At 40.1% G+C, this 72089-nt stretch overlaps 2 protein-coding genes across 2 annotated transcripts; one reads left to right on the top strand and one right to left on the bottom strand.

The window, feature by feature from the left end:
* Window positions 1-36016: 36016 nt before the first annotated feature.
* LOC105707711 (diphosphoinositol polyphosphate phosphohydrolase 3-beta-like) lies at window positions 36017-37841 on the top strand. The gene has a single exon (XM_064362890.1). The coding sequence runs from the start codon at window positions 36203-36205 to the stop codon at window positions 36542-36544; it is 342 nt and encodes a 113-aa protein (XP_064218960.1). The 5' UTR covers window positions 36017-36202; the 3' UTR covers window positions 36545-37841.
* Window positions 37842-52572: 14731 nt separating this feature from the next.
* On the bottom strand, window positions 52573-69753 carry LOC105707716 (zinc finger protein 708-like). The gene is made up of 3 exons (XM_021668885.2): window positions 69620-69753; window positions 68113-68208; window positions 52573-57537 (listed from the first exon to the last, which is right to left on the bottom strand). Exons 1-3 carry the CDS (start codon window positions 69729-69731, stop codon window positions 55136-55138), a joined length of 2610 nt encoding a protein of 869 aa, XP_021524560.2. The 5' UTR covers window positions 69732-69753; the 3' UTR covers window positions 52573-55135.
* Between the last annotated feature and the right edge of the window lie 2336 nt (window positions 69754-72089).

The following is a 72089-nucleotide window of genomic DNA, read 5'->3' as shown; positions in this document are numbered from 1 at the left end:
ATCCAGGATCTTACCTGCTGCTCTAAGCCCAGGCCTGAGAGTCAACATCTCTTCTATTGGCTGGGGCAGGTATGAGAGTCATCACCATACCTGTGAGCTGGGTCCAGAAATGAGTCACAATCCTACTTGTGTTCAGATCTATATGTGAGAGTCACAATTTCAGCTGTGGTCTGTGTCCACATGTCAAATTCAGGACCTCACCAGTGGGATCTGTCCATGTGTGAGAGTGGCAATTCTGTCAGCTGATTGTGCATATGAGAAAAACAACCTCATTTTTGTACTGGGCTGTGTTGACACTTTCTTTACCACCTTAGAGCATTACATTGTATGTATCAGTTTTGTGATGTTTTGTGACCTTCGTAGAAGCAGAAAACTCAGAACAATATCCATTTCCCTAAACTTAACAGTAACAGTCAACATCTCTGTTTTGTTTTTTTGTTTGTTTTTGAGACCGAATGTCACTCTGTCACCCAGCTGGAGTGCAGTGGTGTAATCTCAGCTTACTACAACCTCCTCCTTTTAGGTTCAAGTGATTCTCCTGCTCAGTCTCCCAAGTAGCTGGGATTACAGGTGTGTGCCACCACACCAAACTTTTTTTAGCAGAGACAGGGTTTCTACTAAAATTTTTAGTAGAGAAGGGGTTTCATCATGTTGGCAAGGCTGGTCTCAAACTCCTGACTTGAGGTGATCCACCCACCTCAGCCTCCCAAAGTGCTAGGATTACAGGTGTGACCACAGAGCTTGGCTGAAATCAACATCTCTTTTATTGGCTGGGTCCCAGGTATGAGATTCATCATCATGCCTGTGAGCTGGGTCCAGAAATGAGTCACGATTTTACTTGTGGTCAGATCCACATAGGACAGTCACAATTTAAACTGTGGTCAGCATCCACATGTGAGATTTATGATCTCACCAGCGGGCTGTGTCTATGTTTGAGGGTGGCAATCCCAATTGTTGGCTGGGTGTGTCTATTAAAGTCACAATTTCACCTGTGTGTTGGACCCTGTTATGACAATCTCCATACCACCTAAGGGCTTCATAAAACATTTGAGTTATAATTTTCTGTGAGCTTTTTATAAGAAGACCCAGAACCTTACCCATATTCCTAAGTCTAGCTATGAGAGTAAAAATCTGTTGCATTGGCTAGGTGCATGTATGTGAGTCATCATCATGTCTGCTAGTTGAAACTAGGTATATGTAACAATTCCACCTCTGGGCATGGACCAGGCAAAAGATCACATCATCTGAACTCTAGGACAGGGATATGTCAACATTCTCCTTGTGAGAAGTGCCATGGCAGGAACATCACATCAGCCAGGTGCTGGGCTAAGTAATAGGTTACAACACCTGTGAGCAGAAGAGAATAGTCACATTACTTAAATGTTGGAGCCAGAAATACATCACCAGGCTCACTGCAGGCAGGGCTCAGGCAGAAGAATCAGTCATTTGAGTGCAGGGTCACAATTCCTACTGGAAGCAGGGCCCAGGCAGAAGAGAAGAGTCACAAGACCTAGGTGGTGAGCTTAAAGATACATTACAATTTTCTCTGTGGGCAGGGCCTAGGCAGAAAAAAAATGGTAACATCACCCAGGTGATAGGCCCAGAGATACATCAAAATTTATCCTAAGGAAAGGGCCAAGACAGGAGAATCACATCACCAAGGTATATGGACCAAACATCTGTCACCGTCCCATTTATGGGCTTTATCCAGGCAAAATGATCTCAGAAGGTGGGCGAAGGTACCTGTCACAATCACACCTGCAGAAATGTCCAAAGAATAGATTCACAATCCCACACTGGTCTCAACACCAGGTATGAGAGTGAACACCTGTGAGTCGGGTACAGGTATGCAATTCAGAATCTCAATGGTGAATTGGACTCATGTGTGAGTGCCCCAAGACCACCTGCAGACTTTGTCCTGGTAGGAGAGTAACAGTCTCTCATGTGTGCTGAATATTTATCTGAGTCATCATCATTTTTTGTGGAAGAGATTTACATATGAGAGTAACAATTCCAACTTTTGCCTGTTCCTAAGTGTGAAGTTCAGAACCTCAACAGTCAGTAGACTGAGTTCGTATGGCAGCATGATAATTCTTTATTTTTTCTTGAGACAGAGTCTTACACTGTCACCTAGGCTGAAGTGCAGTGGCACAATCTCAGCTCACTGCAACCTCCACCTTATAGGTTCAAGCGATTCTCCTGTCTCAGCCTCCTGAGTAGCTGGGACTACAGGTGCTTGCCACCACACCCAGGTATTTTTTTGTATTTTTAGAAGAGACAGGGTTTGACTATTGGCCAGGCTGCTCTCAAACTCCTAACCTCGTGATTTGCCTGCCTCAGCCTCCCAAAGTGCTGGGATTACAGATGTGGCCAACCGTGCCTGGCCTACAATTCTTATTGTTGGCTTCATGGGCCTATGAGAGTCAAAATCCCACTTGCGTTTTGGGCCCTATTATGACACATTCTGTGCCACTCAGGAATTTTATGAAATATGAGAGAGTGTTCTAATCTGTGACTTTTCTGCAAGTAAAAGACCCAGTAAATTGCCCATTTTCTTAAGCCTAGTTAGAAGAGTCAAAATGTTTTCTATTGTCTTCATTCAGGTGTGAGAGTCATCATCATGCCTGTGAGTTGGGTCTAGGTGTATGTCACAATCTCAGATGTAGGCAGGAACCAGGCAGAAGTTCAAATCAACTGAATATCAGGCAAGAAATATGACAATACTTCACCCATGGGCAGAGCTCAGGAGAAGAGTTACAACACTTGGGTGTTTGGCCCATTGATATGTAACAATTCCTTCTGTAGTCAGGATAAGAGCAGGAAAGGAGAGTCATCCCACCTAGGTGCTGGGCTCAGCAGTATGTCACAGTGCCTTCTTTAGTCATGGTTTGCACCAGAGAGGACAGTCATATTACCTAGTTGGTAAGTTCAATAACGTGTCACAAGAATTGGGTTCTTCTGCATATTAGACCTGGACACCTGAGACTCCCTGAATGTGAGTGGGGTGTAGCTAAGCCCCTCTCCACAGATGTTTACAAAACTGATTGCGGAGATGCCTGTGCTAGTGGCTGTAATCTAGTTTCTTTGACATAAAGTAAAATGTGATTGAATGAAGGAGAGAATCCAAAAACATCTCTGTGAAAGAGGACCAGTCCTTCATTACTTCTCCTAGGATGCCTCTCCTCTTAGCTTTGATCACTTAGGGTATTTAATTCACATGGCTGGTCTGCACCACAGAATTTATGGGACTTTATTGAAGATATTGGTTTTCCTGGCATCATGCGAAGATGCCACAAGTCAAATAATTCTGATGGTAATGGCTAATATTTATTGAGAAATTACTAGGTTAGAATGAACTTACTCTTCCCAAACTTTTGGAGCAGATACTGATGCTGTTTACAATGTTAACGTTGGGAAACTGAAGCACAGAGATGTTAAGCCCGCTCAGAGGAGAACAGCTCAGTATTACATTGCTTTCTCCAGTCTCCTCCCTTTTCTATTTCTTCTGCTGTCCCTGCACCCATGCTTGAACAAATGTAAAGTTACCCATTCTCTGTCTATTTCACTGATAAATTTCTTCACCTCAGAGAGTTATTTTAAGATGCTGGTCTTTATATTTAAAGGCATATATGTAGCGTAGTTTTAGAGTTACTTATCTATTTTTTTCTACCTGGTCACAAAGCAAATCTAAGGTATTATCAGAGTATTTTACATATCATATTCTCTTTCCAGAAGCAATTGAGTTATAAATACCAATAAAAAGAAAACTAAAATAAAAATTTGTCAATTTCTTTTTTTTTTTTTTTTTTTTTGAGACGGAGTTTCGCTCGTTACCCAGGCTGGAGTGCAATGGCGCGATCTCGGCTCACCGCAACCTCCGCCTCCTGGGTTCAGGCAATTCTCCTGCCTCAGCCTCCTGAGTAGCTGGGATTACAGGCACACGCCACCATGCCCAGCTAATTTTTTGTATTAGTAGAGACGGGGTTTCACCATGTTGACCAGGATGGTCTCGATCTCTTGACCTCGTGATCCACCCGCCTCGGCCTCCCAAAGTGCTGGGATTACAGGCTTGAGCCACCATGCCCGGCCAAATTTGTCAATTTCTTATTTTATTTTATTTTTTTTTGAGACGGAGTTTTGCTTTTGTTGCCCAGGCTGGAGTGTAATGGCGCGATCTCGGCTCACCGCAACCTCCGCCTCCTGGGTTCAACCGATTCTCCTGCCTCAGCCTCCCAAGTAGCTGGGACTACCGGCATGCACCACCATGCCCAGCTAATTTTTTTTTGTATTTTTAGTAGAGACGGGGTTTCACCATGTTGACCAGTATGGTCTCGATCTCTCTTTTTTTTTTTTTTCTTTTGAGACGGAGTTTCGCTCTTGTTACCCAGGCTGGAGTGCAATGGCGCGATCTCGGCTCATCGCAACTTCCGCCTCCTGGGTTCAGGCAATTCTCCTGCCTCAGCCTCCTGAGTAGCTGGGATTACAGGCACGCGCCACCATGCCCAGCTAATTTTTTGTATTTTTAGTAGAGACGGGGTTTCACCATGTTGACCAGGATGGTCTCGATCTCTTGACCTCGTGATCCACCCGCCTCGGCCTCTCAAAGTGCTGGGATTACAGGCGTGAGCCACCGCGCCCGGCTTGTCAATTTCTTTTAAAGATGCACTTATTCTAGTAAGAAATAACAGCTATAATTAAAATACAATTAGCATGGAACAATAATAAAATTACCATCTTTAAAGCTTTTGGGATGAAGTTAGAGCAATTCTTAGAGGTTAATTTCTAGTCTTAAATGCTTACATTAGAAATTGTGTTTAAAAAGCTGAAAGAGTGAGACAAATATCCAACTTTTATAAAATAAAGCATATGTAGAATATAAAAGAAGATGAAGATAAAAGAACATATCAATAAAATAGAATTTTACCATACAATAGAGAGAATTAAGTTAGCCAAAAGCTGTATCTTGGAAAAAATAAAAGGCAAATAAGAAAGGCCTGAGGATAGAAGGGCTGAGCTGGATGTCAGTGCATTGGGGCCTCCTCTCTGCTCTGTCCTCTGCAGCGTTTGCCTATGGGGCCACTTGGGCTGAGAAGACACGCACCATGCTGAGAAGGGAGGAGGCCCACAGCATCATGGACCTGACCACTGTGGAAGTCTGCATACATCTTGAGGCCCGCCAGAAGGAGAAGCACATTTTGGTGCTCATCACCTACCAGGAGTCAGGCTACCCCATGCTCTGGATTTCATTCTACAACCACCTGAAAAGAGGAGTGAGCACATGAGGTGGAATGAGCCAGTGGGAAGCAGGGTGGTAGGAAATGAGAAGTTGGGGCCCAGTGAGAGCTCATGACGTGGATAGAGCTCAGTGAGATGCTGCACGAGAATGAACCTCACCACATGGCCCTGCTCTTGTCATTTAACAGGGTGCTGTAAAGTGTCACTTATGCACAGGGTCTCAGTTATGCCTGGCCTCATGTTTCCACCTCCAGCCTCTAGGAAGAGAGTTTTCCTGATTGACCCCTCTCCCTCAGGTCTTTTCCATTCCCTTCAGGTGTACAATGAGCAGATTAGGACCCCCTGGAGCCCAAGGGGCCCCTTGCCTTCTGTGAGGACCTGGACAAAGGGGTAGTTGTACAAGGACTTATTTTTCCACCAGGTGTGGGATTGGTCTCAGGTGGGATGAGCAGCTGGTCTGGGTCCTGTGATGATGGTGGCAGTGGTGGCAGAAAGCGGGCTGACATTGGTTCTGAAGAGGAGCCTTTTCTATCAGGGGAAAAGTTCTGGTGGGAGAGCCCACAGTCCTGCTCCTGGCCCTTTTTTCTGTAGCTAACCTAAGCAGAGCAGCTGCTGAAGACACTGACCAGGGGGACCTGTAACTGTCCACAGCACCCACTGATGCCAATGCAACTCTGTCCCACTTCCATGCCATCTTCCAGGTGAGAAGGATCATGAGTCAGAGCCTGAAGCAGGGGCTCCTGATGCCCAGCTGCCCCCAAGCACTGCATCTGTCCCAAACCTGTAAGAAGCAGCAGAACTGGGTTTCAGGACAGAGCCAGGCTGTCCATGTGGCCAAGAAAAGCCTGATTGACCTGGCTGGCTCTGAGCTGGCATCCAGTACCCAGGAAAAAAGGTAGCAGCTGTCAACATGAATCACTCTCTGCTGGCGCTTATCAACATCCTCAATGCCCTGGCTGATGCAAATTTTAAGCAGCACAGACCAGCATCCATCCCAAGATAGCAACCAAATGCCTGAACCCTGGCAAAAGGCTTCCAGGACCCACCTGGGACACTCTAGTCAGCCACTTCACTTCACACCTGCTCACTGCCCCCCAGGGCCACAGACCCATGTGCCCTACAAGGACAGAAAACTGACCTATCTGTTCAAAGCCTCTCTCAGGGGTAACTGCCACATAGTGATGATTGCTGCCATCAGCCCCTCCAGCCTGGCCTAAAGGACCTTATGTAAGCTGACTGGGTGAAGACCATCAGGTTCCCGAGTGTGTACCATCAGGGGCCAGCTTGGAGGATGTAGTGGGAGCCCTCAGCCTAGAAAGCAAGAAGAAGCAGAACCCAGACAGCTCCCCCAGATTCCTGCAACAAGTGTTCCCCCAGGCAGAATAAGGAAGTTCCTCTGTCTCCATGGAGATTCTTGGATGGGAAGTTGTCAGCTGTGAAAGCTAGGATGGTCTCTGAAAGGAAGAAAAACAGCAGGAGGGCTGGTCTTGTATTGGCTGGTGGTTTAGCCCAGGCTTGTTTTTAGAAACAGAAGCAGCCTGGCATGGTGGCTCACACCAATAATCCCAGCACTTTGGGAGGCCAAGGTGGGAGGATCACCTGAGGTTGGGAGTTCAAGACCAGCCTGACCAACATGCAGAAAGCCCATCTCTACTAAAATACAAAATAGTCAGGTGTACTGGTGCATGCCTGTAATTCCAGCTACTTGGGAGGCTGAGGCAGAAGAACTGATTGAATCTGGGAGGTGGAGGTTGCGGTGAGCCAAGATCGTGCCATTGCACTCCAGCCTGGGTAACAAGAGCAAAACTCTTCTTGAAAAAATAAAAAAAATAAAAATTTTAATTAAAGTAAAAAATAGAAACAGAAGCATATTTTCAGCAAAATATGAGGACCAGCATATGGTTTCTGCTGCATCTGCTGGTCCTCTCACTCCTTTACTTCCCTAGGGAGCCCTGGCTCTGGAGAACCACTGCGAAAAAGCCCTTAGACTGGAAAGAATGTCTTAGTCCTGCAGTAAGTGGTCTTAGACCCAAAGGCAACCTTCTGCTTTTTGCTCTGGCTCCAGGCACAGCACTGACCTTCTCTGGTTTGCTTCCCCTATACTGAGGGTAGGTCACTACAACATGAGTGAGGTGCTTACAGTAGTGCCCAGCCATTGGAGGGGGCTGACAAAAGCTGATTTGAATAAACAAGCAAAATATCTGCTGTTCCCCTTGTCTCAGCTGAAGAATAATTTTATCAGTCTGAGCTGTCACATCAGCTGGTATACCGCCACCTGCCAACAAATTCAGGCTGGGTGAGGCACCTGCCTGGGGAGCAGACTTGGGGACATAGAGCAAAAACTAGGAGCTTGGGGGTGTCACTGTGCTTCTGTGCCCATCCCTCACTTTTGGGGATCAACTAGGGGTCTGAGGAGCTGGGCTTTTCTGCTGTAGGTGGCTGCTGTGAGGAACGAGCTTCAAGTGTGTGAGGAGGAAGCCTGGCCCCCACAGCAAGACCTCTTTTCTCACAGTCAGAGCTGCCACAAAACAGTGAGTTCCACTGCCCATTCTTCCCTTCCTCTGCAGCTTGGCCAGGGTGGGAAACCACTTCCTTTGCTCCAGATTCTGGAGGACGAAGACTCTTTTCTTCTGTTCCAGTACCTAGGGGTAAGGGTTCCCACCCAGTCCCAGAAACTGTCACCTAGTATGTCCTGTGTCAAATCAGTAAATGTCACCTAAGCCCATATTGGCAGGACTTACTATTCAAAAGCTGATGACATGAGAATCACTTGACCCTGGAAAAGGCAACAATATTTAGCTTAACACATACACTGAGATTTGTGTCATGGATCATGTTCAAACTATGGTGCAGTAAAATAAAAGCAGAGATCAAGCAGTAACGGAGGCCTATGGCAAAGGCCATCTGAGAGCGCCCTAAAACCGCGGAACATTGTGGTGTGGCTGCAGAGCAGAAAAAACAGCTCTGGTCCCACAACTCTTCCCAAGGTAGAGTTTGTGTAAGAATCTCATAAAGGGAGCTTATGCAAAAGACTCTGGGAAGTAAAGCAATCTCTGCTCACAAGATTCGGAAGGGTCTTAGCAGATGGATGCTGGTAAGGCCAGAAAGCCTTGCAGGGCAGAGACACCAGAACGCCACAGCTCTGCCTATGTTCTCAGAATATGGAGCAATTCAGATTGCTCAGTGTCCACAATGCTCGGGAGATAAAAGCCCCTTGATGCATTGTGTGTGGTCAGACCTTACGACGCCTTATCCGCTGCACCTCTTTCACCAAAACACCTGGTTAGACAATGGGAGGTAAAAAGCTCAGTGTCCTTAGTTAGCATTTCTTAGGAGAACCGTGTTTGCTATTGAATGCTGAAGACACATGCTCTTCCTCCGGCTATCTTCCTCCTCAACCTCCCTCCCCACAGCCTGCAAAATTTTTAACAAGGTCATACACCTAATAAAAGCGCTTGGAGCCCAGAGCTCAATGCCAACATGAATCACCCTGTGAATTCTATTTTTGTGTCTTTGTCTTTCTTTCCTCACTCCCTCGTCACCGCTGGGACATGGGGCACCCATGCACAGGGTTGGGCTGGTCCCCAACATCTGGCACTCAACGTGGATTCCCTGTGTTCCTGGTGAAGAGACACCTGAGCATGGTCATTTGCGGGGAGCAATACATCAAGGGACTCCTGGGAACGTGTATTTGTCGACCTAGCAGTAAGCTAGTGTGCCTGCAGTATTCTAGGGTCACAAAAGGTAAAATCACACAGCAAGTATAATAATTACTTTTTTCTTATTCGGGAACTTTTAAAGAAAGGGGGTGTAGCTGAGCGTGGTGGCTGACATCTGTAATCCCAGCACTTTGGGAGGCCAAGGCGGGTGGATCACGAGGTCAAGAGATCGAGACCATCCTGGTCAACATGGTGAAACCCCGTCTCTACTAAAGATATAAAAAATTAGCTGAGCGTGGTGGCACATGCCTGTAATCTCAGCTACTCAGGAGGCTGAGGCAGGAGAATTGCCTGAACCCAGGAGGCGGAGGTTGTGGTGAGCTGAGATCGCACCATTGCACTCCAGCCTGGGTAACAAGAGCGAAACTCCGTTTCAAAAAAAAAAAAAAAGAAAAGAAAAGAAAAGAAAAAAGAAAGGGGGTGTAAAGATTGGGATGGAAAATCTCATTACTCTCTTTGAGGCAGTGGATCTGGACTGTCCATGGTTCCCAGATATTGAAACTCTAGATGTTGGTGTAGGAGAAAGAGTTGGGTAAGAACTCAAATATGCATGGGATGAAGGAAATTTTATACCACCGACTGTGTGGAATGATTGGGCCATGGTGAGAGCCACATTACAACCTTTAAAAAATACTACTCTCATCAGCACTCTCAGTAAAGAGAGTCAGGAGGCTGTAGGAACTCCTGAGAATATTGTGAAAAGCACTCTTAGCAAAGAGAGTCAGGGGGCTATAGGAATTCCTAAGAACAGTGTAAATATCAGTATAGAAGATGATAGTGAAGAAAAGTTTGATAGAAAATCTGTCAGGTCAGAAAAAAGAGAAATGGAAAGGGTAATTTCAGGAGGGCATCACAAAAAGGAGGTAATCTATGCAAACATGTCTAAAATGCCTCACAGTTTGGAGAAACCTCCTTCAGTATTCACTCAGAAATGCGCTGAGCCAACAGCACCAAAATAGGATTGTCATGAATGGCCACCTCCTCCACAGTCTTGGCAAGGTACAAATCTGTTAGATTTCTCTCCGAGTTTAATGAGGAAACAGAGACCGGAGTGAGGAAATTAAAAGCCAATTTATTCGGCTCCCGGGCGAGGTTCTATGGTCCGAGAAGGGGCCAGAGAAGTCGCACTTCTCTTCTTGCGGCGTGGGGTTTTATAGGGAATAGAGGTAGCTGATTGACTGTGGGGGAAACAAAGACAAGGTAGTTCTATTGGGTATTAAAAGACTGGGGACGGGCGAGGTGAACAAAGCGGGGGCATTTCCATTGGGTATGAAGGGAGTGAGCACGGACGAGGGGCTGGCCGAGGATGTACGGGGAAGCTACCATAGGGCGGGCTCTTGGCAGGCCTTTTCAAAATTTATGGCAGGTGCAGGCTGAGATTGGAATGCGGAAATGGGAAAGGGGAGCCTGCATGTAGAGGGCAAATGCTGAGCAATGTGCTCAGTATGATGATGTAGTTTTTAGGCACGGAGAGAGAAGGGCATGTCCATTCGGCTCCCAAGGAGGCACCGGCCTTACAAAATCCATTTATTAAGTGGCAAACTCAGGAGTCACAACCTCCACCGCCGGGACAATTAACAGGACAATGGGTAGAAGTCACAACACCTATAGTTTATATTGATGAGCAGCCAGAGGGCACAATCATTCCCTTCTATGGCCCTCTGGCACCTACCTACACAGCTGAAAGAGGTCTATGAGCAGCAATGAGACAGGCTCGGTTGCCAGGAAACTCAGAGGTCTGGCAGTTTCCAGTTATTTTACATCCTCCTGCACAGCCCGGAGGACAGTACAGAGCAGAATGGAAAGCATTCTCAAGCTCATGAAGGACTTAGAAGTGGTAGGACAGTATGGGCCTAATTCACCTTTAGTTACACTCAATTGCAAATGATGAAAGAATGACACCTTACAATTGGGAGATTCTGGCCAAATCTGCATTTACACCTTTCCAATTTTTACAGTTCAAGACTTGGTGAGAAGATGCTGCCATAGACCAAGTGGGGGCTAATCAGCAAGCCCAACCCACAGTACCCATTACTGAAGATCATTTATTGGGAAAAGGTGCTTGGGGTCACATAGACCACCAAGTTACCTTGGCAGATGATGCAATTGCTCAAATACATACATGCTGTCTACGAGCATCAAAGAAAATTCAGAATACAGGTACCAGTGATTCATCTTTTAATTCTATTAGACAGGGAGCACAAGAGTCGTATTTGGACTTTATTGCCAGACTCCAAGATTCAGCTCAAAAATCCATATCTGACGATAATGCTAGCCAGGTTATAGTCGAATTGCTGGCTTATGAAAATGCTAACCCTGAGTGTTAGGCAGCTATACATCCAATAAAAGGAAAGGTTCCAGGAGGAGGAGATGTGATTACTGGGTATGTTAAAGCTTGTGATGGAATAGGGGGAATGATGCATACAGCTATGATTATGGCTCAGGCTATGGCAGGAATAAAAATGGGAGGTTCGGTAAGAAATTCTCCAGGCAATTGTTACAGCTGTGGTGAATTTGGGCCTACAAAAAAGGAATGTAACAGTAAAAAAGCAAATCAAGGCAAAAATCCTAATCAAAACAATTGAAGAACGCCACTTAATCTTTGCCCATGGTTTCAAAAAAGGAAAGCACTGGGCTAGTCACTATCATTCCAAATTCAGCGAAGCAGGGCAGCCACTGGCACAGCCAGCAGGAAACAGGGAGGAGACATCCTCGGGCCCTGATCAAACTGGGGTATTTTCAATTCAGCAGTTTGTTCCCCAGAAGGTGGAAGAGATTTAAAAAATTGTCTCCTGCTACCTCAGGAAGTGCAACAGTAGATCTGTGTTGCATTCAGCCTGTAACAATTCTCCCAGGGGATGCACAAAGAAATTATCTACAGGAGTGTGTGGGCCTCCACCAGTAAATATGGTAGGACTTGTAGGTAGGGCTATTGTCGAATTGCAGGGAGTTCCGATTGAAATGGAAATTTCTCTCTTCTAAAGGGAGAAATTCAATTGATAGTGACTTTCAGTGAACTCTGGAAAGCAGAACCAGGAAACAGAATTGCTCAATTACTGCTTCTACCTTGTGTAAAAGTAGGAACCAGTGATGCAGTAAGAAAGAAGTAAATTTGTAATTCTCAAGAAAAAGCAGTGTGCTGGACAAGCAAAGTTTTGGATCATTGACCAATTTGTAATACTACAATTCAAGAAAAAAATTTTAAGGGTCTGGTAGATATTGGAGCAGATGTTTCTATAATAAGCTCTAGTCAATGGCCCAAGCACTGACCCAAACAAAAGGCTAACATGGGATTAGTTGGGGTTGGAATAGCCTCTGAAGTTCATCAGAGCTCTTTGATTTTGCATTGCGTGGGATCTGAAGGTCAGCAAGGCACTATTCAACCCATGGTTACTGATGTTTCCATTACTTTGTGGGGGAGAGACACTTTACATCAGTGAGGGGCTAAAATTTCTTTTCCACCAAACGCTTACAGCAAGCAATGTCAAAAGATTATGTCTCAAATGGGATAATGGCCTGGAAAAGGACTAGGAAAAAATAAAAATGGAATCACTCAACCTATAGAAGCCGCTATAAAATTAGACAGAGCAGGGATTGGCTACTGTTTTTAGTAGAGGTCACTGATGAGCCTCCAGAACCCATTGCTTTAACATGGAAAATAGAAAAACCAATATGGATTGAGCAGTGGCAGCTTTCAAAGCATAAATTGGAGGCTCTATATGAATTAGCACAGAGCAGCTGGGAAGAGGGCATATAGAACCTTAATTTTCTCCCTGGAATTCCCTGGTATTTGTAATCAAAAATAAAATCTCGGGGATGGAGAATGCTGACTGACCTGAGAGCAGTAAATGCAGTAATTCAACCCATGGCTATGCCTTCACCAGCCATGATCCCAAAAGAATGGCCTTTGATAATCACAGATTTAAAAGACTGTTTCTTTACAATTCCTCTGGCAAAGCAGGATTGTGAAAAATTTGCTTTCACAATACCTGCAGTAAACAACCAAAAGCCAGCTATGAGATATCAATGGAAGATTTTGCCTCAAGGAATGTTAAGTAGCCCTACAATGTGTCAGAATTTTCTGGGAAATGGTATTCAGCCTGTTACAGAGCAGTTTCTTCAATGCTGTATCATTCACTGTATTGATGATATATTATGTGCTGCAGGAATGAAAGAAGAGTTGGTTTTATGTTATAATTGCCTAAAAGAATGTGTTTAAAAAGCAGGGCTGATTATAGCTCCTGATAAAATTCAAACCTCAGCACCACTTAAATACTTAGGAATGCAAGTTGAAGAGAGGCAGATATGCCCTCAAAAGGTAGAAATTAGAAAGGACAAACATAAAACATTAAATAATTTCCAAAAGTTGTTAGGAGATATTAATTGGATAAGGCCAGCTTTTGGTATTCCTACTTATGCAAGGTGTAATCTATTTGCAATTTTAAGAGGAGATCCAAATTCAAATAGTAAAAGGGTGTTAACAAAAGAAGTAGCTGAGGAGTTAAAAATAATTGAAGAAAAAATACAGCAAGTCCAGGTAGAAAGAATTCACAGTGACTCACAGTTAACAGTTCATTGTATTCTCAACACCTCATTCTCCAACAGGAGTCATTGTTCAAGATGAAAGTTTAATAGAATGGATCTTCTTATCTCACAATACAAGTAAAACGTTAACTGTGTATTTGGATCAAATAGCTAGTGTCATTAGTCAAGGCAGAACAAGGATTGTTCAATTGTCTGGATATGAACCTGACAAAACAATTGTTCCTTTAACTAAAAAACGAGTTTGACAAACTTGCATCAATTTGCAATTAAGCTTGGCAGATTTTGTAAGCAACATTGATATCATCATCCTAAAGCTTACATCATGAGTTTTACCTAAAATTACCCAAAATCAGCCAATAGAGGGTGCGGTTACCGTTTTTACTGATGCATCTAAGAATGGAAAGGCAGCTTACACAGATCCTCTTCATAGAGTTATCCAAACAAATTTTCAGTCAGCACAAAGCACAGTTACAAGCAGTTACCTCGGTCCTTACAGATATGCAGCAACCAGTTACTATAATTTCAGACTCAGCTTATGTAGTACATTCTACAAAAAATGTAGAAACTGCATTGCTAAAATACATTCAGAATAATCAATTGAGAGAGCTATCTCAATCACTTCAAAAAGCAGTTAGACCAGCACTTTGGGAGGCCGAGGCGGGTGGATCACGAAGTCAAGAGATCGAGACCATCCTGGTCGACATGGTGAAACCCCGTCTCTACTGATACAAAAAATTAGCTGGGCACGGTGGCTCGTGCCTGTAATCCCAGCTACTCAGGAGGCTGAGGCAGGAGAATTGCCTGACCCCAGGAGGCGGAGGTTGCGGTGAGCCGAGATCGCGCCATTGCACTCCAGCCTGGGTGGGTATCAAGAGCGAAACTCCGTCTCAAAAAAAAAAAAAAAAAAAAAAAAAAAAGCAGTTAGAAGCAGAGAAGCTGTAAGGCCGGTGCCTCCTTGGGAGCCGAATGGACATGCCCTTCTCTCTCCGTGCCTAAAAACTACATCATCATACTGAGCACATTGCTCAGCATTTGCCCTCTCCACGCAGGCTCCCCTTGCCCATGTCCGCATTCCAATCTCAGTCCTGCACCTGCCATAAATTTTGAAAAGGCCTGCCAAGAGCCTGCCCTATGGTAGCTCCCCCGTACATCCTCGGCCAGCCCCTCGTCCGTGCTCAATCCCTTCATACCCAATGGAAATGCCCCCGCTTTGTTCACCGCGCCCGTCCCCAGTCTTTTAACACCCAATAGAACTACCTTGTCTTTGTTTCCCCCGCAGTCAATCAGCCACTTCTACTCCCTATAAAACCCCACGCCCCAAGAAGAGAAGCGCGACTTCTCTGGCCCCTTCCCGGACCATAGAACCTCGCCCGGGAGCCGAATAAATTGGCTTTTAATTTCCTCACTCCGGTCTCTGTTTCCTCATTGAGCTCGGCGGAAAGTCTAACAGAAGCTCCATTTTATATCACACACATTCGAGCACATACTTGATTACCTGGACCGTTAGCTCAAGCAAACAAACAGGCAGACTTACTGGTTTCTCCAGTTTTTACAGAAGCTAAAAAAATTTCATTCATTAACATATACAAATGCAGTAGGTTTAAAAAATAAATTTTCTTTAATTTGGAGACAGGTAAAACAAATTGTCCAATTGCCCTCAATGTCAACTTCTCCAACTGCCTACTCAGGAGGCAGAAGTAAATCCTAGAGGATTATACCAAATTCAATTTAGCAAATGGATGTCACTCGTGTTCCTTCATTTGGAAAATTTTCTTATGTTCATGATACTGGGGATACTTTCTATCATTTCATTTGGGCTACTTGCCAGACAGGAGAAACACTGCACATGTTAAAAAACGGCTATTTTCTTGCTTTGAAGTTATGGGAATCCCACAAAAAATTAAAACTGATAATGGGCCAGGATACTGCAGTAAGTCACTAAAGCAGTTGCTAGAACACTGGAACATGATTCATACAACAGGAATCCCCTATAACTCCCAGGAACAGGCAATAGTAGAGAGGGCAAACAGAACCTTAAAAGCTCAATTGGCAAAACAAAAAAAAATGGAGGAGTGGAGGAGACGATAAGGAGTGTTTTACTCCCCATGTACGATTACAATTGGCACTAATCACTTTAAGTTTTTTGAACATTTCCAAAGATCAAGTGTCCACAGCTGCAGAACAACATTGTGTTGGACACAAAATTAATCTGAATGAAGGAAAGACAGTATGGTGGAAAGATTCCACCATCAATTTTTTTTTTTTTTTTTTTTGAGACGGAGTTTCCATCTTGTTACCCAGGCTGGAGTGCAATGGCTCAATCTCGGCTCACTGCAACCTCCGCCTCCTGGGTTCAGGCAATTCTCCTGCCTCAGCCTCCTGAGTAGCTGGGATTACAGGCATGCGTGATCATGCCCAGCTAATTTTTTGTATTAGTAGAGACGGGGTTTCACCATGTTGACCAGGATGGTCTCGATCTCTTGACCTCGTGATCCACCCACCTCGGCCTCCCAAAGTGCTGGGATTACAGGCTTGAGCCACCGCGCCCGGCCGATTCCACCATCAATTAGTGGAACTTGGTAAATATTATAACCTGGGAAAGTGGCTATGCTTGTATTTTACCTGGAGAAAACCAACCTCACATTTGGGTACCTACCAGACATCTGAAGCTTTACAATGAAACCCTCCAACCTACAGAGCAAGAAGAGACACAGCCCAGGCCCAAGAGTGGTGTGGCACAAGATAGCCAAACTGAGTGTCTCAGGGATAAAGGCAACACAGAAAGCCAACCCGACAACATGGGGTAAATGAAGAGACTGGTGCAGATGGCAACAGCAAGCCTGAGGGAGACTCACATGGAGGTGATGCTGGGTAATCTTATTCTGGCTGCAGTCATGATTATGACTGCCACGGTAAGTCATAATCCTGTTTCAGCAGAAAAGAACTATACATATTGGGCTTATGTGCCGTTCCTACCTTTGATTAGACCTATCACTGGGATGGATTCACCTACAGAGGCGTACATAAATAATAGCATTTGGATGCCTGTTCCTACTGATGACCGGCACCCTGCTCAACCAGAGGAGAAAGAAATGTTAATGAATGTCTCTCTTGGATGTCACTTTCCTCCTATTTGTCTTGGGAAAGCTATAGGGTCTTTAACCCTAAAGCCTCAAAGCTGGTTGTTACACATCCCAAGGGATAATAGAACGGGTCCTTTTTATCATATAGTCAGTGGAATGTCCTTTAGACTAGATACCCTGTATAAGATACAACCCAACGGGCATTACACAACTTTTGATTACACTAATCAATATAAGCCAAAAATAAAAATAAAAAAAAGCTGAGCAAAAACCAATCCAGAATGGTCTCCTCAATTAGAAAAACCTTACTTGGAAAGATTGTTTAGCTAACAGGGCGCTAGTACTTCAAGATAATGCATGTGAAACAATCATTGATTGGACTCCTAAAAGTGAATCTGAAAAAAATGTATGAGACAGGTATCTTGCGTAGATGCACCAATATTGTTAGAAATAACTGAATACTTAATAACTAGAAATAACTTACTAAAAGAATAGAATCTCATTTTCCCATTAAATAGGAAGATGAAGGAACAGCCCTGCCCAGACTGAAGCTTATTAAACCCTTTTTAAGTCCAGAGCATCCAGAGCTGTGGAAGTTGGCTATGGCAACAGCTCATATGAGAGTGTGAAAAGTGAAAGGATCCAATGGCACAAAAGCAATCGAGCTTCTTTTAATATTGACTTAACCTCAAACAGAACTATTCCATTTCAAAGTTGTGTTAAGTCACCACATATGTTGGTAGTGGGAAATGTAAGGATTGGATCTGATATTCAAACCCTTGCCCATGAAAAGTGTAAATTGTTTACTTGCATTGATTCAACATTTAATCTTGAAAATAGTATTTTACTAGTCAGAGCCAGAGAAGGAGTGTGGATTCCGGTAACTCTTAACTGACCATGGGAAGCCGCTCCTTCACTACACATTATCACAGAGGTACTAAAAGGAATATTAAATCAATCAAAAAGATTCCTATTTACTCTGATTGCTGCTATCATGGGAATTATAGCTGTGACAGCTTCTGCTGCAGATATAGGAGTAGCTCTGCACACCTCAGTTCAAACTGCCCACCATGTGGATGTTTGGCGGAAAAATTTTTCTAGCCTTTGGAATTCTCAAAGAAGAATTGATCAAAAATTGGCAAATCAAATTAATGATCTTTGACAGACTGTAATTTGGATGGGAGATTCAATAATGAGCTTAGAACACAGATTACAATTGAATTATGACTGGAACACATCTGATTATTGTATTACCCCTCATACTTATAATTCTAATGAACATCATTGGGAACAAGTAAGGAGACACTTCTTAGGGAACAAGGACAATTTAACATTGGGCCTTGCCAAATTAAAGGAACAGATTTTTCAGGGCTCACAGGCTCATTTAAATGTTTTACCTGCAATTGATATATTGGAATGAGCTACAGATGCGCTTTCAAGCCTGAATCCTATCAAGTGGGTTAAAACTCTTGGAGAATAAATAATTGATAATTTTCTTTTGCAGGTTTCTGTTTATTCTGTCAGTTTTTAGTCTACAGATGCAGCAGAAAATGTCAGAGATAACCAAAGACATGAACAAGCCATGATTGCTTTCACTCTCTTAGCTAAAATGTAGGGAGGAGATGTGGGAAGAGACGGCCAGGGGCAGAACTGTGTTACTTATAGTTAAATGATTACAAGCATGCTTTGCTTTTTATACACTGAGATTTGTGCCACGGATTATATCCAAATTATGGTGCAGTAAAATAAATGCAGAGATCCGGTGGTAACAGGAGGCCTATGGGAAAGACCATCTGAGAGCTCCCTAGAACCGCGGAACGCTGCGGTGTGGCTGCAGAGCAGAAAAAAACTGCTTTGGTCCCACAACTCTTCCCAACATAGAGTTTGTGTGAGGATCTCATAAAAGAAGCTTATGCAGGCTGGGTGCTGTGGCTCACGCCTGTAATCCCAGCTCTTAGGGAGGCAGAGGAAGGAGGATAGCTTGAGCCCAGGAGTTAGAGACCTGCCTGGGCAATATAGTGAGACCTCATTCTCCACAAAAAGGAAAAAAACAAAAAGACAAAAAAAAAAAAAAGAAGCTTATGCAAAAGACTCTGGGAAGTAAAGCAACCTCTGCTCACAAGACTCGGGAGGGTCTTGCAGATGGGAGCTGGTAAGGCCAGAAGGCCTTGCAGGGCAGAGATCACTGGAATGCCACAGGCTCTGCCTATGTTCTCAGACTATGAAGCAATTCTGATTGCTCTGTGTCCACAATGCTGGGGAGATAAAAGCCCCTTGATGCATTGTGTGTGGTCAGACCTTATAATGCCTTATCCACTGCACCTCTCTGGCCAAAACATTTGAATAGTCAATGGGTGGTAAAATCTCAGTGTCCTTAGTTAGAGTTTCTTAGAAGAACCATGTTTGCTATTGAATGCTGCAGACACATGCTCTTCCTCCAGCTATCTTCCTCCTCAACCCCCCTCCCCACAGTCTGCAAGATTAACAAGATAACGCACCCAATAAAAGTGCATGAAGCCCAGAGCTCAACGCCAACACGAATCACCCTGTGAGAGTGTGTTGGAACCCTGGACCTATGCTGTAAAATTCCACTCTTAAACCTAGGCAAAACCATTCAGGACATCGGTGTAGGCAAGGACTTCATGACCGAAACACCAAAAGCATTGGCAGCAAAAGCCAAAATAGACAAATGGGACCTAATCAAACTCCACAGCTTCTGCACAGCAAAAGGAACAGTCATTAGAGTGAATCGGCAACCAACAGAATGGGAAAAAAATTTGCAATCTACATATCTGACGAAGGGCTAATATCCAGAATCTATAAAGAACTAAAACAGATTTACAAGAAAAAAACAAACAAGCCCATTCAAAAGTGGGTGAAGGATATGAACAGATACTTTACAAAAGAAGACATACATGAGGCCAACAGACATATGAAAAAATGCTCATCATCACTGGTCATTAGAGAAATGCAAATCAAAACCACATTGAGACACCATCTCACACCAGTTAGAATGGCGATCATTAAAAAATCTGTAGACAACAGATGCTGGAGAGGATGTGGAGAAATAGGAACACTTTTACACTGTTGGTGGGAGTGTAAATTAGTTCAACCATTGTGGAAGACAGTGTGGCAATTCCTAAAAGACCTAGAAATACAAATTCCATTTGACCCAGTAATCCCATTTATCACTGAGTATATATCCAAAGGATTATAAATCATTCTACTGTAAGGACACATGCACACGAATGTTCGTTGCAGCACTGTTTACAATGGCAAAGACCTGGAACCAACCCAAATGCCCATCGATGATAGACTGAACAGGAAAAATGTGGCACATATACACCATGGAATATTATGCAGCCATAAAAAATGATGAGTTCGTGTCCTTTGTAGGGACATGGATGAACCTGGAAACCATCATTCTCAACAAACTGACACAAGAACACAAAATCAAACACCATATGTTCTCACTCATAGGTGGGTGTTGAACAATGAGAACACATGGACACAGGGAGGGGAGCATCACACACTGGGGTCTGTTGGGAGGAAATAGGGGAGGGACAGTTGGGAGTGGGGAGTTGGGGAGAGATAGATGGGGAGAAATGCCAGATATAGGTGATGGGGAGGAAGGCAGCAAATCACACTGCCATGTGTGTACCTATGCCACAATCTTGCATGTTCTTCACATGTACCCTAAAACCTAAAATGCAATAACAAAATAAAAAAATAAATAAAATAATTTCATTCTTGTGTATATGTCTTTATTTCTTTTCTCACTCCCTCACCACTGCTGGGACACGGCACAACCATGTACAGTATTGTGCTGGTTCCCAACATATAATAATAAAGACAAGCTCACAGGTGAAATTGTGACTTGTATAGGAACACACAGCTGACAACATTGTCACCCTCACATGTAGACAGAGCCCACTGTTGAGGTCCTGAATCTCAAATGCATATGCGGTCCACAGATGGAATTGTGACTGTCGTACTTGAATCCAGGCACATATGAGATGGTTACTCATTTCCAGACCAAGCTTATGGGCACCCTGATGACCCTGTACCTAGCCAATAGGAGCGACATTGACTCTCATACCTAGGCCAAGAGCGACTGATAAGATGTTGGGTCTATATCAGCATGAAAGTCTCAGAGCAGACTGCGACTCTCACACGTACCGTATAAAGCTTCCAAGTGGTACAGAGAGTGTCATAAAAGGGCCCAAGATTATCAGACTCTTTTACCAGTGTCCTGCCTATAGTGGACATTGTGACATATTACTAGGCCTAGCACTCAGGTGATGTGACTCTCCTGCCATGGTGAAACTGTGAATTTGTGTCTCTTGTATGCGCAGCCAGGTAACAGTAACAATTGTCACAGTGAACACATGGCCAGCAACCACTATTTAGGTTCTGAATCTCACATTAGGTGGCAATAGAAAGTTGAAATTTTAACTCGCATACATAGATCCAGTCCACAGGTAGTTTGGTGAGTCTCAGACCAGGTTTCAGCACACCTGTAGGATGTGAGTCCTGTACATGGACACAGTCACAGGTGGGATTGTGGCTCTCATGTGTGAATTTGGACCACTGTTGAAATTGTTGATGCTGTATTTGGGTCCAACTCACAGGAGGTGTTGACTGTCATACCTTGAGCTGGGACATGTGCAGGATTATAAATCTCATCCTTGGACTTTATGCAGGTGTGATGTTACTTACACATTTGTCTAGCACCTGATTTGACTATCCTGCTTGGGTACAGCTCATGAGTAGGAGTGTGAAATATAACTCAACCAAGAACCTAGGTAATGTGTTTCTCTTGCCTAGGCCCAGCCCTCAGGGAGAATTTTGACATATCCCTGGGCCCATTACCTAGATGATATGATTATTCCCTTGTGCCCATGCCCTGCCCATAACGGGAGTTGTGACTTATCACAGGCTCGTAACCTAGGTAAAGAGACTCTCCTCTAATTCCTGAGCTCTGCAACAAGTGGGGATTTTGACATAGTGATGAGTCCCGCACCCAAGTGATATGCCCCCCCCTGCCTGAGCAATGCCAAGAAGAGGCACTGTGACATATCTATGGGTCCATCACCTAGGTGATGAGACTCTCTTCTCCTGCCTCAGTCCTGTACAAAGTGTGAGTTGTGATATGTTGCTAGATCTAGCACCCAGGTGATGTTTCAGACCTGCTTCCAGAACACCTGTAAGCTGTAACACCTGTACAAGGACACAGCCACAAATGTGATTGTGCTTCTCATGAATGGATTTGGACACCTGTTGAGATTGTTACTGGTGTACTTGGATCCAACCCACACTTCCATGCCCTGACTAAAATAACAGTGACACTCAGAGGACTACTCTGCCTAGCCCTCAGTAGGGCTAGTGACATATTACTGAGCCCAGCACACAGGTGATGTGGTTTACCTGTCAGGACCCTGCACACAGGAGGCATATTGACATATTACTGGCCCAGCATTTAATTATGTGACTCTCCTGCCTAGTTCATATCTACAGGTTGAATTTTGACATTTGCTTATGTTCAGCTCACAGGCATGGTAACGGTTCTTTATACATGGACCCAGCCAATAAGGATGATTTTTACTCCTGTACCTGGGCTTAGAACAACCAGTGTGCCCCACATCTCCTACTTGTAGAAAGATCACAGAGAAGTAGGACACTCACACATATCCTATAAAACCTTTCAGTGCTACAGAATGTCATAACAGGGCCCAGCACACAAGTGAGATTGTTAATTTCTTAGGCAAAACTAACCAACAGTAAGAAATGTCACACACTCACGTGGACGCAGTCAACTTTGAAGGTTCTGAATCTGTCATCTGGAGATTGCAAAAAGATAAAATTATGACTCTCACATGTGGATTCTCTCTATAGGTGGAATGATGACTCTCTGATCAAGATTTAGCACAGTTATCAGGCTGTGCCTCCCCTACCAAGACACTGCTCACAGGTGGAGTTGAAGCTCTCATGCATGGATCCAGTCCAGCCTTGAGTCACAGACTTGGACTCAACTTACAGAAAGAGTGGACTCATATATGCATCTGGAATGTGTATGGGAGTGTGAATCTCATTCCAGAAACACCCCCAGGGTGTGTTTGTTACATACAATTACCCAGCACCTGACTTACTCTTCTGCCTGGGCCCAGCCCACAGTTAGGACTGTGACATATACCTGGACCAAGCACTTAGGTGATGTGACTGTCTTTCTTGAGACCTGCCCATAAGGTAGATTATGACATACCTCTGGGATAATCAATTAGAAATGAGATTTACCTTTTCTTCCTGGGACCTATCCACAGGCAGCATTGTAACATATTTTTGGGCTTTTCACATGGGTAATGTGACTCTCCTTTTCTCTTTTTGCTGTGCTCCAAGTGGGGATTGTGACATATCACTGGGCCCATTATCTAGATGATAGGACTCTTTCCTCCTGACTGGGCTCTGCTTACAAGGGGGATTGTGACAAACTGCTGGGCCCAGCACCTAGGTCATGTAACTCTCTCTTCCTGCATGGGCCTTGCCCACAGAAAAGATTCAGACATATCAATGGGTCAAGCACCCACATGATGCTACTCACCTTTCTGTGTTCTGTCTGCAGTGGGCATGGAGACAGCCCTGGTCCAGAACCAAGATGATGTGACTCCCCTTCCTGCCTCCTGCCCACTGGTGGGATGCTTACATATACTTAGGCTCAGCCTCCAGGCATAATAATAACTCTCATACAGGAACCCAGCCAATAAGAGAGATTTTTACTTTTACAGTTAGGCTTATAACAACAGATATGCTTCTGTTTAGCCTACTTGTGGAAAAGTCACAAAAATTAGGGAACTCACGCATATCCTATAAAGCCCTTGGGTGGTACAGAGATGTTGTAACAGGCCAGGACACACATGAGATTGTGACTCTCATAGCACACTCAGCCAACAGCTAGGACTGTTACCCTCACACGTAAACACAGCCCAGTCCTGAGGTTCTGAATCTTATTCCTGGTGGCAGTCAAAAGTTGGAATGGTGATTCTGATACATGGATTTGATTGATAGGTAAAATAATAACTCTTGGAAAAAACTTCAGCACTCTTGATAGGCTGTGACTGTCCTACCAAAACACTGTGTTCAGGTGTAGTTGAGGCTGTCATGTATGGATCTGTCCACTGTTTAGATTGTGAATTGCATGCACAGATGCTGCTTACAGGAGGTGTTGAATCCCATACCTGCAGCTAGGACATGTGCAGGATTAGAGATTTTATTCCAGGATCTTCCTGCAGGTGCAATTTTGACATATACTTTTGTCTAGCATGTGATTGATTTTATTTTCCTGCCTGGGTCCAGTCTGCAGTTGGGATTGTGACATATACTTGGGGTGAGTAGGTCATGCAATGCTTCTGCCTGGGTCCTGCTTACAGGAAAGATTGTGACATTTGGCTGGACCCATCATCTAGGTAATGTGACTCTCCTTTTCTTCCTGTGCCCTGTCCTCAGTGAAGATTTTGATAAATCTCTGAGCCAATCAGCTGTGTGATATGACTCTTCTCTCTTGTCTAGGCCCTGCTAACAGGGAACATTGTGATGTATCGTTAAGGCTCAGCATCTAGGTAATGTGACACTTCTTGCTGCCTGGGCCCTACTTACAGAAGGAATTGTGACATACTACTGAACCAAGAACTCAGATGATGTGACTCTCCTGCCTGTGCCCTGCCTGCGGTGGGCATTGTGACATATCACTGGGCCTAGCACCAAGATGATGTGACTCTCCTGTCTTGTCCCTGCCCACAGGTGAAATTAGGACAGATACCTGGGCCCAGGTCACAGGCACAATGATGACTCTTATACCTGGACACAGGTAGTAGGAGATATTTTGACCTCACAGCCAGGCTTAGGGCCATGGGTAACATCCTGGACCTTTTCATTTATAAAGTTTACAGAAGATTACAAGACTCAGGCCTATTGTATAAAGCTCTAGAATGATACAGAAAGTTTTATAACAAAGCCCAATGAACAGACGAGATTGTGACTCTCATATGCAGACTCAGCTAACACAATCTCTATTATCACACATGACACAGCCTACTAATGAGTTACTGTAACTCACATATAAAAAGAGTTGCAAGTTGGAATTGTTACTCTCATATGTGGATCCGGTCCACAGGTGGCTTGGTGACTCTTGAACAATGAGTCAGCAGACCTGTCTGTGACTTCCTTACTGGAACACAATCTGCAGGTGGGATTGGGGCTCTTATGCACGGACCTTGCCCATTGTTGAGACTGTGACTCCTGTACTTGAACCCAACTCACAAGAGGAGTTGCCTGTCACACCTACATCCAGAGCTTGTGTGGGACTGTGAATCTTATTCCTGTACATTCCAAATTGTTTGATTGGGACAGACACCTTTATCCAGAACCTGAGTGATCTGACTCTCTTTCCTAGGCCCAACCCACAGATAAAATGTGACATAGACCTGAACATCACCTAAGTAATGTGAAGCTCCTTCCTGAGCTCTGTCTACCAAGGGAATTTTTACATATTACTGGAATCAACATCCACTGAAGTGACATAAGTCTTCTGCCTGAGCCCTGCCTATAAAGGACACTGTGACTTTCTCTGGTTCTATCAAATAGGTGATGTGACTTTATTCTACTGCCTTGACCCTGCACTTTGAGTGCATTACAATGTATAGCTGGCTAAGTACTCTACCCAGGAATGTGACTCTCCTTCCTGATTCTTCCTACAGGAAGTATTGTAACATATCACTTAGCCCAGAACCTAGGTGATGTGATTCTCCTTGCTTGGTTGATCCCTTCCCACTGAGGAGATTGTGACCTATTGCTGGGTCCAGCACCAAGGTGATATCACACTCTTGCCATGGCTCTGCCCATGGAGGCCATTGTGAGATAGATCTAGGTCAATCACCTAGGTGAAGTGAGTCTCCTCTCCTGCCTGAGCTCTGCCTATAAGGGGATTTTGAGGTATCACTGGACCCAGGATCCAGGTGATGTGTCTCTTCTGCCAGGATTCTGTCCAGAAGAAGGATTGTGACATGTTCCTGGACCAGCACCCAGGTGATGTGCCTTTACTCCCCTCTCTCTGCCCACAGGTGGTACTGTGCCATTTACCCAGGACCAAATCATAGACACAATGATGACTCCTGTAACTGGAGCCAAGGCATGTGTGGGATGGTGACTCTTATCACTTGTCCTTTCCACAAGTGTCATTGTGAAATATACCTTTCTCCACACATGAGCAATTTGACTCTCCAGACTTGGCCCAGTTCACAAATAAAATTGTGAATATACCTGGCCCAAGAACCCAGGAGACATAACTTGATGTCTAGGCCCTGCTCTCAGAAGGATGGTGACATCACACTGAACCCAGCACCTAGGGGATGCTATTTTCCTTTCCTACATGGGTCCTGCTTGCAGTGGGACTTGTGACATATCGATAGGCTTAGCACCAAGGTTATATGACTTTTTTTTTTTGGCCTGGGTAATTGTGACATATTGCTGGCCCCAACACTCAGGTAATGTGACTCTCCTGTCTGGGATCTGCCAACAGAGGGCATCATGACACATTTCTAAGCCCAGCACCCATGTTGTGAGTCTCCTGACTGGGCTCTGCCCACAGGGAGAACTATGATCTATCCCTGGGCTCAATACCTAGGTTATGTACACTCCATTTTACCTAGGCCAGCCTACAAGGGTAATTGTGACATATCACTGAACCCAGCATCAAGGTGATGTTACTCTTCTGCATAGGCCCTGCCAACAGAAAAAATATTTGACATATCCCTGGTTTGGCATCCAGGTGATATAACATGTCTTTTGGCCCACACACACAGGTGTGATTTTCACCTACATGTTTTCCTAGTGATTTGCCTCTTTAGCCTGGGCTAATCCCATAGATATAATTGTAACATATACCTGGCCTAAGCACATGGGTGATGTAACTCTTCTGCCTCGGTGCTGTCATTAAAGTGTATTGTAATATATCACTGGGCCCAGCACCTAGTGATGTGACCCATCTCTTTTTCGTGGGCCCTGCCCCCAGTGGGTGTTGCACATATCCCTGGGTCCTGGACCCATGAGATGTGACCCTCTGCCTGGGCCCTGCCCATAGGAGTCATTGTGACATGTCTCCGGGAATCCTCGGGTAGTGTAACTCTTCTCTTGTGCCCAGGTGCCGCCTGCAGGAGGGATTTTAACATAGGCCTGAACTAGGCACCTGAATGATGTGACACTCCTGACTGAGCCCTGTCACTTTAGGGGGAAAATTTCACATATTGCTGACCTCGGCACCAGGATGAAGTGACTCTCCTATCTAAACTTTTTCCACAGCGGGTATTGTTACGTATTCCTGACCCAGCACCCCGGTGATGTGACTCTCCCACCCAGTCACTGCTCACAGGCGTGTTTGCACTCAGTTTACAGGCTCAGTGATAACTCTCATACCTGGACCCAGCCAGTTAAAAAGTGTTGACTCTTGTGCCTCTAAATAGGGAATCAAGTAAGATCATGTATCCATATTAGAATTAAAGTCTCAGCTAACTGCAATTGTCATTCAAATCATATAAAGCCCTCCAGTGTTACAGAGAGTGTCATAACAGGGCCCAGCACACAGGTGTGATTGTGACCCTCATATTTATACCCAGTTGACAATAAGAATCATCACCCTCCCACATGATCACAGTCCACGGTTGAGGTTCTGAATCTCAAAACCGGAGACAGTCAAAACTCAGAATTGTGACTCTCATATGTGAATACAGTCCACAGGTTGGATGGTGGCCCTCAGACCAGGATTAAGCACACCTGTTAGGCTGTGATTTTTTCTACCAAGGCACACTGTGTAGGTTGACTGGGCTCTCATATACAAATCAAGTCCACTGTTAAGACTGTGACTCATGTATTTGAGCTAAACTCACAGGAGATGTTGACTTTCATACCTGGAGCTGAGACGTGCTGGATTGTGAATCTCTCTTTTAGATTGTCCCAAAGGTTTGATTGTGACACATACCTTGCCTAACATCTGAGTGACTTGACTCCTGCGTGTGAGCCTAGCATGCATGCAGATGGGATTGCTACATATCCCTGGGCCAGTCACTTAGGTGATGTGACATTTCTGCCAGGGTAAGGCCCCACTCTGAGAAAAAATTTTAACACATTGCTGGACTCAGCACTTAGGTGATGTGGCCCTTCTTTCTGGGTCCTGCCAAGAGTTCAAATTGAAACACATATCTGGGCCCAAAACACAGGTAAGGCAATGACTCTCATACTTGGACAAAAACAATAAGAGAGATTTTTACTCTCGTAGCTCAGCCTAGAAGAGTGGGTAAGTCCAGGGTCTCCTACATGTACAAAGTTCACAGAAGATTATGATACTCACAGATATCACGTGAAATGCTTAGGTTGTACAGGGAGTGTCATAACAGAACCCAACAGAGAGAGGAGATTATTACTCTCCTGTGCACACCCAGCTGAGAAGATTGTCACCCTCACACATGGACAGACCCCACTGATGAGATCTTGAATCCCATTTGTAGGCACAGTCTACAGTTGGAATTTTGCCTATTATATGTAGACTCAACCACAGATAAGATGGTGACTCATTTCTGAACCCAGCTTACAGGCAAGGTGATGACTTTCATACCTAAACCCAGCAAATAGGAGAAATATTGACTCTTGTGCCTCGACTTAAGACAATGGGTAATATCATGGGATTATACCACCACGAAATCTCAGAGCAGATTGCAACTCTCACAAATACCCTATTAAACTTTCTGTGGTACAGAGTGTAATAACAGGGCAAGCACACAGGTAAGATTGCTACACTTGTATGTACATCCAGCCAACGATAAGAATTGTTGCCCTCTCACATAAACACTGTCCACTGCTGGGGTTCTGAATTTTTCATTTGAAAAAAGTTGAAAGGGAGAATTGTGACTCTCATATGTGAATCTGGTCTACAGGTAAGATGTTGTAGGGTCCAGCCTTACAGGGTCCTGTGAGCCCTGTCTACTGGTGAGGAGATGAGAAATGGTGGAAATAAAGACACAAGACACCAAGATAGAGAGTTTGGGCCCAGGGGTCCACTGCCAACCAAAGTGCAGAGTCAGGCAGTGGCCCTAAGTGTCTGCACACTCTGACTTTTACTTAGTACAAAGCTGGGGGAAGGTTACATAGGGCAAGGCATTGGTGATCAGTGATAGGGTCAGGTACATCACATGTCATATAGATAGGGGCCTAGTAAGGGAATGTATTCTCTTTCCAGGCCCATAAGGGGCATAGTTTCAAAGGCAAGAACTTCCCAGCTCCGTACCTCCCCTCCACCTCTCCATCCAGGAATTAGAGGTCTTTGTTTAAACTTTCACTCATGTGGAAAAAGTCAAAGATCAATCACTCCGGTGGAAGATTAAAGAAACTTCTTGGCCGGGCGCGGTGGCTCAAGCCTGTAATCCCAGCACTTTGGGAGGCCGAGGCGGGTGGATCACGAGGTCAAGAGATCGAGACCATCCTGGTCAACATGGTGAAACCCCGTCTCTACTAATACAAAAAATTAGCTGGGCACGGTGGCGCGTGCCTGTAATCCCAGCTACTCAGGAGGCTGAGGCAGGAGAATTGCCTGAACCCAGGAGGCGGAGGTTGCGGTGAGCCGAGATCGCGCCATTGCACTCCAGCCTGGGTATCAAGAGCGAAACTCCGCCTCAAAAAAAAAAAAAAAAAAAAAAAAAAAAAAAAAAAAAAAAAAAGAAACTTCTTTCATAGGCTCAGAAAACTTGAAGGGGGTGAGAATTCCTCTCACGTTAAAAGTCCCTGTCTTGGGGCCGGGCGCAGTGGCTCACGCCTGTAATCCCAGCACTTTGGGAGGCCGAGGCGGGTGGATCACAAAGTCAAGAGATTGAGACCATCCTGGTCAACATGGTGAAACCCCGTCTCTACTAAAAAATACAAAAAATTAGCTGGGCATGGTGGCACACACCTGTAATCCCAGCTACTCAGGAGGCTGAGGCAGGAGAATTGCCTGAACCCAGGAGGTGGAGGTTGCGGTGAGCCGAGATCGCGCCATTGCACTCCAGCCTGGGTAACAAGAGTGAAACTCCGTCTCAAAAAAAAAAAAAAAAAGTCCCTGTCTCTCTCATCTGGGTGGACTGCATATCTGGATCCCCTTCCACATCATTGTGGAAGCTTCTCTCTCTCATCTTTTTCTCTCTTCTTTTTCTCTTTCTCTGCCTAAATAAATCACTTTCTGCAAAACTCTTTGGGGTCCTATATTTACTTAATCGCTCACCACACCCAGCGTGGTCTCCACTCCCATTCCTGGGTGAGTGAGAAACCAGGAGTCTGGAATAACATCCTCTCAGGGGAGCTGAGTCTCCCCCACTCCCTGGAATTTGGTCACAGGACTTTCAAGTTGCCAAAATGAGAGAATGAGTATGCTTTTCTATGCTTGTCAAGAGACAACAAAGACATTAAGATTTATGTTACTTTACACCTGTAATCCCAGCACTTTGGGAGGCTGAGGTGGGTGGATCACGAGGTCAAGAGATCGAGACCATCCTGGTCAACATGGTGAAACTCCGTCTCTACTAAAAATACAAAAAATTAGCTGGGCATGATCACGCATGCCTGTAATCCCAGCTACTCAGGAGGCTGAGGCAGGAGAATTGCCTGAACCCAGGAGGCGGAGGTTGCAGTGAGCCGAGATAGTGCCATTGCACTCCAACCTGGGTAACGAGAGCGAAACTCCGTCTCAAAAAAAAAAAAAAGATTTATGTTACTTTTACTGATTCTACCTTCTAAGAAAAAGAGGACCCAGGTGCAGAAGCAGAACATGAAAGTGGACGTGGAATGTGACCACTGAAGCACAGCATCACATAGAGAAAATTCTTAATTCCCCCAGATGTCTGTGGGCCTACCTCACAGTTGTTAGGCCTACCGCAAGATCTTGGGGAAGTAGAATTTTCCCCTAGCTCCTCTGTGGAAGGAGACATCTTTGATGTCTGCTTCCACAGCTTGCTAAACAGCAGGCACTTTCCCAGCACTGGTGCTGCCACATAGCCAAGGCACCCTCCAGCAGCCCTTACATGGGCATGACAGAGAGCTTAAAGCATCTTGCCTTAGGGTCACTTCTTTCACAGTGTCACCTTAGGTTCACACTTTGCAATCTGAGAGGCATTAGTAAAAGATTATGCAGAGTATATATATTTATATATATATTAATGATTACCTATGAATAACTAAGATCGCCTATGAATAAGTAAGATCAACTATAAATAACTACTAGAGTTATATCTCTAGTTATTTTCTTCTTCATTATTTATATGGGAATAGGCTAAGGCTTGTGATTCCTGCCTCAGCACTTAGACAGAAAGACAATCAAGCTTCAAATGTGGGGCACAGCAGACCAGGACAGATTTCAAATAATCACCTCCAGTTATCACAGAGGAGCCCATGGCATAATAGTTGTGTACGTTGTGAAAGATCAGGAGTCCTTCAATAACATTAAAACAGTGGCTGCAGGAAATATATCATTATGCCAATCAAAATGTCGACAAATTTTTGGTAGGGAACAAATGTGATCTGACCACAAAGAAAGTAGTAGGCTACACAACAGCAAAGGAATTTTCTGATTCTCATGGAATTCTGTTTTTGGGAACCAGTGCTAAGAATGCAACAAATGTAGAACAGACTTTCATGACGATGGCACCTGAGATTAAAAAGCGAATGGGCCCTGCAGCAACAGCAGATGGTGCTGAGAATCCAGTGTGAAAATTCAGAGCACTCCGGTTAAGCAGTCAGGTGTAGGTTGCTGCCAAAATTTGCCTTCATCCTTTTCTCACAGCAATGAATTTACAATCTGAACTAGAGTGAAATAACAAAAATGCCTGAATTATACTGTATGTAGCTACACTACAACAGACTCTTAACATCTCCACAAATGCCAGAAATTGTAAATGGTCAATACTGGCTTTTTTTAATTCCCTTGACTCAAGACAGCTAGCTTTGTTTTCTGAACTGTTTTAAACCTTTGTGTGCTAGTTTATAAAATTATGTGTAATCCTTGTTGCTTTACTGATACCAGGCTGTTTCCCATGGTGGGTTAGAATATATTGGCCAGGCGCAGTGGCTCACGCCTCTAATCACAGAACTTAGGGAGGTCAAGGTGGGTGGATCACTTGAGGTCAGGAGTTTGAGACCAGACTGGCCAACATGGTGAAACCACATCTCTACTAAAATTACAAAAATTAGCCAGATGTGATGGCATGCATCTGTGATCCTATCTACTCAGGAGGCTAAGGCAAGAGAATCACCTGAACCCAGGAGATGGAAGTTGCAATGAGCTGAGATCATGCCACTGTACTCCAGCCTGGGAGACAGAGCAAAATTCTCTCTCTCTCTCTCTATATATACACACACACACACACACACACACACACACACACACACACACACACACACACATATATATGCATGATTAGATGTCAGGTTAATTTTTTCAAAGACGAAATTTAGCCATTTCCATCAAACAGCACAAGCACTGTCTGTGACTTCCCATGCAGAATGTTTAGTGAGGTGTTACATTTAATATCAGATATGGTAGTTCTTCCTTGTAGAGTTATACATGGAAAGATTACATTTTCTGAATAATAGTTTCTTCATGCTCTGTATATAATTGATGGCTGCAGAATATTGTAATTTGTTGCCCACTGTGTAACAGGACAACTGAAGATGTGTTTAATATATATTGTATTTATTGAAAGTAATAAAAAATTATTGTAGCATATAATTTATAAATAATAACAAATATATAATACTGTTTATTGTAAATTCCATACAATCAATTGATTTTCACAGAATGCATTTATTGATTTTCTTTTGAATACTTAGGTTGTGGAAAATCTGTTGTTATAATTAATGAGCAAGTATTTTCTAACAGAATATTGGTTGATATTATTTATGTTAAAAAGACAAAAGAAAAATTTAAATGAATGTCAGAACTTATTTGTCAATGCTTCTTTGATTAATAGGATTATAGTTTCTGAATACCGAAAGAAGATTTTTTTTTCAATTTTTCATGCTATTCACAATGTAACAGCTACAAACACAACACATTTGTAAGTTTAACCTGCATCATTAACATTGCCTCCACTATGTCCTTAAGTTTAGATAATTGATGAAATAATAAATCAATGTCTGATTTATAGCATTTACCAGTCTTCATGATGGAAATACTCCCACAAGCTACCACTGAACACAGATTTGGGAAGAGATGCAGAATATGCTGCAAATTCTGTAGTGCTTCCACCACGTGGATACCAGAGAGATAAATGATCTCAAGAGATTAAGTGATAGCAAAATATAGTAAAGTAATTAGGATATGATGAGCCTTAAGTATTTATTATAATAGCTGAATGTTTCATATTGGCTGAATTTGACAACCAGCTTGTAAAATTTTTGAAAATTTAGCTGGGCGCAGTGGCTCACGCCTGTAATCCCAGCACTTTGGGAGGCTGAGGTGGGTGGATCACGAGGTCAAGAGATCGAGACCATCCTGGTCAACATGGTGAAACCCTGTCTCTACTAAAAATACAAAAAATTAGCTGGGCATGGTGGTGCGTGCCTGTAATCCCAGCTACTCAGGAGGCTGAGGCAGGAGAATTGCCTGAACCCAGAAGGTGGAGGTTGTGGTGAGCCGAGATAGTGCCATTGCACTCCAGCCTGGGTAACAAGAGTGAAACTCCGTCTCAAAAAAATAAATAAATAAATAAAAAGAAAGAAAGAAAGAAATAGTCTTAAATATCAGCAAAAGCTGAACCTCTAGGTCCTCAAGGTCCAGGGTAATGGGTGGCTCTGAGGCTTTACAAGTAGGGGGAAGTTGCTGTGTGTGGTAGAATAAGGTCCATTACTCAAAGGAGTGAGGGAACTGAGAGCTCTCCAGGGAACTGGGGTGGGAGAGAGAAGCAGGGAAAGGAAGAAGAGCTGAGTGCTCGGCACTGCATAGAGGAATCCCGCCCCAGATCATCTCCTCCTTCAACCTTCAGGAAAAGCTGCACCACAAATAGAAAAGTCACTTGAAGAGTTAAATTTCTTGCAATAAAATGCAGTGAATAGGCTGACGTTGTGTTAGGGCTGATGCATACACAGCCCAGAAGTGAGAGAGCTTGGGGTACCCTGAGAACTATAAATGATTTATTCCCTGAGCCGTGGGAGTGAGGTGGGGAGTGGGAGAAAGGCTGACCTTCTGAAGCCTGGTGGACAGTAGTGATGGGTCCTGCCCTGTGCAGATCAAGGCCCCATGTGCTTCTGTCCCAAGCACGGTTCTGAGCCTCTTTGCCCCTTTTCTGTGGGCAGCTAGAGGTGACCCCCACATCAGAGTCAGATGCCCCTGCTGGACAGATCTTGATCCCGTGTTCTTAACCCCAGAAGTCTTCCTAAGGACCTCAAAGCTGCGGAATGACAGTACTCAGGAAAGGCTGCCTCTGAGCAGGCCACAGACACCTGTCCCTTTGCCAACAATGACCTTAAATCAGGGGTTCCTGATGGAGGACAGTAAAGATTTTTCCCAGGCTGCAGAAAGTCCTCTCCTTGGTCTCTTGAAGTTCACCCCATGGTGACACAGCTGGCTCCAGGCAGTGACTAACTAGGGTTTGAGGGAAGTCTTTACATGATGAGGCAATGAGGCCTTGGAAAAATCCCATTCATTCTGCAAGGAAAGTTTTCTTCCTCCATCTACAGTTGGCTCATTTTAAAGCCACAGAATCTTTGCCTTCCTGATCCCCATTTTCTAAAGCCCCTGGACATCCTGCCAGTGTGGGAATAAGAACAGCTCCTGCAAGGTCCAGAATCCAGCTCTTAGGGACTCTGCCATTCTGCTCCTCAGCTCCTGTACATCTGCCTTCCAGAGACTAGAGATACAAGGCCTGACACAACACATTCCCATCCCCATAGGACCACAGTCCAGTGAGCTGTGGGTGACAGATGAAAAAGTAAAAGTTGCAATGTATCATAACACACACTGTAATAGAAATAAGTCCAGAATCCTCTGAAGAAATGGAGGAAGGGCACCTTAGACTGGGTGGGTTGGGAAAGGGCAAATCAGAACCTCTGCACATGGGGCCCAGAAGTAGTCTGCACTTTAACAAAGCACTCCAGTTATTATTATTATTATTATTATTATTATTTTGAGATGAGTCTTGCTCTTGTTACCCAGGCTGAAGTGCAATGGCCCGATCTTGGCTACCCGAAACTTTTGCCTCCTGGGTTCAAGTGATTCTTCTGCTTCAGCCTCCTGAGTAGCTGGGATTACAGGCACACACCATCACACCTGGCTAATTTTGTACTTCTAAGTAGAGATAGTGTTTCTCCATGTTGGTCAGGCTGGTGTCAAACTCCTGACCTCATGTGATCTGCCTGCTTCAGCTTCTCAAAGTGTTGATGTTACAGGTGTCTGCCAACAGGCCCAGCTAATTTTTGTATTTTTAGTAGAGATGGGATATTATTCCAACTCGGCCAGGCTGATCTTGAACTCTTGACCCGTGATCCACCCACCTCAGCCTCCCAAAGTGCTGGGATTACAGGCATAAGCCACCATGCTTGGCCTCTCCAGATTAGTTTTTTTATGCTGAAGTTAAAGAAACACATCCCTCAAGGTTTTGATGGACAACCAAACCTCCTCACTGAGGAAGGATCATTGACTGGAGGCTGGCTTTGTCTGAGGCCAAGAATCCTGCAGCTGACCAGGTGGTCATAGCACTTCCGATAAAAATCTGAGAGTTCACGTGAAGCCAACTCAGTATGGACAATTCCAGCAGTATTTAGGCCTCTGCAGACTCCCTGGGTCAGCTGCAAAACTTTTTTACTGGGTGTTCTTCTCTGAGGAAAAGCCTCCAGCAACGCATCCCTTCCCACTCTTCCAACCAATCCTGACTTGGTGAGGCTTCCCTCCTGAGGACATGGAACCTGCTCCTTTTCTTTTGAATAAGACTGATGGCTGCATAAACAAGACCCTGGTAAGTAGCCTTCTTACCAGAGTGGCACAAAGCCCTCAGAGGAGTCAGAGGCTCTCTCATTGCCAGCAGCTTCTCCCAGCACCTGCCACTGTCATCTGACTTCCTATGCACTGCTCCAAATCCCACACATGCTCAAAAACACACTGTAACTCCCTATGGCTTCTGGCCCATGGAATCGGGTCTGCACTTCTTACTCTGGCTTTTAGATGCTTCCAAGCTATGTTGCACCTTGCCTTTCCAGTCCTTCATGTCACCCTTTCCCAACCACATACTGCTTCTCTCCCTTGCTGCAGTAACTTACCTGGGAGGGGAGTTTAGGCCGATCCCCTGTAATGGATGCTGCTGGTGTCCTGACAAGGCCCCTTTTACCATCTACTAGAACAGCATACAAAGTCTGGCTCTCTGGCTTAAGAAACCCAATCCCCAGCAGCGAGCGGCAGCCTTGAGGATAAAGTGCAAGCCCAACCAGACACGTACCTACGACCCGGAGGGGTTCAAGAAGCGGGCGGCGTGCCTGTGCTTCCGGAGCGAACGCGAGGACGAGGTGTTGTTAGTGAGTAGCAGTCGGTACCCGGACCGCTGGATCGTGCCGGGCGCGGGCATGGAGCCCGAGGAGGAGCCGGGCCGTGCGGCGGTCCGAGAGGTGTACGAAGAGGCGGGAGTCAAGGGGAAGTTAGGCCGGCTCCCGGGCGTCTTCGAGCAGAACCAGGATCGCAAGCACAGAACGTACGTGTACGTACTGACAGTCACGGAGCTGCTGGAGGATTGGGAAGATTCGGTTAACATTGGCAGGAAGCGAGAGTGGTTCAAAGTCGAAGATGCCATCAAGGTTCTCCAGTGCCACAAGCCCGTGCACGCCGAATATCTGGAGAAACTGAAGCTGGGCGGCTCCCCAACCAATGGAAACTCCATGGCCCCGTCCTCGCCAGACAGCGTTCCCTAGTGAATGGCATAGATGTTGTTCAGATTTACTTTGAAAGAATCAAGTATGTGAACCCAATGATGAATGGAATTGTGAAGCACAGATGAGCTATTTCGCACTCCAAGGACATAGCTCATCCTATGCTTTTGGACACTTCTTCCCTGTTTATTACAGTAACCGTTCTCCGGGTTGTTGCACTACCACTGTATCTGTGCAGAATTCTAACTTGGCACCTGTGGCCTTTTTTGTGCTTTTATGATTATGTGTCTATTTGTCACCAGATTATATGCCCTTGAATGCAAGGAACTTGTTTCCTTGGTCTTTTTTATATATCTAGCTCATGAGATATTGCTTAGAATATGGTAGACATCACTGAAGATTTGTTTAAGTAATTCCAATTTTGTAATTATACTGAATGGTTAAACAATCTCTTTCTAATCTGTCTAGCATATATGTGACTTTTGCTTATCAAGTGTCACACAACTGCTTCAAGGCAGCTGTGAGATAGTAGAAAGCAAAAATTTGTCTGTGTCATCCCAGACATGTGCCTCCAGATGGCAGTATACTACACCATCTATAAAATATATTAGCAAAGCCAGGCACAGTGTTGTGCATCTGTAGTCCCAGTCATTCAGGAGGCTAAGGCAGAAGGATTGCTTGAGTCCAGGAGTTTTAGTCTAGCCTGGGCAATATAATGAGACCCCGTCTCCTAAAATATTTGCCCAAGCATTGAACCTAAATTTGACCATGCCCCTAGAAATAATTCCTAGTCTTTAGAAAATACAGAGGGCAGAGAAACATTATTTTATACCATGGAGATGAGATCAGCAGAATCCAGACTATAAGAAACTACAGGACACATGACCCAGTTTCTTCTTTAAATAATTTACAAGGATGAAAGAAAGAGATGAAAGATGAACCTATATATTAAAAGAAACTTAAGAGACATATTAACCAACTGTATGGATCTTATTTGAATTGTGATTTGACCAAACTGTAAACTGAATACATTTATGAGACAATCGGAGTTATTTGAACACTGATGAGATATTTGGTATTAGGATAATGGTTTTATCATTATGTTAGAAAGAAAGGTCCTCATCTACATTCTCAAATGTTTGTGGTTGAAATGATATGATTCCTGGAATTTGCTTGAAAATAGTAAGTCTGGCTGTTAAGTGCATGGGAAATACTGATGAAATGAATTTGGCCTTGATAATTGTTGAAGTTGGGTGACAGCTAACATGATGGTTCATTATATATGTTCATCTCTATTTTTTGTATGTTTGACATTTTCCATAATAAAGTTTATAAAAATGAAAAAAAAAAAAAAAAAAAGAAGCCCAATCCCTGGTGCCTTTCACAACCTAGGGCTCCCAGGTGGGATCAGGCTGAGGTTAAACTGCAGCTGAGCCTCATCCTTGCTTTGCTTCTTCCCCTGTCTTATCTCACTTTACCTACTTTCTCCACAGAGCTTTTTCTCCAGACAGAACTTCCTCATCTACTACTTGCACAGGAATCCCTGTCTCTGGCTTTGCTCCCAGGGAACCTGAGCTGAGACTCCCCTGTCCCTTGGGAAATTACCTTGAGGCAATAGTAATAGCCTCCAACTATACTTCCAGGCAGGCTACCCCAGAGGGCACAGAACAGAAGGCTTCAAGACCAAATGATGGTTCTATTTAAACCATTTTAAACACACAGCAAGAAGCAAGGGCAAAGAGATGGAACAGGTGAACATGACTAAGAACAGGTGAGCGAACATGTGGAAGGATCAGCCACTTTAACCCTTGGTTATGTAACACTCACCTCTCTTGTTCTCCCTCTGCTGCACCAGCCTTTCCTCCTGATGGTGTGTGGCTATGTGGGACAGTGGGAAGGGTTTTCCTATCATAGGTAAGCCACTGATTTGAGGCCACTGGTGACATTGTTCAGGGACAAGGAGAGTTGCTTTTACAATGAGTAGATAACGCTGTTTTGAAATTAAACTTTTTCAGTCAGGTGATTGATTTCTTGGAATGGTTTCCAAAATATGGTTTCCAAAAATATTTTATTTTTCAAAAAAGAGTTGGCAGATAATGGATGGAATGTAAGTCCAGTTCTGTAGCGGTTTTCTGTAAATAATGTACCCAGGAGCAGAGATGACCTACAAAGGGATTTGTGATGTCCTGGACATCTCTTTTGTTTTTCTGGTGAGAGGAGGCAAACAGAAGACAGTGAGTGAGTTGTTTAGAAATCACTTGACAAAATGTTATTGAACTGAACTGGGGTCAGCTCTTTTGGTGCAGCAAGGCCAAACATCCACAATGAAGTTTTCAGGAGGAGAAACAGCATTTATCTGCAGGGCACCAAGCAAGGAGAATCACACAGCTCATTCCTAAAGCTCAAACTCCTCAATGGCTTGCAAGTAATAATTTTTATGGAGATAGAGGTTATAGGCAAGGTCACACATCAGTAAATGGAGGCTTTTAAGTCAAACCATACATTGGTTTGACTTAAAAGGTGAGACATCTTGAAGCAGGAGCTTGGACATAGGTAGAGTCAAAGATTTTCTGATTTGCAATTGGTTAAAAAGGCAAATATTTTTCTTAAAATTTGGGTCCACAGAAAAGAATATTAGCTCTGACTCATGGGTGTGACTTCCTTCCTCTAGACCCTCAGGAAGAACAAAAGATGATGGCGAGAGTTCAGTTTTCAGTTTTCCTTTTTTTTTTTTTTTTTTTTTTTGGTGGGGTCTCACTCTGTCACCCAGGCTGGAGTGCAGTGGTGTGATCTCGGCTCACTGCAGCCTTTGCCATGTCAGGCACACAGCTTGGAGGATATTAGCTCCCACTTTACAAAGAGTGGAAACACTGTACCCATATTTCATGTAAGACAGAGCTGGGATATAAGCCTTGGGCTTCTATAGTCACAACTACTTTTTCCATAACTTTGTAATATGTCATTTTAAAGTAATCTGATTTCACAATGTTTTACAATATAAGAGTAACATCTGTACCATCTTCTTTAGCAGGTTACCTCTGAAGAGAACCAATCAAATTACCTCATAATCTGGTACATTTTAAGGCAGTTACACCACTAACTTGATTTCTCAGCTATGCTTGAGGGTCCCAGGAGCCAAAATTGCAGCCAAACTGATCTGAAAGGACCAGGGAATAGAATGGTCAAGTATGTTTCCAAGTTTAACCTAGGCCTGGCACATCCTGGCCAACTGCTCAGATGGCAAGTGAGGGGAAACTAGGTAAAGAGAGTGGCAGGAAGACCCACCTGGTGTGGACACTGATGAAAAACACAAGCAATATCAGACATACTATTTTGAGGTTAAAATCCCCATATGTCCAGTTGCTGGCCTACTATCCACTATGTCATTACCAGCAAGACGAAGGGCAATACTTCTGGAGACTGGAATATGCAAGAAAAAACATAAGCTGCCTGCCTGTCTGGGGCCTACAGAGTCAAACAGTGCTAATTTCATCCATACCAAACAAGAAAAATTGTTCATTTCTTTCTGATTTGGGATTTAAGGAAGAGTGCTGATCATCAGAGAAACCAGGTAATTCTATCCTGAGGCCCAGGAGGAGACACGGTGGGCATTTCTGAGTTATAGATGGTGCAGGGGGCAACACAATCTGCCAGCGTGAAGGGAACAAGCTATCTATCTGGTAAGCTTTGGTTTTCCACAGGACATGGAACCAGAGTAGCAAGATCAGGGCCTGCGTGACCAATTCTGATTAAGAGCAGGACTTCTCACATAAGGTACACAAGGGCCGGGTGCCGTTTCTCACACATGTAACCCTAGCACTTTGGGAGGCCCAGGTGGGTGGATCACTTGACATCAGGAGTTTGAGACTAGCATGGCCAACATGGTGAAACACTGTCTCTTTCTCTACTAAAAATACAAAAATTAGCCAGGCATGATGGTGCATGCCTGGAATCCCAGCTGCTTAGGAGGCCGAGGCAGGAGCATCACTTGAACCCAGGAGGTGGAGGCTGCAGTGAGCTGAGATCAGACCACTGCACTGCAGCCTGGGCAATAGATTGAGACTCTGTCTCAAAGACAAAAACCAAAAACAAAACAAATAAAACCCATAAGGTGCACATGTATCTGAGAAGGGTCTCAACACCCTAAAACAGCAAGCAAAATTTTGAGTGTGTACTTGTTTTCCTAGTGAAGAGGTCCTCATTCTCAAATCCTGAGATTTTAGAAAAAAGTACTAAGCCAGTTTCAAGTTAAGATACAAAAGCCACCAGATACAGTTAGAGCCAGCCAAGTCTAAGAGCTCTCAAGGCCATCCCTGACAAGTTGGAACATAGACTCACAGCAGAGACAAGTGAACACTTATTTTTGTCCCTTTCTTCCTATGTATAATTCAAGTCTTTTGCAAAACAAGTCCTCAGGAATCTCAAGATTCAATTATGTCCTAAGACCGCTGCAGGAGTCTTAGGAGCCTTGTACAAATGCTAACTCACTTACCAATATTAAACCCTAGTACAGAATATGAAACAAAGCAGGACTCCTTCCTCCATGGAACGTGCTGCTTTCAAATAAGGCAGCAGCCACTGGAGAAAATGTTGGAATTTTTCTTTGGAACTGGACTGTGATGAAAGGTGCTTGCCATGAACATAAGCTACTGTCTTTGCTTTGACCCCTACTTTGCAGTTTTTAAAGATAAAGCAGGAAATATTCTTCTCTGAAGATACTTGATAAAAATTCCCCCCAAAAAACCAGAAGCACATGCTTCCACTTCATTGATAAAAGTTTACTGCACTTTGACACCTGGGTCTAGTTCAGCTGACAGAGGAGCTGATTGATGCATTCACCTTGATAGCCAGGTGTGCCCATCTCCTTGAGGAAGTCCACTCTGTTTTTAATAGTATTAACAGCCACTGAGAGGTGGAAAGGGCACAAGAACCAGGAGATCTGGAAATGCTTTCCTGGGAAGGCAATTTCATGAATGAGGTCTTCTAAGCAAATAACACCTAACTTCCCTTGGTGCTCATCAAACACTGTATTGTCTGTCGGAGGAATGATGTTATTCTTGACCTTGGCTTGTTCACGTTCCAAACTGATTTGGAAATCCCCAGGTTACATAAGTTTCCACTATAGGCAGCATTTTTAGGTTCTTGGGGGTGACTTTTACAAAGACACCACTAAAATTTTTCTTTCAGTGAATTCTTGCAATGGTTCTCTGCACCGGTAAACTCATGCCATTGATCTTTTCGATGTCTCCAACAAAGGTCAAGAAATGTTTATCTGGCAATTCCAAGGCATGAGCTTTCACTTCTAGTCATCTGAGACACATCTTGTCATGTTCCTGCCACCAGAAAACATGTAGACATGATTCCAGTCACTTAAGCTTGAGGCCTTTTTCTTTCCTCTGTTCCTTCTTTGCCAAAAGTGCCGCTTTGCCTGGGTGGCTTTGAAAGTTTAACAAGCCTTCCTCTTTTTCAGATTTTCTGGAACCAAAGGGATTTTTCTTTGCTCTTGCTCTGCTATCTTTCTGGTGTTACAAGCTACTGATTGATTTTGACTCATTTTATCTCATTTCAATTGTTTTCTCTAATTTTTACTTCCACCATGTTAATCTAAGATAAGCTATCTATGTAACCATGCATTCAATACATATTTATATGAAGATGTTTACAGTTTAAAATTGTGTGACAGTGTAGTAGAATCCTGTAAAATTAGAAGTTTATTATTAATACATTTACTGGCTGGGTGTGGTGGCTCATGCCTGTAATCCCAGCACTTTGGGAGCCCAAGGCAGGTGGATCACAAGGTCAGGAGATTGAGACCATCCTGGCCAACATGGTGAAAACCCATTGCTACTAAAACATAAAAAAAAAAAATGGTGGCACATGCCTCTAGTCCCAGCTACTTGGGAGGCTGAGGCAGGGCAATAGCTTGAACCTGGGAAGCAGAGGTTGCAGTGAGCCAAGATCACACCAGTGCACTCCAGTTTGGTGACAGAGCAAGACTCCATCTCAAAAATAAAATAAAATAAAATAAAAAATTTATTGCATTTTCAATTTTTTTCAACTGTGAAAACAAAAATTTATGTATGCTTCTTTTATAATATAGTAGACTATTTGTGTCCCAGAGGCTGATCCTTTACTATGAATTAGTAAATATTGCTTCCTAATGCCAGTGAGACTTCCCAATCAGGTTTTATTGCCTTTTTCCTCCATTGATGTGACATGTTGTGGTCTCCTCTGTTTATCGTAAGATATCCCTAATAAGAGGTGGTTATTTCTTGCATGACTGAGACCCCCTTTTTTTCTCTGCCATGGGATCCTCCTGTACTTCCTGCTGGAAGTAAAATGTGGGAGGCAGGAATAATGATACTATAGAAATATATTTCCTACCATGTAGCCATCATAAGCAGCTTACAATATGGCCCACCAAGAATTCACTGACTTCCAGGCTGGCAAATGTGTTTTTATATGATGTGTCTTTCTCTTATGATTAAGTTTAGCTCAATCATAATAATCTCTCTTTGAATGAACACAAAGTCAACACCTTAGTTACCTTATTTCATGAGTAATTTCCCAGCAAAGTTACAATTTTTATATACTCCAAAGGAAAGGATTACACACACAGCAGGTATTTAACAGACCGAGAATCATCTTAGAATTTTGCCTACCCATCTGAATAGATTTTTAAAACAGTCTTTTTGGCTGGACACAGTGGCTCATGCCTAATCCCTGCACTTTAGGAGGCTGAGGTGGGTGAATCACCTGAGGTCAGGAGTTTGAGACCAACCTGGCTAACATGGTAAAACCCCGTTTCTACTAAAAAAAAAAAAAAAAAAAAAAAAAAAAAATAGCCAGGTGTGGTGGCATGGGCCTGTAATCCCAGCTACTTCGGAGGCTGAGGCAGGATAATCGCTTGAACCCAAGAGGCACAGGTTGCAGTGAACTGAGATTGCAACACTGCACTACAACCTGGGCAACAGAATGCGACTCTATCTCAAAAAAGTCTTTTAATTGCTTTTGTTATCTAAGTAAACAAAGATATTGTCTGTGCATAATAACTGACTACTTTGCAATTTTATTTGTTACAAATGTTAGCATATCTTCTTCTCTGGCTTAAGTTATTTCTCGTTACTGTACTATTTTATACAACCACACACATATAACAATAAAAATTTATCCAATTATTTTTTAAATTTTTATTAAAAATGAGTGTTAAAAATAATTTCTTTTGTTTGAAAGGTTTTTATTGATGTACTCAAGAGTGTTATCTCTGGAGACAAAGTTGCCTGTGTTTTAATACTGCCTCTGCTAGAGTAAGCAAGTTATTTCTCTCAGTGGCTCTGTTTCTTTCTCTCTAAAAGGATAATAATTAAAATACATATGTTATTAACTTACTGTGATTAAATCCATTAACATATAGAGTGTTATGGTTAGTGCTATGTATAAATTAGCTAGTATTAATGAGATATTTATAAGCTGGATTACATTAATACATGCTTTGACACGAAATATTTTTCAATTACGAGTTTTTCAAACCAATAGATAAATATATTAATATATTTAAATTAATTTTCTTAAATGTGGTAATGATATGCAATGGAATACTATTTAGTTTTAAAAAGGGATAAATCCTATCATTTAAAACAATATAAATAAATTTAGAAGACATTATGCTAGACAAAATAAGCCTGACAAAGAAACACAAATACTGCATGATATCATTTACAGGTAGAATCTAACAAAGTTTAGCTCAAAAAAGTAGAAAGTGGAATACTGGTTACTAGAGGTCATATTATATATCTATATTAAAACATCATATTGTACCCTATAAATGTGTACATCTATAATTTGTCATTCTAAAATACTAGCAATATTTTTAAAAAATAAAAGAGAGAGAAACTTTAAGAAATTTGATGAAAGAAAACTTTTTTCATTTAAAATTTCAGGAAACACATGCATGTACATCTTTATTTCAACTGGCTTGCTCATTTCCTGATGTAGGTAAGTAAACTATTATTATCATAAATAGTCTGAACACAACACTCCAGAAAAAAATGTTGAGATTTAATGCTCAAAATAATGTAATACTTTAAAAGAAAGACTCTGAAGCAACTGTTTAGAGTAAAATTCTCTAAAAGTCTATATAAATGATTTCCTTCACGTTAAAGAAGAAAAGTTATTTGAATATATATATATATTTTAAACTACATTTAAATAAAACAAGTGAACATAAATAGAAAATGTATTAAATAGATGAAAAAACAATTTCCTTCTTCTCTACTTTTAAAACTGATGGACACCCAGCATTTAAGTGCTTATTTATATAGTGTTACAGAAGTGTGAGTAGGGATCAATAAGAAATCTTTTCATATTTTATTTATGCTGTATATGAATACATGGAAATTTTCCATCCTCTATTATATTCCAGATTAACTGATAAGAATGAAAATGAATTACAAACTACTAATGTGGCCACCTTTTTTTCAGGATTAGAATTTATTATGATTTAAAATTATCAACAAATAAGAGCTTATACATTTTCTGTATAATTGCTCTGTGCCGAGCACTCTTCTGGGACATTTATTTGCATTAATTGCTTTCAAGCAATTCTCCTGCCTTAGCCACCACAGTAGCTGAGATTACAGGTGCATGACATCATGTGTGGCTTTTTTTTTTTTCTTTGGTATTTTTAGTAGAGACAGGGTTTTGCCATGTTAGTCAGGTTGGTCTCGAACTCCTGACCTCATCATTCTCCCACCTTGGCCTCCCCAAGTGCTGGGATTACAGCCATAAGCCACCATGCCTGACCAATATCATTTCTAGAAACTAAAAGTACCATGATTAACTCTGCTTTATTTTCTGCCTTCCTATTTCACACAAACACAGCAGCACAAGAAAGGCCATTAATGGTACATTTTTATTGTTGAGATGGAGTCATGCTTGTCACCCAGGCTGGAGTGCACTGCTGCCATCTAGACTCACTGTGACCTCTGCCTCCTGGGCTCAAGTGATTCTTCTGCCTCAGACTCTCGAGTAGGTGAGATCACAGGTGAACACAAGCATGCTTAGCTAATTTTTTATTTTTAGTAGAGATAGGGTATCATCATGTTGACCAGGCCTGAACTTTTGACCTCAGGTGATTCACCTATTGTGACCTTCCAAAGTGCTGGGATTACATGCATGAGCCATTGCACCTAGCCAGAAATGCTGCATTTTGATTCAAACACACCAGTATCCTTCCAGGGAGAATATATGTCTGAGCATATTACTTGAAATTCACAAAATCTTTTGTTAAAGTAGAGACTTCTATATGGCAAATAATAAGGAAAAACAGCTAACACTGCAATTGAATCAGAAAAGTAGTCTAAAAATACCTGTAATCCATTGTTCCTTTTTTCATCAGAATAATTGTGATGGCATGAGCATTTGCAGCAGTGTGGTCTTGAATAACTCGGTCTGTTTCATCATTTTTGGGCTATGCCTATAAGACTCCTATGCATTTTTAAAAAATGTTTCCTTTTCCTAATTCAGCAATTTAGCATAATTTTAATAGACTAACATTTTTAAAAATAGTTCATTCTTAAAAAGAAGTGATTAAACAACACACCATATTTCTCCAAAAGTAGAGTTACAAATTTACTCTAGTCTACTGTACAGATAAATGAAAAATAAAAATGTAGAGTAATTTATTTTAGCTGCATACTTAGGAATAAAACAGTTCTTGGGCTATAGGCCAAGAGCTTTTAGAGATAGTAGCTTATAGAGTTCAAAGAGACCTGGTAAACATTCATTTCTATGGTCTAAAGAGTGAGTAATTCTTTCACCCCTAATTACAACTATTGGCCCAGAACTGAAGAAATGCAACATGTCATTATACCAGAAAGCATTTTATTATTTTTATTCTAAATTCAGAAGGTATATGAGCAGATTTTTAACATAAGTATATTGCATGTTGAGGTTTGGGCGCTTAATAATGCCATTGCCACATTGTATAATCATGTCTAAAAGTGTCTCAATACTTGTCTCTTTTTTTTTTCATCTCTTTAAAAGTCCCAGTGCTTATTCTTTTCTTGTTTCCATCTGCATCCAATGTTCAGCTCCCACATATAAGTGACAGCTCCCACATGTCACATTTGCTTAGAATAATGGCCTTCTGCTGTATACATGTTGCTGCAAAAATAATTATTTATTCTTTTCTCTGGCTGCATAGTAATGCACGGTATGTAAGTACCTAATTATTCTTATTCAATCTAAGATTCGTAAGTATCAAGTTGAATTCTATATCTTTGCTTTTATGAATAGTGCTGCAATAAACATGTGTTTGTTAAGTGTCTTTTTGGGAAAATAATTTATTCTCCTTTGGGTATATACCCATTAAAGAGATTGATGAGTCAAACGGCAATTTGATTTTTAGTTATTTGAGAAATCTCCAAATTGCTTTCCACATTCTCACCAACAGTGTATAAAAATGTTCTTTCCTTCAAAACTTCAACATGTTGTTTTTTCACTTTTTTAATAACCGCAATTCTAACTGTGTATAATGGTATCACACTGTCATTTTGAGGTACATCACTCTGACAACGATAAATGTTGAGCAATTTTTTGCAAGTTTATTGACAGCTCTTGCATCTTCCTTTGAAAGTGCCTATTTTATTTGTATGCTATTCTTATTAACTTTCTCATAAATTCTGTATATTAATCCTTTTTATATGCAGTTTACAAATATTTAATTTTATATTGCAGGTTGTCTGTTTACTTAGTTAATAGTTTCTTTTGTTGTGTAGAAGCTCTTTAATTAGATGGCAATTTTGTATTTTTGTGTTGCACTCACTTTTAAAATGTTAGGCATAAATTTTCTTTAGGGGCTAGTATCTAGAATACTTTCTAGTTGTTCGTGTAGGATTTTTATAGCTTGAAATTTTAGTTACATTCTTAATATACCTTCAGTCATGTGTTTCATATGGTAAGAAGTAGGAGTTCAGTTTTCTTCTTCTGTATATAACTAATCACTTTTCTCAGTACCATTTATTGAATAAGGAGTTAATTCCCATTCATTTATTTCTATTGTTTGCCAAAAATAAGTTGGTTGTAGAAGTGTAGCTTTATTTCAGGAGTCTTCGAATATTTCAGGGGTCTCTCATCTGTTCCAGGGACATATATATATTCACACACACACACATATATATGTTACATACATATATATGTGTATATATACACATATGTTACATACATATGTGTGTGTATATATATATGTTACATACATATATATATGTGTGTGTAACAGAACCGTGTTATACTGGTAACTGTAGCTTGTAGTACAGTTTGAACTCAGGTAAAGTGAGGTCTTCAGGTTCATACTTTTTGTGTAAAGTTGCCCTGGCTATTTGGGTTGTTTTATTTTTTCATATACATTTTAGAATAGTTTTTAATTCTATGAAAAATGGAATTGATAGTTTGATAAAAATAGCACTTAATCTGCAGGTTACCTTAGTCAGCCTGCACATCTGAATTAGATGGGTTATTCAATGTCATGAGCATGGAATGCTTTCCATTAATACTTGTGTCATCTCTGATTTCTTTCGGCATTATTTGTTAGTTCTCCTTGTAGAGCTATTTTACTTCTTTGATGTAATGTATTTCTAGGTATTATTTTTGTTAGTGTCTATTGTAAATCGAACTGTTTTTAATTTTGTTCTCAGCTTCAATGTCATTAGTGTGCAGAAATGCCACTCATTTGTGTATATTGATTTTGTATTCCGATACTTTGCTGAAGTCATTTTTAGGCTTAGGAAACTTTTGGTGAAATCTAGGTAGAAAATTATGTCATCAGTGAAGAAAATTGGACTGTCTCTATTTTTATATAAATGCGTTTTATTTCTCCACTTTGTTGAATTGCTCTGGCTAGGACTTAAAGAATTATGTTAAATAAAAGTGTTTACAGTACATATTCTGGTTTTAGTTCTATTTATGTAAATAATGCGTCCACATTTGCTTGTTCAGTATGATGTGGCTGAGAATTTGTAATAGATGGCTTTTATTATTTTGAGGTACGTTTTTTATTTATTTTTTAATTTTTTGAGACGGAGTTTCGCTGTTACCCAGGCTGGAGTGCAATGGCGCGATCTCAGCTCACCGCAACCTCCGCCTCCTGGGTTCAGGCAATTCTCCTGCCTCAACCTCCTGAGTAGCTGGGATTACAGGCACGCGCCACCATGCCCAGCTAATTTTTTGTATTTTTAGTAGAAACGGGGTTTCACCATGTTGACCAGGATGGTCTCAATCTGTTGACCTCGTGATCCACCTGCCTCGGCCTCTCAAAGTGCTGGGATTACAGGCGTGAGCCACCGCGCCCAGCATGAGGTACGTTTTTTATTTGCCTTGTTTGTTGAGAATATTTTCATAAATATTAGATTTTCTTGAGTGCTTTTTTACATCTATTTTATTAATCATACAATTTTTTTCTCTTATTTTTACAAGGTAAATTGCACTTGTTGACTTGCATATAATGAAACGTTCTTGAATACATGAATACAACTCACATGATTGTGGCAAAATACTTTATGAACACACCTTTCTAGTATTACATGGAGAATTTATGTTTTAATGTTCACAGAAATATTGGCCTGTGGTTTTCTTCTGTTGTTATCTTCACTAGATTCTAGTATCAAGGTAGTAGTGATTTCATATGAGTTAGGTTGGAATTTCACCATGATTTTTTGGAATACATTTAGTTGAGTAAGTACCAGCTCATCTTTATATATGTGGTAGAATTTGGCTGTAAATTTACTTAATCCAGGGTTTTATATGGTTGGTATATTTTGTATTACTTATTCAATCTCATTTTACATTTCATACATTTTTACTGTGTTCAAGATTTTGTTTTTTTCTGGTTCTATCTTGAAAAGTTGTATTAAGATTATTTATTTTCTATATATTTTATAGTTTGCATGCATAGAGATGTTCATAGTTGTCTTTAAATAATTTTTTATTTATGTAGAATTAGTCATGATTTTACAACTCTAAAATTTAAATAGATGCAGAATAAAAGTTTGACACAATTTAACATCCCCTTATGATAAATCTCTAAAAACATTAGATTGGGAAAAATTATCTCAAGCCAATAAATCTCATGTACAGAAAAAAAAATGCACAACTAAGAACATACTAAACAGGAAAATCTGTAAGCTTTTTCTCTATGAGCAAGAACAAGGATATCCACTTTCTTCAGTCCTACCAAACATAGAAAAAATGTCCAAGACAGAGAAATTAAAATCAAAGGAATTCAGATTGAATAAAAAAATTAAGTATCCTGTTGGAAGATGGCATAATCTATGTATAGAAAAGTTGAACACTTTACTAAAAACCATCAGAACTACTAAACAAATTCAGTGAACTTGTAGAACACAAAAGCAACATCTTAGTCAGTAGGATTTCTATACACACACTAAAAACTATCTCAAAATGAAATTTAAAAACAATCTTATCCACAATAACTGTAGCAACTGTACTTTGAAATAAAGTCTACCAAAAAGTTGAAACACTTTACATTATACTCTAAAGTGTATTAAATAAAAAATTAAATACACAAATGGAGAAATATTATTCATTAATGAATTGGCATTAATATTGTCAAATATTTGTATTACACTTAATAATCTACAGATATAATGCAACCTCTATCAAAATACTAGTAACATACTTAAAAAGGTGACAGTTCCTTAGGGTAAAGGCAGTATCTTCAATAAATGGTGTTGAGAAAACTTTATATCCACAAGTAAAGCAATAAAATGAGATTATCATCTCAGAATTTAAAATAAATTGGTTACTTAAACGTAAAGCTAGAAACTCTGAAACTACGACAAAATATACAGACTAAAAGCCTCATAAAATTGGTTTGGGCAGTGAATTTTTAAATTCAAAATCTGAGAAACAAAAGGAGAAATGGATGAGTCAGATTATTTCAGTATAAATCCGCTACACAGAGTCTGATATAATCAACATTATGAGACAACTAAACAACGGGAGAAAGTATTTGCAAATTGTGTGTGATAAGAGAATAATGTAAAAAATATGCAAGAAACTCAAATGACTACACAACAAAAAAATAACTATGAGCAGCAGGCCGAATTTCTTTTTTTCTTTTTTGAGATGGAGTCTCTCTGTTGCACAGGTCTGAGTACAGGGGCACAATATCGGCTCACTGCAACCTCTATCTCCCAGGTTGAAGCCTGATGCTCCTGCTTCAGCTCCTCTAGTAGCTACAATTTTAGGCATGTACCATCATGACTCATTTTTCTAATTTTAGTAGAGATGGAGTTTTGTTGTGTTGGCCAGGCTGTTCTTGAACTCCTCACCTCAGGTACTCCACCCACCTCAGCCTTCCAAAGTGCTGGGATTACAGGCATGAGCCACCACGCCCAGCCCAGGCTTAAATATTTTTCAAGAAAAGACATGGCCAAGAGATAATCTGAAAAATGCTCAATGTCAATTATTGCCAGAGAAAGACAAGCAAAAAATATCTATATTTATAAAATTTACCTATGAGAAAAACAAAAATGCTAAAACAAAAAGAAATACCTATGAGATATTTAGTAAAATAAAAAGAAAACATTGGTAAAGATGTAAAGGAAATGCTTGCATTCTGTTGGTTTGAATGTAAATGAGGACAGACATTAAACAAACAAAATAGATTTTTGAAAAAAATTTAAAATTGAACTACCATACAATCCAGAAATTGCACTTTCAGATATATATTCAAAATGAGAATGAATAAATACTTGCACTTCTATGTTATTTGCAGCACTGTTCACAACAACCCAAATATGGCATCAACAGTTCAACATCTAATACAAATGAATACAATATGGTATATGTACAAAAGTTTTTTATTTTTTAAAAAAAATTCTGTTATTTTCAATGACATGGATTAACCTGGACGATATCTGTTGAAATAAGCCAGTCACAGAAAGACTAGTATCTCATGATTCCACTTACAAATGGATACTTAAAAAAGTCAATCTCACTGAAGTACAGAGTAATATGGTGACCACCAGGTGCCAAGGTAATAGAAGAAAACGGGGTGTTGGAAAAATATCTGTCAACAAATACATAATTATACTTGTATAGGAAGAACAATTTCAAGAGATTTATTGCTCAGCATGATGACTCTAGTTCATAAAAATGTGTATGTATGCATGAAATACGCTAAGACAAGGTCATGTGGTCTCACCAAAAAAAGCTAACTCTGTTAGTTAACACATTTATTACACAGGGCTAAGTATTGGACAATGTATGTAAACTTCAAAATACTATGTTTTAAAAAGTAAATACCCATTTCATCTGTCAAGTTAAAAAATATATGTTTAAAACTTTATAGAAAGTAAATATTTCAAATATGATCTGTATTTGCCATAAACTTGACTGAATAATATTAATCACATATAGCTTTGCATTTTTTTGTCATTTGTAAATTATAACCATAGAAACTTTGATACTTAACATCATGCCATGGACGCTGCACAGTGCCTGAAAGAAGCCAATTTACTTTAGGGCTTTTACTTTAAGTTTGGAGCACCCACAGTTTCTGGTGCTAATGCTAATAATATGGAAGACAATAAAAGGGCAGGCGGTCCCATGACTGCTGATGATCCCATGACTGGCCACTCTGTGAACGCAGTAAACAAATTTGCATGCAAAATAACAGAAAATATTTTAATTCTAAAACTGGCATAATCTTCACATATTTTCCAAAGAAAATAACCAAGGATTGGCTACAGATAGGTGACTAAGTATAAAAGCTGTATGCTGAACTTCACCCCCAACAAAATTATATAACAGTGAGAAAATTCTTGAAATTATAATATCAATATAAAAGATATTCAAATTTAAAATTTACAGAGGTAATTTTATTACTTGGCAACCTCTAACATTGACACTTACAGATTCTGCATGGAAACATAAGTTATGCTGTAAGTATATTATGAAACATTAAAAATTTATTACTTACCACTAACTGTTAGAAATTTAATTACCAAGATATATTTTATATTTGACACACTTTATGTAAGAATTTTTTAAAATTTTTCTTTTAAAAAATAAGCTAAATAAGAGAGGCTGAGACAGGGAGAATTGCTTGAACTCAAGAGATGGAGGTTACAGTGAGCTGAAATTGAGCCACTGACCTACAGCCTGGGTGACAGATCAAGATTCCAGTTTAAAAAAACAAAACAGAACAGAACAGAATAAAAAAAAAATAAATACCTAAAATCCTCATGACTCATGAAGCCTCCCAAGTAATTCCCTGAATATAATGGCTTAACAGATAAATTTACAAAAGTAAATTATAAAAGTTAAATGAACAATGACTAAGGAATAGTAGGCGTACAGAGGTTTCTTCAATTAAACACAATGAAATGTCCTAACTAAATAATATCTAAATACACAAATTATGAAATTACATCTAAAAATCATTTTGTGTGCCCTACTACATTTCTTACTAATCGCCTTACAATGAATACTTCTAAAACTGTAAAACAAAAAACTAATTATAAGAAACAGGAAAAGTATGGGTCTGTAAAATAATAAATAAAAGGTAAAGATATAGATTTGCATTTAGCATTATTGAGGTTGGTTTTCTTGCAAACTAGTCACCTTATGAAAATGATTTGTTTCAATATTGTGTTTTCTGAAAATAGGTAAAACTCATACACACACACACATTCTACAACTCTATTACAGTTACAAAAATCATTAGACTAACGTGTGTATTTAACTGTATGTGAATCAAAACTAAAAGTTTGTATGTGTAGGTAGCTCACATGTTCAAAGAAAAATATGTAACAAAATTTTAAAAATACTTATTTGGGAAATAGAAACGTATTTTATTTATACTTCTATATAGTTTTTATTATGACCATAAAAATAAAAGATACAGCATGAAGAAAATTGTGAGTTGAATTATATCATTATTTACTTTCCAAAAATTAATCTGTAAGGTTTTATTGAATGTTATAATTGAATGCTATAATTGAATGCAATTATAACACTCCGATTTTCTTTTGTTAAAAGTTACATAGCACTAATCTATCTAACAACTTTAGTTTTGGATGATGTTCTACATGCAACACTCCGATTTAGTGTAATGCCTGGAGGGTCAGTCTTAGTTATTTCTACTGTGAATTATTGATGTTGACATAGACTTAATTTTGAAATAAATGTTGTCCTCATAGTTACTACATCTGTAAACATATATTTTACTATGAACTCTCTGGTGTTTTCTTAGCTGTCATTTTTGAACAATTCTTTAGTTAAACTCATTACATGTATTAGGGTTTTTTCCAATACAATATAAATTCCCTGATGTTGAACAAGTTTTGAGAAACTGCTTCAGGTTTGTTCTCTAACACAAACTCTGCATAATAACATCTATGAAACAAGTTATGGTACACAAGCCTCTTTATATTTTTAACATTCCTCTTAAAAATGAATGCTATTCTTCACTTTAATGACATATTTTTCTGAAAGCTATTTTGACAATAATTGCACTTACAATGTTTTTATTAAGTATAAACTCTTGGATGTTGAGTAAGATATGAGCAGGTATCAATAGCTATTCCAGTTTTTATTATTTGTGGAATTTTTCTCGAGTATTAATGCTTTCTTGTGCAGTAAAATGTGAGTACTAGTTAAAAGTTTTGTCACATTTTTCAAACATGTAGTTTTTTAGAGTGTCAATTATCTTACTAGCAATCGAGAGTGACAACTACTTAAAGGCTTTAACACATTCTTAACATTTCTGGGGTCTATGATTACTATTATTTTATATTTTTAAGTTTGAGGTTGTTGTGAAAAGATTGTCTCATCTTTCAGGTTTGTAGAGTTTCTCTTCAATATAAATTATCTTATGTCTCCTGAGAATTGAGAAGTTGTAAAAGGCTTTGATACATTCTTTATGTTAGTACGGTTTCTCTCCAGTATTAATTGTGTGTAATAAATGTTGAGAACTTGTTAAAGTCTTTGTCACATTTGTTGGAATTCTCTCCAGTATGAATTACCTTATGTTTAGCAATGGTTAACAATATACTAAGAGCTTTGTCACATTCTTAGTATTGGTAGTTTCCATCCATTGTGTATTATTTTACGTTCTGTAGGGTTTAAGAGCTAGTTAAAAAGTCTGCCACATTCTTCACAAGCATCAGAATTCTCTCCAGTACTAAGTTGCTTATGTTTAGTAAGGGATGAGAACTGGTAAAAAGCTTTTCCACGTGCTTCAGTAATTAATATTTTGTTTACTTAGTGCTGATTCACAAAAGCCTTTGCCACATTCTTCACATTTGTACAGGGTTTCTCATCAGCATCAATTCTTATGTTTACTAAAGGTTAAGAATACACCAAAGCCTTTACCACACTGTTCACGTTTGCAGGATTTCTCTCCATTATGAATTGTTAAGATTCGAGAAATGGTTAAAAGCTTTTCCACATTCCTCCTATTTATTAAGCTTCTCTGAAGTATAAATTATCTTGGCTTGATGGCTGGTTAAAAGCTTTGCCACATTCTTCATATTTGAAGGCTTTCCCTCCGCTATGAATTCTCCTATGTGTAGTAAAGTGTGAGGACCAGTTAAAAGCTTTGCCACATTCTTAACATTTGTAGGGTTTCTCTCCACTATGAATTTTCCCATGTGTAGTAAGGGTTGATAACCGGTTAAAAGCTTTGCCACATTCTTTACATGTGTAGGGTTTCTCTCCAGTATGAATTATCTTATGTTTAGTGAGGTCTGAGGAACAGTTAAAAGCTTTGCCACATTCTTTACATTTGTAGGGTTTCTCTCCAGTATGAATTCTCTCATGTGTAGTAAGAATTGATAACCGGTTAAAAGCTTTGCCACATTCTTTACATTTGTATGGTTTCTTTCCAGTATGAATTACCTTATGTCTAGTGAGGTCTGAGGAACAGGTAAAAGCTCTGGTACATTCTTTACATTTGTAGGGTTTCTCTCCAGTATGAATTCTCTTATGTTTACTAAGGTGTGAGGAACAGTTAAAAGCTTTGCCACATTCTTTACATTTATAGGGTTTCTCTCCACTATGAATTCTCTCATGTGTAGTGAGGATTGATAACCACTGAAAAGCTTTGCCACATTCTTTACATTTGTAGGGTTTCTCTCCAGTATGAATTACCTCATGTGTAGTAAGAATGGATAACCGGCTAAAAGCTTTGCCACATGCTTTACATTTGTAGGGTTTCTTTCCAGTATGAATTACCTCATGTCTAGTAAGGTCTGAGGAACAGGTAAAAGCTTTGTTACATTCTTTACATTTGTAGGGTTTCTCTCCAGTATGAATTCTCTTATGTTTACTAAGGTGTGAGGAACAGTTAAAAGCTTTGCCACATTCTTTACATTTGTAGGGTTTCTCTCCACTATGAATTCTCTCATGTGTAGTGAGGATTGATAACCACTTAAAAGCTTTGCCACATTCTTTACATTTGTAAGGTTTCTTTCCAGAATGAATTCTCTTATGTCTACTAAGGTGTGAGGAACAGTTAAAAGCTCTGGTACATTCTTTACATTTGTAGGGTTTCTCTCCAGTATGAATTCTCTCATGTGTAGTAAGGATTGATAACCACTTAAAAGCTTTGCCACATTCTTTACATTTGTAAACTTTCTTTCCAGAATGGATTATCTTATGTCTAGTAAGGTGTGAGGAACAGTTAAAAGCTTTGCCACATTTTTTACATTTGTATGGTTTCTCTCCAGTATGAATTCTCTCATGTGTAGTAAGGATTGATAACCACTTAAAAGCTTTGCCGCATACATCACATTTGTAGGATTTCTCTCCACTATGAATTACCTTATGTCTAGTAAGGTCTGAGGAACAGGTAAAAGCTTTGCCACATTCTTCACATTTGTAGGGTTTCTCTCCACTATGTATTCTCTCATGTGTAGTAAGGATTGATAACCGGTTAAAAGCTTTGCAACACGCTTTACATTTGTACGGTTTCTTTCCAGTATGAATTATCTTATGTTTAGTAAGGTCTGAGGAACAGTTAAAAGCTTTGCCACATTCTTCACATTTGTAGGGTTTCTCTCCACTATGTATTCTCTCATGTGTAGTAAGGATTGATAACCGGTTAAAAGCTTTGCAACACTCTTTACATTTGTATGGTTTCTTTCCAGTATGAATTATCTTATGTTTAGTAAGGTCTGAGGAACAGTTAAAAGCTTTGGCACATTCTTCACATTTGTAGCGTTTCTCTCCACTGTGAATTCTCTCATGTGTAGTAAGAATTGATAACCGGTTAAAAGTTTTGCAACATACTTTACATTTGTAGGGTTTGTTTCCTGTATGAATTATCTTATGTTTAGTAAGGTCTGAGGAACACTTAAAAGCTCTGGCATATTCTTTACATTTGTAGGGTTTCTCTCCAGTATGAATTTTCTCATGTATATTAAGGATTGATAACCGCTTAAAAGCTTTGCCACATTCTTTACATTTGTAGGGTTTCTCTCCATTACGATTTCTCTTATGTTTAGTAACGTATGAGGAACAGTTAAAAGCTCTGCCACATTCTTTACATTTGTGGGGTTTGTTTCCTGTATGAATTAACTTATGTTTAGTAAGGTCTGAGGAACAGTTAAAAGCTTTGTCACATTCTTTACACTTGTAGGGTTTCTCTCTATTATGAATTTTCTCATGTGTAGTAAGGTTTGATAACCGGTTAAAAGCTTTGCCACATTCTTTACATTTATAAGTCTTCTTTTTAGCAAGTCTTATCTTATATCTATTTGAATATGAAAATGTATAAAAGACCTTTACATATTTATAACATAGATATATCTTGCCCTGTGTAGCCATCAAACATTTCTTAAGTTTACCATAAACTCTTTTGTGCATTTTACGATCATCCACACTTTCACAGACTTTTCTTAGTGGTACATTTTCATCTCCACAGTTTTCATATCTTCTCAGTATCACTTTTGGAAATAATTTTTTTGTGTTCTGCTTTGGTGATAGGTCTTGAGCAAAATAAGAACACATAACTGAAAAAAAATAAAAATAACAAATTACTCCACTTGCTAGACTAAGATTTGTTTATGTATCTAACCTATAAAATTACACAAACTGCATAAGCAAGATGGCATAGAAAAGTACCACAGGCCCAACTTTCTTCATAGACATATAAATCCAACAAAAAGATACTGACCAAAACACATTTGTGGAAGATTTGCAAATAAGTTACTTGTGTTCAGTGCCCGAGGTGAGCACAATGCAAAGAATCACATAGAACAAAAAGTTTATTACATTTACCCAACACAGACCCAACAGAGCTCTTCCTGCTCCCCAAACATAATGTAGTGTCTTTAGAAGTAATCTGTCAACTTTTTTTTAAACAAAAATAAATAAATAAATAAATAACATAAACCCCAGAAAAACAGTGTTTCTATTTTTGGCTTCTAAGTCTTTTCACGCACTGGTTTCTGTCTTCCATGGCATTAAATACTTAAATAAAAAGAGTGGTGGCTAATATGGTTTGGTTCTGTGTTTCCACTTAAACCTCATTTTGAATTGTAGCTCCCATAATTCTCATGAGTTGTGGAAGAAACCTGGTAGGAGGTAACTGAATTCTGGGGCTGTATATTTTCTAGGTTTTTCTTGTGATAGTTAACAAGGCTAACAAAATCAGATAGTTTTTATAAAGGAGAGTTCCTTTTCCCATGCTCCCTCTCTGACTGCCACCATGTAAGATGTCACTTTGCTTTTCCTTTGTTTTCTGCCATGATTATAAGCCCTCCCTAGCCATAGTGAGTGAAAAAGTGAAATAGTGAGTCTACGGAACATTTTTTTCTTTATAAATTACCCAGTCTTGGATATATCTTTATTGCAATATGAAAGCAGACTACTACAGTAGTATTCTTTGGAATGACAGTTTGAGTCACTAAAACCAAAGGTAAATGCTACAGCAGTAGAGAGACTGACCAGTACTACAGAGAGAAAACACATGTAGCAAATGAGGACTGGCCATTAAACAGCAACACTAAGAAATTTCTTTAAATAAAATTTCAGACAAGATACATCCTAAGAACATGTCTAAGAGGCTCCCAGAATCTCTAGCTAAAACAATTTGTTTTAATGTATGTCAGAAAAAAAGCTACATTATAAAGACTGTGACAGGTAGATTTTTTTAAATGTTCAAATCTCAATCAAAAATTACAATGCATAGAAAATATTACAGCAAAATAACCCGATATAAAAATTATAAACTGTTCAGAAAGCAACTATAAAAAATGAAGATGTATAAATTAATTTTTAAAAATTTAAATAAATTAAATAATACTCAGTGAGTGAAAGAGAAACAGACAACTATAAAGAAATTATACAACTAGAATAAGCACAAAAATAATAAAAATATCAAAAAATTATAGAGGCAAAAAATATAAAAAGTAAAAAATTCTAGAAGAGCAAATGATGAATAATAAAGATAGAAGCTCAACAAATAAACTAGGATACGCACAAACATATTTATAACAAACACACATATAAACACAATTTTAAAGTCACAGATGAAAGGGAAATCTTGGGTGCCCCAAGAGAAAAGTGATGTGTCATTTACAAGTATAGTCTTTTAAGATAGCGAGTGAATTTGCCAATAAAAAATGTGCAGGCCAGAAGAAAACTGCTATAGTCAAAGTCCTGAAAAAAAAAAAAAATCTGTTAAGTGAGAATAATATCAACAGCAAAACTGTTCTACCAAATACCAAAAAAAATAAAAAGAAACCTCCCAAAATAACTAACTTCTGAGAAAGTATATTGGCACTGCATGTTTGCTACATATCAAAAATGATAAAATGAGTTTCTTTCACTGAAAATAACATGATTCAAAAAAACAGCACCTAATTATTGGAAAATACATTGTTCTCAGAAAGATATGCACATACAAATAAATTGAATTATTTAGCATTATCATAATCGTGAAAAAAATTTTCAATTATTCTTTAAAATTTATAAAAGCCTAGAAATATTTATAAACATGTTAATAAATGTAAAACATAGAAATATAATTAGTAATATAAATGACAAATGAGAGCAAATGTAATGGAGAATACTTGCTTGCAACTGAAGCTATTTTTTAGAATTTTAAAGTATATTGTTGTATTTTATTTTATACAGGTAATGAAATGTCAACTTTTTTGTTGCCATATAAACAACTTTTTGTACTGAAAACTATAAAAATAGCATAAAGTTTGCTCTTATTGTAACCTAAAAATTTTGAAAGTCAGAAAATCTAATTATCATGCTCTAGCTAAACTAGCTAATGCTTTCTTTATCCACAAGTAATTTTCCCTTCACTGAATTTGGGCTTCTAAAATACATGGGAATACTTATATCTGTTGGATTCTTTGGGTCAAATTAAACAGTAGAGCTGAAGTTATTCAAATACATTCAAAATACACAGATCCCTTATAAATTAGCAACATAGTAGGAAGAAAAAGATACAAGAAAAATACATCCTAGAACTCATTATCAAAATTATTGGTATATAGTCTATACTAGCAGAGAGTAGGTTTCTTGGTCTGCTATATAACATTAACAGCAAGAAAAACAAAAGTGCAAAAATAAGGTTTATCGCTGAAGTGGCTTGGTGTCCTAATTCCTTATTCTAGCATTCTCAGAAGGATCTCATCCTCTAGACATGCAGAAACTGCAGGGACACTATAACATTCCTCTTCTTGATGCATTCTTAACTTTCCTAAGCCCAGTTTTTGTTAGTGACCTTTCATGCTTCCTAGGACCTCTGCCTAGTAACACGTATCTGAATCTTGCCATCCTTTCTCTCTGCACAAATAGCAATGAATATTGAAAACTAAAAATTTACACCGATAAAATAAAATTGGATCATTCTCTTAAATTGTATACAAAAAAAATAGTTTAAATAAAATACCCAGACACGATAAAATAACAAATCTCTTAGAAACAAAATAAGGGAAAGACATGACATTGGTCTTCAAACCATTTTCTTAGATATAACATTAAATTCAGGAGCAACAAAGAAAAGAACAGAAACATTTGACTACATTATAATTCAATATTTCTGTACATCAAAGAAAACATTCAATAGAGTGACAATGCCTTTTAGAAAATGAGTGAAAATATTTACAAATCACATGTGATCCGAGTTAATATTCATAATATATAAACAACTCAAAATTTAAAAAGAGTTGAATAATTTGATTTAGAAATGGACACTTAATTTGATTTAGAAATGGACACTTAATTAAATGAAACATTAGAAAGTAGCATTTGAAAGAATATAAAAAATTACTGATTGGTAGAGAAATGCATAATAATTATAATGAAAACCAAAATCACCTCACACCAATTAGAATGGCCATAATAAATTTTTTAAAAGCAGCAAATTCATTGATGATGCAATATAAATAAAACACACGCTGACCGTTGGAAGACAAAAATACAGTCATCATTTAAAATGTTATGAATGTTTCTCAAATAATTAAACATGAAAGTATCATCAAATACAGGAATCCCAATTATGAATCTATATCCAAAGTATGCAACTCGGGACCTGGAAGATATATTTAACTGTCTATGTTTATTGTACCGCTATTCACAAAAGCCAAAAGGCAGAAGCAACTCAGTTGTTTTTTGATTTATATACACACCAAAAAATGTAACATATATGTATGGTGGAACCTTACTTAGCCTTAAAACAAATCTTGTCACATTAAAAAATCTTAGATATTAAGATAAATCTTGAGAATATTACCTAAACTAAGCTGGTACCAAAACATTGAATACTAGATGATATCATTTATATGAGCTATGTCAAGGAGTCACATTTATAAAAACAGAAAGGGGAAGAAGGTTTCTCATGGGCTGAATAGAGGGTAAAAATGGGCAGTTGTTTCAGTTGTTACACATTTTGAGTTTTAGTTTTACAAATGTAAAATTTCTGGAAGTGTTTTGAATAACAATGTGAATATACTTCACATACCTAAAGTGTGCAGTGTTTTTGTTGTTGTTTTGTTTTGTTTTTTAAAGAAAGGGTAAGGCCAGGCACAGTGGCTCACACTTGTAATCCCAGCACTTTGGGAGGTTGAGGTGGGTGGATTATTGCCTGAGGTTGGGAGTTCAAGACCTGCCTGACCAACACGGAGAAACTTGGTCTCTACTAAAAATACAAAATTAGCTGGGTGTGGTGGTGCAAACCTGTAATCTCAGCTACTCAAGAGGCTGAGGCAGGAGAATTGCTTGAATCCAGGAGGTGGAGGTTGCAGTGAGCCAAGATCACACCATTGCACTCCAGCTTGGGCAACAAGAAAGAAAATCCATATCCAAAAAAAAGAAAAGAAAAAGGTAGAATATTACTCTGTCGTCCAAGATTCCAAGATGAAGTGTAATGGCACAGTTATGGATCACTGTAGCCTGAATGAAACTCCCAGGCTCAAGTAATTTCTGTCCCATCAATCTCCCAAGTTTCTGGGACCACAATCCCAGTCATGCCTGGCTATTTTAAAAAATATTTTGTAGAGAGTAGTTCTTTATATGTTTACCAGGCTGGTCTGAATTTTTTTGGGCTCAAGCACTTAGATAAAATATTTTGAAAATAATAAATCTATGGTGACTTTTAGCTCAAGGCTATCACTCTAGTGGTGAGATGGTTAGCACAGGATAGTGTGGTCTTATAAATCTCATAGTAGATCACTGCCTCTGGAAGGAAAATATAAAATGACACCAGTTCCTTCCTAACGTTAGGGACATTTGACACTCTATAATTGAATCCCAAAAGGGGATACCCCTGGCAGAGATTCTGAGGTCTGGTACTAAAGCTTACTCAGAATGTTCTCTCAGGCTGGGCACGGCGGATTATGCCTGTAATCTCAGCAGTTTGGGAGGCTGAGGCGGGTGGATCACCTGAGGTCAGAGGTTGGAGAGACCCTGACCAACAAGGAGAAACCCCATCTCTACTAAATGTACAAAAGTTAGCTAGTCATGATGGCACATACCTGTAATCCCAGCTATCTGGGAGGCTGAGGCTGGAGAATTGCTTGAACCTGGGAGGTGAAGGTTGCAATGAGGTGAGATCACATCATTGTATTCCAGCCTGGGCAACAAGAGTGAAACTGCATCTCACCAAAAGAAAAAAAAAAAAAATTCTGACATCTACAATACTGCTTCACCCACAACACTGTATGTAACGTGGAGTTTACCACTGAATGGGAAAGTGAAATGGCACGGTATGTATACAGGCTTTTGTGCTGTCATTCTAAGCAGGGGGTTTAGTTAACATGTGATGCTCTCCCTTGGTGCTTTTTGGCCCCAGAGTTCCTTGGAGTCTGGAGACATTGGGCCTTTAAACTGTCTTACCCAAAATTTTGGTTCACAGCCTTTATTGGATTATTTATTGGGCCAAACAAAATAAAACCAGTGAGATTGTACTGCTATGTCATGGGTAGGGGTTCAAGCTATTAGATCTTAGTTTGTGTGTATACATGTCTACATGTGTTTCTTTATATACTTATTGTTAAATGTTGTGTCTACCAAATTGGTCTGTAAGTAAGAGTGCTCATGTAAGTAAATGTAAGCAAGTTTTTTTTTCTTTCTTTTCTTGGAGACAGAGTCTCACTCTGTCACCCAGGTCTGAGTGCAGTGGCATTATTCTGGCTCACTGCAACCTCCAACTTCCAGGTTCAAGCAATTCTCCTGCCTCAACCTCCTGAGTAGCTGGGATTACAGGTGCACCACACATTCAGCTAATTTTGTATTTTTAGTACAGATGGGGTTTCACAATTTTAGTCAGTCTAATCTCAAAATTCTGATCTCAGGTGATCTGCCCGCCTCGGCCTCCCAAAATGCTGAGATTACAGGCATTAGCCAACACACTCAGCCAGCAATTTTTAAATACATATGACTTAAGTATAATTTAAGTAAATAAGCTTGCTTTAAAATTATTGCTAAAATAAAAATAAAACTACCTTTAAAATGTAGACATACATTTCAAATTATGCAACTCAGAAAGTAGGTTGGTTAAATGTTTTAAGGTCACTAACTGCTTTTTTGGCTTTTGAAAGCTTTTTGACTTTTCTGCTTTACATGTTGGTAAGAGCAGGAAACATACGCCATATCTCTAGCTATGCCAGAAACAGTAAAACCTGATCTGCACCTAAGTCCATAAAACTAAAATGACTTGCCAGGCATTTCACCAAAATTAAGGATTGCTAACAATTACCATTATAACATGTAATTGAGACTACTGAAAACAGATGTGCATGCGAGGTGTGTAAGGAAAGTGAAATATGTCTTTAGTAAAAGAAAGTAAGAAGGCATGAAAATGCAAATTTTTGTCTAGTTTAGAGGGTTAAAGGATTGATTTTAAATAAGTTACAACTAAAAGTTTAAACAAGTTATGGAAAGTTAGTAAAAATTAAAATGAGAATCTATGTGTGAACATATTGACTGAATTCAAAAATGTATTATTTAGTTATTCCATAAATTGAACACTGGAATAAAAGCACAACAAGGGTGTCTTAAGGCACTGACCTACTCTTTAACACAAATTTGTAAAGGGTTATAAAAGTTTAATAAGAATCACACTTCATAGTCAATCTGGTTAAGATTGGATAAAATTATCTATAAGGTTTTATTTAAAAAGTTGGGGTTGACAATAATAGACTAATGCAAGTGTGAGATTTGGCTTTCTTTCCCTTGAAAAAAGATTTTTCTTTGACTTACGGAAAACCATCTAAAAACAAAGGTGAGGACAAGAAACAGATTGTTTGAAAAACTAGTTTCCCTCTTGATGACTTTGTGCTTAAAAAAATAACAACAAAAAAACTCAACTTTATGTCTTTTAAACAGATGACTTGTGGTAATCTAAATTTCTGTTAAGCATTTTGAGCCTTCATAGCTTCAAAATTGTCTTTTCTAACCCATGGTTTTGGATGCCACAGAGGGCCCCTGGGTCATCCAAGGGAGAGGTAAACAGGATTATTTGACATGTTTATTGACATAAGATTATTGGTCAGGTAGTGTTTGATTTTCAGGCAATATTTTAGTGAAAAATGTTAATGTGTGTTCCAAAAGTTGTATGGAATTCCTAGAGTTCTGATGTCTGAGTTTGTGTTATCAATCATAATTAAACTTATTGTGTTAGGTCATTGTAAATCACAAAGGTGACTGAATTTCTTTTGTCAATCATGTTTTTCACTGGTGGAAGAGACAAATCTTCCCTCCCGGGTGCAGCAGTAGCTGTCTGACTCACAGCTGCTCCACAAGGACAAGCAGAAGCTCTGCCCCTTTTGAGTTGGTGGGGTTGGAGCTTCGTGGGTGCAGCTGCAGCCACCCTCCCAGGTAGAAAACATGGGCATCTCTGTTGCTTACATCCTTGAAGTCCTGGGAAGGTCCTCTCCCATTTTTGCTGGCTTGGAGGTGTCTGCTCCTGCTTCATGGCCTCTCTCCTCTCCCAGCACCTGTACACTCCAATCTCAGAGCAGGGTTTTAGTCAAGCCCGGGGACCATAAATGGCAGCAGGAGGCAGACAGATTCCTTAGCAGAAGAGTGAGTCCCTTGTAGAGAACCACCTTTAGGGGCCCAAAGACCACAGCAGGGACTTCTGGTGCCTCCTTTTGGCCTGCCCATGGCCACCCATGGACAAATTGTAATGCACTCACTTCCCTCTGAGGCCCAGAAAAGCCCTGGCTTCAGACAGAGAGCAAAGGACACAGAAACAATGGGATGATCAGTTGCAGAGACAAACTACTTTCTCTGCTGGCAGCTTCGGAGACTGGCAGAGACCTCAGAATGACCTGCCTGCAGAGTGAAGTCACTCTCTTCAGGGCCTTCTCTCTGCTGAGAGCTAAACACTTGATGGGATGACCTGCCTACAGAGAGGAGCTACCCACTGTGTGTCTCCTCTGAACTCTTCTAACACTAAATAAAGATCCTCCTTGTTTTCATCCTTCACTTGTCTGCATATCTTATTCCTCCTGGATGCAGGACAAGAACTCGGGTAATAGTGCCACTGGTCACAGAGATTTCCAGGAAAAAAGCTGACACCTCAAAGATTCTGTAACACATGCATAATATGTATATTCTAACATATTGTCCTAAATTTCTGAATCTAATGTTGCAGACAAATTTGAAATAGGAAACAGAAAGTAGAAATGTATAGGGATAGCAACATCAGTAAGATGGAAAAATAACAGGTGCTCTATTTTCTGATTCCCCCAGAGCAAGAAAATTTGTCAGCCATTTTGGACAAAAATGTCTACATAAAAGAGTTAGACGCTATGGCTCACCCCTATAATGACAGATACATGCTACACTGAGGTTGGAGAATTGTTGCAGGAAAGGATTTCAGGACCAGGCTGGTTTATGTGGCAAGACCCCATCTCAAAAATAAGTGCCTTTAATAGAGCTTTGAGATCCAGGAAGGAAATTATGAAACTCTGCTAAAGCCCAAAATTGAAGAGTGTTCTTTTCAGAAGGCAGGCCCTCTTCAATGTAGCAAACTACAGGACCTCTGCTCTTGGCTAAAGAACCAGGAAATGGTCCACCCAACTTGGTCTCACTGAGAATGGTGAACTTACTCTGTAATCATCACAAACTCCTCCCATCAACCATCTGGGAGAGGACCTTTCCCCTCAGAGGCCTGGAGGAAGATACAAATTAACAGCCATGCAGGCAGGCCTGCAGACCTTGGCCTTTACTGTGATTCCAGAAGCAGTTCAATGACTCAGTTTCAGCTTCCTGGACCACAGTTCATGGCCAGTTATGCCTACATAGAAACTCACAGTGACTTAGAAAAATTCTCTTTGGGGCTGGGCATGGTGGTTTATGCCTGCAATATCTCAGCACTTCGGGAGACTAAGGAGGGTAGATCACGAGGTCAGGAATTCAAGACCAGCCTGGCCAAGATGGTAAAACCCTGGTTATACTAAAAATACAAATGTTAGCCAGCCATGGTGGGAGGCACCTGTATTCCCAGCTACTAGGAGACTGAGGTTGAGAATTGCTTAAACCCGGGAGGCAGAGGTTGCAGTGAGCCAATATTGTGCCAGTGCACTCCAGCATGGCTGACAGAGTGAGGCTCTGTCTCCAAAAAAAAACAATCTCTGGTATTCAGTGAAAGCCGTGCCGTACTCATCCACACCCTGATATAAGGTCCACCATATGCAGACCCAACTGCAGACACCTCCCTTAGTGTCTTCTCTACAAATCAAAGTCCTAAAGGATATTCAGTCTGTCTAAAAATAAAATGGAATTTACAATTACCCAAGTTCTTTGTAACAAGCCAACTAAAGGTTGACCCTAGTGTAGACTCAGAAGTCTTGTGACAAACCAAACTACAAACCTTCTCCACTACAAACTCAGAGAGTATCCCATCGCCCTGGGGGCCTAGCAAAAGAAAATCTTTACCTTCTAAAACCATTTTACAAAAACTTGAAGAGGTATTTGCTCCTTCAAATTCACAGACACCAATGCAGAACTATATTGTGCCCATTGTCAGTGCTTCTATTTTAACACAGCACTGAAAGCATGTGTCAGAAGAGATAGATGAAAAGTTTTTAAAGACATTGAAATTGAAGACAAGTAAGTGAAAAGTTGCTGTTTCTAGATTATATAATCTTATATATAAAAAACTATAAACAGTACATTAAAACCTGTCTAAACTAATAAACATACTCATTAAATTAGAAAAATATAATAAAATTAAATTACAAGTATAAATTATGGTTCCACATACTTAAAACAAACTCTCTGATATAATAGAAAAACAATCTATTTGGAATAGCATTGTTTTTCTATTATACAACAATAAATTTCTAAGAAAAAAATTAACCAGATGTAAAAAATATTTACAATGAAAGATATATCAATAAAAAAATTAAAGACAAAAATAAATTTAATTTTTTTTATGTCTATGGATTGAAAGAATAAATATTTTTAAAGTGCCATATTATCCAAAGTAGTCTATAGATTCAATAAACTCCCTTTCAAAATTTCATGGTATTTTTCTCAAAGTAATGAAAAATACAATTGTAAAATTTACGTGAAACTACAATAAACTGAATAGCCAAAGCAATCTTGAGGAAAAAGAACAAAGCAGAAGGACATCATACTTTATAATTTTAAACTATGTTTCAAGTCTATTGTAATAAAAAGTGGATGGACTGTGTAGAGAAATGAACAACAGCAAGGAAGATGGGACATAAACCACCACTCACACATTTCAGGCATGATGCTAAAGAGAATTTAAAACAAGAGTTTAACATAGAAGTTTCTCAAAATTATGCAGATATTTTTGTCTTCCCCATAACAATGGAAAAGCAGTCAGATTGTGCAGTCTCTTATACTTCATGAAGAGCACTTTGGGCTCTCATTGTAAACTTGAAAAAAGATCACCAAAGAAAAAGAAGAATCTTTAGAAAATTTAAAAACATAAGACAGAAGGTACCTCTGTGTGAGAGCAAAATACAAACTCCTCAGGCATCCCAGAAACTATTTCCTTTGGAACACAGCTTCCCAAATCACATTTTAAAGACTGACTTTCTCTTCGACTTTTGGACCTCTCATCTGTTGCATTCATTCTCACATACCTGGTGGTTTGGCTACAGTCTCATGTCTCTTCATATTCCAAGGCTCTTTTCCTTGCTCCAGATAGGTGATCAGGTCTGGCTTAGACAAAGCAGTACCTGTTTTATTAAAAATAAATAAAGAAACATGAATGTTGCTCATATTCTCCAGTTCTCAAGTTACTAATTTGCTCTGTAAGAATGATAGAATAGGCTGGGCGCGGTGGCACACACCTATAATCCCAGTACTTTGGGAGGCCGAGGCGGGTGGATCACGAGGTCAAGAGATCAAGACCATCCTGGTCAACATGGTGAAACCCCGTCTCTACTAAAAATACAAAAAAAAAAATTAGCTGGGCATGGTGGTGCATGCCTGTAATCCCAGCTACTCAGGAGGCTGAGGCAGGAGAACTGCCTGAACCCAGGAGGCGGAGGTTGCGGTGAGCCGAGATCACGCCATTGCACTCCAGCCTGGGTAACAAGAGCGAAACTCCGTTTCCCAAAAAAAAAAAAAAAAAAAAGAGAATGATAGAATATTCTCATAAATTAATCCCAAAATAATAATTTACAACTGAAATTTTTAAATATTTAGAAAATATTTTAAATTTGTATATATATATATATATTTTTTTTTTTTGAGACAAAGTTTTGTCCTTGTTGCCCAGGATGGAGTGTAATGACACAATCTCGGCTAACCCACCACATGGGTTCAAGCAATTCTCCTGCCTCAGCCTCCTGAGTAACTGGGATTACAGGCATGCACCACCACCCACACATAACATTTTGTATTTTTAGTAGAGACACGGTTTCCCCATATTGGTCAGGCTGGTATCAAACTTCCGAACCCAGGTGATCTGCCCACCTTGGCCTCCAAAAATGCTAGAATTACAGGCATGAGCCACTGTACGCAGCCTAAATTTGTATGTTCCTAATTTAACCACTTAGTACTACTGAATCAAAAACTGGTGGTGGAAGGCCAGGCACAGTGCTCATGCCTGTAATCTCAGCACTATGAAAGATACAGGCAGGCAGATCACCTGTGGTCAGGATATAGAGACCAGCCTGGACAAAATGGTGGAACCCCATCTCTGCTAAAAATACAAATAAAAGTAGCAGGGGATTGTGTTGTGTGCCTGTAATTCCAGCTACTCAGGAGGCTGAGGCAGGAGAATTGTGTGAACCCAGAAGGTGGAGGCTGCAGTGAACCAAGCTTGCACTACTGCACTCCAGCATGAGAACAGAGCAAGATTCATCTCAAAAACAAAACAAACAACAATAAATAAATAAAAAACTGGTGGGTGGCAATTAGATTTTTAGGTGTAGGAAATAGTATTTTAAGCCACCAACTTTCGGTCATTACCAATAATCTAGAGTGAAAAATACAGATCAGCTTAGGAATGTGGATAATTCAGATCAACATGAAACATCTTGAAGATATTCCTCTCTAAACAAATTTCCAACATTTTTTTCATAATAAAATAGAATAAAACCTTTAGGGTATATTATGAATGCGTATTGAAGTTATTCTTACCAAGGAAGACCAGGTTTCTGTAGTTCTCTAGCATCACATCTCTGTATAAATTCTGTTGTGCAGTGTCCAGGCATTGCCACTCTTCCAGAGAGAATTCTATGGCCACATCCATAAATGTCAATGGTCCCTGATAAACACACACATACATATATATATTTATCAAGCAGCCATGGGCATAATTTTTAATTTGACTCAAGATAAAATGAGAGTAAAAAGAAATGCTGCTACCTTACTGGAGTGGATGAAACCTATAAAATAATTCTCAACACAGAAATATATTCTAATGTATTCTCTAACTGTGTAAAGAGACTAGCATAACCCACAACATCAGTCAATGTTTTTTGGATTGCAAAGTATAAAATTCAGGGCATAAACACAAATGTACACTATTTTATTTATTTTATTTTTATTTTTTATTGCATTTTAGGTTTTGGGGTACATGTGAAGAACATTCAAGATTGTTGCATAGGCACACACATGGCAGTGTGTACAAATGTACATTTTTAAGTGCTGTATTTGCATCAAACAAAATGAGCTGTGTACATTTTTCAGATAAAAAAGACATGCTGAGTTAGAAGGTACCTCTCAAATTTCAATGTGTACAATGAACGGGAGATCTTTCCTGGCAGATTATTTTTTTCAGAAGATCTGAAATAAGGACTGAGTTTCTGAATTTCTAACAAATTCACCAGTAATGTAACTGTTTTTAGCCTGATAAGAATATTTTGTCAAACAGCCAGCAAATGAAAGAACCTGCTTTTACCAGTTTCTCTGGCCCATAAACAAGGAAAGAGATTTCTGCAAATTGGCCATGTAATTCTAATTAGAAGCCTGGGCTGATAATTGCTTAGCTAAGAATTACCTCTCAAGTTTGAATGACCTTATAAATCTCTTGGTAATTTTGACCCCACTCTAGGTAATGTGATTCCGGAGGTTTGCGAAGGGTCCATAAGTGTGTGTTTTAACCAAGTCCACTGTCAATGCTGATGTTGCTCCCCCTGGCCTCATCATTAGAATTAGTCTGAGAAAACAAGCAGAGCACAGAATCCCTTACGCTCAACACTCTTGTCACAAAACATATAATTTTGGTACAAATGAAGACAACCAGTCTCCATCCTGCAATATATTATTTCCTGGATCTTTAGGAGGAAGTAATGTCTGAATAAGTCTGCATTTGGAAAACAACATGTACACAGTTATTAATGCAATGTTTACAAAGCAAGTACTATGTGATCAAGAGTATGTTACAGAGAACTATGCTTGGAATAACATATTATGAAATTTAATCTTCATAAAACCCTGGGATTGGCACTAAGTGTCTAATAATTCCCATTATTTAAATAAAGGGCCCAGCATTTTTATTTACTTTTCTGTTTCTCTGTAATTGGTTGTTTAAAAAAATGTATAGAATAAAATCTAAATATAGACAGATAAGAGGGATACAGAAAAAGAAAGAGGTTAATGCAGTTTAGAGAAATTGTTATTGTATTTATGTTTACTTTCTTGTTAATCATTTAACAACTACTCGATATGAAGGGATAGAAAACAAGTTGCTAAATGAAGAGTCTCTGCAAGCACTGGTGTTAATAGAAAATTTAAAAATTCAGACCTTAAAATACATATTTGATGTTTTTCATTTATCTCCTTTTGTGTTTCAGGAAATTGTGCTCAACAGCTCTAGAAAGGTAGCAGGATTCATCAGGGCACAGTGACTCATGCCTGCAATTCAAGCACTTTGGGAGGCTGAGGCAGGCAGATTACAAACTCAGAAATTTGAGACCAGCCTGGCCAATGCAGTGAAGCCCCATCTCTACTAAAAATACAAAAATTAGTTGGGTGTGGTGGTGTGCGAAGGGTGCTAAGGAGGCTGAGGCAGAAGACTTGCTTGAAACCCTGGAGGCAGAGGTTGAAGTGAGCTGAGATCACAGCACTGCACTCCAGCCTGGGCTACAGAGCAAGGCTCTGTCAAAAAAGAAAAAAAGAAAAGAGAAAAAAAAAAAAAAGAGAAAAGAAAATAAGATGCCAGGATTCACCACCCAAAACTCTGATTTTCTCTAATCAGTTCTGAGGCAAGACTCTAGGGTGGGGCCAAACCTAAATGAAGCCCCCAAATAAGGTGATTCTGAGCAGAACTGGGTCTTGGAGATTACCCTTTGTACGATTCTACTCTCTATGCCTCTGAGGGGCATTTCCAGTTCTGTTTTTCCTATGTTTACATAAGAGAAACTTAAATGCCAGAGTTTGTGTAATTTTTATCTTTTTTAGCCACTGTGTCTTCAATTTTATAACATACACTAATAGGCAATTAAAACAAATCTTTTAAGATTTTCTAGGATTATTTTCTTAGAAGATAAATATGTATTCTTAGCAAGGCAAAATAAAAATAGTAAAAACAACTATTCTGTCCTTAAATATCTCTTAAGATGATGACATCAGAAGTCACATTATAAAGTGGCCCAAGTAAACCCCT

Source organism: Aotus nancymaae, unplaced genomic scaffold (assembly GCF_030222135.1).
Source record: "Aotus nancymaae isolate 86718 unplaced genomic scaffold, 86718_ANA_hifiasm-v0.15.2.pri h1tg000049l, whole genome shotgun sequence".
Lineage (NCBI taxonomy): Eukaryota > Metazoa > Chordata > Mammalia > Primates > Aotidae > Aotus > Aotus nancymaae.
This window is presented reverse-complemented; position numbering and strand designations above follow the sequence as displayed.

Coding starts and splice junctions, on each gene's coding strand:
- LOC105707716 (XM_021668885.2), bottom strand. CDS start 69,731: ATGGATGTGGCCATAGAATTCTCTCTGGAAGAGTGGCAATGCCTGGAC. Junction 68,209..69,619: donor CAGAAACCTGGTCTTCCTTG/GTAAGAATAACT, acceptor TTAATAAAACAG/GTACTGCTTTGTCTAAGCCA. Junction 57,538..68,112: donor GACTGTAGCCAAACCACCAG/GTATGTGAGAAT, acceptor ATTTTTTTTCAG/TTATGTGTTCTTATTTTGCT.
- LOC105707711 (XM_064362890.1), top strand. CDS start 36,203: ATGGAGCCCGAGGAGGAGCCGGGCCGTGCGGCGGTCCGAGAGGTGTAC.